This window comes from Peromyscus eremicus, chromosome 8a (assembly GCF_949786415.1).
Source record: "Peromyscus eremicus chromosome 8a, PerEre_H2_v1, whole genome shotgun sequence".
NCBI classification, from domain to species: Eukaryota; Metazoa; Chordata; class Mammalia; order Rodentia; family Cricetidae; genus Peromyscus; species Peromyscus eremicus.
The window spans coordinates 58,720,417-58,789,842 of record NC_081423.1 but is presented as its reverse complement, the minus strand read 5'-3'; the positions used below and the strand labels follow the sequence as shown (position 1 = coordinate 58,789,842).

At 50.5% G+C, this 69,426-nt stretch overlaps 3 protein-coding genes and 1 long non-coding RNA gene across 7 annotated transcripts in view; 1 reads left to right on the top strand and 3 right to left on the bottom strand.

Annotated features, from left to right (window-relative positions):
• Crk (CRK proto-oncogene, adaptor protein) overlaps positions 1-9,418 on the bottom strand; it is a 28,918-nt gene extending 19,500 nt beyond the window's left edge. Inside the window, exon 1 of one of the 2 annotated variants that reach the window (XM_059271216.1) lies at positions 9,066-9,418. In XM_059271216.1, the coding sequence (XP_059127199.1) occupies positions 9,066-9,306 (241 nt within the window). In that variant the 5' untranslated portion in view covers positions 9,307-9,418. The remainder of the gene's footprint in view (positions 1-9,065) is intronic. The other variant, XM_059271218.1, reaches the window with a different exon arrangement.
• On the top strand, positions 9,385-14,032 carry LOC131917416 (uncharacterized). The gene is made up of 3 exons (XR_009380670.1): positions 9,385-9,702; positions 9,880-10,687; positions 13,822-14,032. It is a non-coding gene; the product is annotated as an uncharacterized LOC131917416 (long non-coding RNA).
• An 8,161-nt stretch (positions 14,033-22,193) lies between these two features.
• Positions 22,194-44,700, bottom strand: Myo1c (myosin IC). Of its 2 annotated transcripts, none has more exons than XM_059271214.1 (32): positions 44,551-44,700; positions 37,705-37,860; positions 37,494-37,609; positions 36,854-37,052; positions 36,692-36,772; positions 35,100-35,279; positions 34,921-35,019; positions 34,601-34,714; positions 34,438-34,509; positions 33,974-34,093; positions 33,772-33,854; positions 33,480-33,585; positions 33,293-33,373; positions 32,945-33,036; positions 30,068-30,162; positions 29,942-29,988; positions 29,763-29,843; positions 27,180-27,285; positions 26,963-27,080; positions 26,305-26,418; positions 26,151-26,227; positions 25,778-25,846; positions 25,595-25,679; positions 25,332-25,491; positions 24,836-24,919; positions 24,208-24,301; positions 24,058-24,113; positions 23,790-23,925; positions 23,637-23,707; positions 23,453-23,550; positions 23,257-23,356; positions 22,194-22,899 (listed from the first exon to the last, which is right to left on the bottom strand). In XM_059271214.1, the coding sequence occupies exons 1-32, from the start codon at positions 44,623-44,625 to the stop codon at positions 22,873-22,875; spliced, it is 3,192 nt and encodes a 1,063-aa protein (XP_059127197.1). In that variant the 5' UTR covers positions 44,626-44,700; the 3' UTR covers positions 22,194-22,872. The 2 variants fall into 2 exon arrangements, with proteins under 2 accessions (XP_059127197.1, XP_059127198.1); XM_059271215.1 differs by lacking the exon at positions 44,551-44,700 and adding an exon at positions 39,087-39,485.
• A 2,788-nt stretch (positions 44,701-47,488) lies between these two features.
• On the bottom strand, positions 47,489-68,830 carry Inpp5k (inositol polyphosphate-5-phosphatase K). Of its 2 annotated transcripts, XM_059271212.1 has the most exons (12): positions 68,542-68,830; positions 66,513-66,620; positions 66,112-66,220; positions 62,067-62,183; positions 61,551-61,726; positions 60,884-60,995; positions 59,849-59,958; positions 49,445-49,631; positions 48,498-48,635; positions 48,160-48,243; positions 47,927-48,031; positions 47,489-47,760 (listed from the first exon to the last, which is right to left on the bottom strand). In XM_059271212.1, exons 1-12 carry the CDS (start codon positions 68,592-68,594, stop codon positions 47,701-47,703), a joined length of 1,359 nt encoding a protein of 452 aa, XP_059127195.1. In that variant the 5' UTR covers positions 68,595-68,830; the 3' UTR covers positions 47,489-47,700. The 2 variants fall into 2 exon arrangements, with proteins under 2 accessions (XP_059127195.1, XP_059127196.1); XM_059271213.1 differs by lacking the exon at positions 48,160-48,243.
• Between the last annotated feature and the right edge of the window lie 596 nt (positions 68,831-69,426).

Here is a 69,426-nt window from a genome sequence, read left to right as displayed (position 1 = left end):
AGCACTAGGGAGGCAGAGGCAGTCAGATCTCTGTGTTCAAGGCCAGCCTGGTCTACACAAACAAACAAACAAACAAAGATTTGTTTGTATTTATATGCATGTGCCTGTGTGCCATACCAGCTATAATAGGTGCTCCTTGAGGCCAGAAGAGGTCAGATCACCTAGAGCTGGAGTTACAGGTGGTTGTAAGCAGTCTGATATGGCTGCTGGGAGCAGAACTCTGGTCCTCTGGAAGAGCAGGAACCAATCTTAACTGCTGAGCCATGTCTCTGGCCCGTGTGAATTATTCTTAATCAACATACATGCTTAACTCTGAAATTAGGGAAAGAGGTAAAATGAAATTCTACTTCCAGCTTTAAGAAACAAAGAGACAAAAGTGTGAACAGTGTGATGAGTAAGAAACAAAGGAGGGTGTCTTAGAAAGCCATCTTGGCTGTTACTGCAATGGGAGATGTGTTCCTATAAAACCCAGCAGCAGCCGCCGGGCAGTGGTGTTGGTGCACGCCTTTAATCCCAGCACTCGGGAGGCAGAGCCAGGCGGATCTCTGTGAGTTCAAGGCCAGCCTGGTCTCCAGGGAGTTCCAGTAAAGGCGCAAAGCTACACAGAGAAACCCTGTCCCAAATCAGAAGGAAAGGGCAGTTCTGTCGAGTCAGGAACATTTCCAAAGCACCCGTAATCTAAGAAGGAAGGCAAACACTCCCTGTCACTCACTGCTGCCCCCACCCCCCCATTATAGTACTAAGGGCAAGTGGAATGTGCTTGTGTGAAGCTGGGGGCTGCTGGAAGAACCAAGAGTACCACTAAGTTAAACCCCTTTGAAAGGTGGGTGCAATGAAATTTTAAAAGGATAAGCTTCAGAAGCTCCTCCAGCACACCAAGTGAGATGTGGGCTTGAACAGCGGCTCAGCAGTTAAGCATGCATGCTGCTCTTGCAGATGATCAGGTTCCCAGAAACTGCAACTCTAGTTTCAGGAGATCCAACACCCTTTCTGGCCCCCAAGGGCACCAAGCACAAAAGTGGTGCGCGCGCGCAGGCACGCACGCACGCGCACACACACACACACACACACACACACACACACACACACACACAGACAAAACACACAAACCACTTTAAAAAAAAAAAACATCAAAGATAAGTTTAATTCTTTTCTTGTTCTAATGCTGCTAATGCTGCATGGTATAAACTGGCCTTTTTCTTTTGGCTTGGCAATCCCAAACTAACAAAATACAAGCAAAGCAGTAAACAAAACCTTTGACACACTTTACCTGCACACTTGTACGGTGTTAGCACTACAATAATGGAGGGACGCCTAATTTGACTACTTGGCAATCAGATAGATGGGGCAGGCAAATTTCACTGATTGCAACCCCAGAAGGGAAGAAAAGGGAAAAGAATGCACATAAGTCATAGATAAGCCCAGACCTCACCACAGCTATGAATTCGGGTTCCTTTTCCATCCTTCTAACCACAAACAGCCAAAGGCAGGAAACAGAAGGGCGGGAAAGGAAGGAGATACAGTCGTCAGTCTAGAGGACAGAACCAGCTACAGAGCCTATAGCTTCAGAGCTACCCGGGACTCGGAAAACTTCACCCACTCCATATCAAACCTGATGAGATTCTGAATGTGCAGTTCAGACATTGAGATCAAACCTAGGTCCTCACACATGCTAGGCAAGTTTCATTGAGAAAAGTTCTTACTAAATTGCCCAGATTAGCCTTGAACTTACCATGTAGCCTAGACAAGGCTTCAACTTGTAATCCTCCTGCCCCAGCCTATCAAGGAGCTTGAATTATATAGGCTTACATCACTAGGCCCTGGCTTGAGTGTGCAGTTATGAATTAACATATCAAAAAAATAAGTATTAACAGGTGTGGTGGTAAGCGCCTGTAATCACAGAATTTAAGAGGCTAAAACAGAAAGACTGTTCTAATTTCCTGGGTACCCTGGTCTCCGAATTGAGTTCCAGGCCAGCCAAAGATATGTAGTGGGACAAGTAACAAAATAAACAAACAAAAATAAGCAAACAGTTGGATTCTTTTTTTTTTTTTTTTTTTTTTTCTTTTTGTTAAGTGCTTCTCTGCTATCTGTAAAACCAATTACTTTTAAGCTTTTCAAGCCTCAGGTCACATCAGTTTTTACAATGTCATTCCCCAAAGAATTCGTAACACCTGAGGGCACTGTGCTAAAACTGGCTAGGTAACTTCTGACAAGATCACCAAGAGCTGCTCCACCATCAACCCTTCCAAAATCACACAGCACTTCCTCTTTACTTCATTACTGTTCCTTTCTTCCTCCTCCTCTGCCTATATCATACAGAAGTTGCTTAAATAAATAAATACCCAATACTGGTCTAATACAAAGGCTGCTGCCTTCCATCTAACAAGGAATTCTGAAGACTAAGGAAGCCTGGCATAACATGTGCCTATAACCCCAATATCTGGGAGGTGGAAACAGAAGTATCAGGAGTTCAAGATCATTTTTGGCTACATAGAGGAGGTTCCAGGCCAGCCTGAGCTACATGAGACCATTTCAGAAAACGTAACAAATATTAACAATAAACAAGGGAATAAAGACTATGCAAACAAGCCCAGCGGAGGTGGTGGCGCACACCTTTAATCCTAGCACTCGGGAGGCAAAGCCAGGCGGATCTCTGAGATCTCTGAGTTCAGAGGCCAGCCTGGTCTACAGAGCGAGACCCAAGACAGGCATCAAAACTACACAGAGAAACCCTGTCTTGAAAAACCAAAAAAAAAAAAAAAACCAAAAAAAAAAAAAAAAAAAAAAAAAAAGACTATGAAAACAAAAATCTTCTAAAAACAGTGGATATTGGCATGGTACTTTATAGATTCATGTTTGATAGAATCAGATTCTCATTTACTGGCTGTTACAACTGCTATCTAATTCCTTCTCTGTGCCTCAGTTTCTTTGTAAAACAGGCCAAACACCTATCTAATAACTTCTAAAGTGGCCAGTGCCATGCACAGAGGGGGAGACAAGATGGAGAGACCAGCCTAATCTAAAGTGAAACCCGTTTCCCAAAAGCTAACATAACAACTCTGCCTTTAAAAAAATTAGCGGCGGCCAGACAGCAGTGGCGCACGCCTTTGATCCCAGCATTCGGGAGGCAGAGACAGGCTGATTTCTGAGTTTAAGGCTAGCCTGGTCTACAGCTAGTTCCAGGACCACCAGGGCTATACTGGCAACGTAAGTTTGGTCCCTGAAACCCATATATACCCAGTGAATGAGAGAACCAGTTCTCACTCATCTCCACACATACACCTCAGAACATGCAACCCACCACCTATATCATGCACACACACGTAACAATAAAAGTTTACAATAAATAAATTTTATTAAAAGGCTGGGAGTCAGCAAGATGACTCAGTAGGTAAAAGCATTTGCCCTATGCCTGACAACCTTAGTTTGATCCCTAAACTCACATGGTAGAACAGACTCCCACCAAGTTTTTCTCTGATTTCCATATGGGCCCTGTAGCACTCATATGCCCACATATACACACAAAATTTTAAAAAATGTACAAAAAAGTATACCACAGATTCTAAATGAGACGAAATTTCAGATTCATCCTTCCGCAAACCCTCTCAATTCCTTAAGAAATTTCAGGCTGGGGTGATGATTCAGTGGGTAAAACTTGATGCACAGGCACAAGGATCTGAATTTGGACCCCCAGCATTCACAATGAAAAACCAAGCTTTATTTCTGTAAACCCAACACTGGGAGGCTAATGCTGAAGAATCCCAGGGGCTCATGAGCCTACCAGTCTAGTCATTTGGTGACATTCAGGAATAGTAAGAAATCCTTTCTCAAAAAATAAAGTGACAGCCAGGCGGTGGTGGCGCACACCTTTAATCCCAGCACTTGGGAGGCAGAGGCAAGCAGAGCTCAGTGAGTTCAAGGCCAGCTTGGTCTACATAGTGAGTTCCGGGACAGCCAGGGATACACAGAGAAACTCTGCCTTGAAAAAAAAAAGTGACAATCAATAGTGGAAGATGCCCAACACCACCTCTAGCCTTCATACCCAGGCACACATAAACACATACACATTACAGACCCAACTCCAAGAAAATTTCAATTCACCCAAAAAATTCTTTGAATTACACTTCTGCCAGAGAAGATTCCACACTATCTTGATAACTCTCAAGAGCAGAACAGTAGGATAGGTCCAACAAACTCAGAATTCTCTCCTGGAAATCTGCAATTCACAGAAGCACAGTAAAGCTGGTGGCAAGTCTTACAGTGAATAAACCTGTTCTATCTGACCATGGGACTTTTTTTTTTTTTTTTTGCATGAAGTCTCTCGTAACTACTAAAGAACTCTGGAGAGCAGCAGGAGAGATGCTCAGCAGTTAAGAGCACACGCTGCTTTGCAGAGGACCTGGGTTCAGTTCCCAGCATTCACATGGTAGTACACAACCATCTCCAGTTCCAGAGGATCTAATAACACCTTCTTCTGGTCTCAGCAGGCACTGCATGTACGTGGTATATTTATATACTTGCAGGCAAAACAATCATATATGTAAAATAAAAATAAAGAAAATTTTTAAAAAAGAAAGACAAGAAAGAACTTCTCTGAAACCATTAGATTAGAGGGATACCCTGACCACTCATCTCCAAAGTGAGGTAAGATGATCACAGCCTTGTATTAAGATGATCACAGTGTGTATTAAGCAAACACTCTTACCAGTAAGCTACATCCCCAGCCCAAGGAAAGCTCTGAGGCTCCCGCACCCTCTAGACAACAGGTGGAAAGCTTCAATTGTACAGGTAACAGCAATTACAATGCTGTTTCCATGGACTAGACCCAAGGCCTTTTCACACCTCAAGCACTCTACTCCTTTCTACTCAGCATTACTCCCTAAGTGGTCCTGTGTTTACCAACCACACTGTGCATGCCAAAAAGCCTTTCAGAACTACCTTCTAACATCGTTATATTTTTTCTTTTTTCTTTTTTGGTTTTCAAGACAAGGTTTCTCGATGTAGCCTTGGCTGTCCTAGAACTCACCCTGCAGATAAGACTAGCCTCAAACTCAGAGATCCACCTGCCTCTGCCTCCCTTGAGTGCTGAGATTAAAGGCATGAGCCACCACGCCCTGCGCGTCATTATATTCTTAATAATTATAACCTGGGTATTTACTTAATATGCCTGCCACATTCAAGTATTTTATATATTTGAATCCATTTACTCATTGTAACAGCCCACCCTATGAGGTGTTGCTATTTTCCAACTTTCACAGAAGAAGCCAAAACAAAGAAAAGTTTAGAAAAAAAAAAAAAATCACCCAAAGTGAGTATGAAGTGGCAGGTGGGACTGGAGAGATGGCTCAGCGGTTAGGAGCACTGGCTGCTCTTGCAGAGGACCCAGGTTCAATTTTCCAGCACCCATTTGACTACTCACAACTGTCTGTAACTCCAGTTCCAGGGAATCCAACATCTTCACAAACATACATGCAGGCAAAACACCACACATGAAACAAAAATAAATGTAAACACATAGAAGAAGTGGCAGATAACTAATTGGAACCCAGTCTTACTTGTCACTAGAATATGTAAAATGTATGTCCAGTGTGGTGGCCCACACCTTTAATCCCAGGCAGAGGCAAGTGGCTCTCTGAGTTTGAGGCCAGACAGACTTACATAATGAGACCCTGTCTTTAGATTACACACACACACTTTATTCAAGTTTGGTTTTTTGGCCTCCAATTCACTACATAGGCAGAGATGATTTGTACTGTGAACTTTCTACCTCCACCTCCCAAGTGCTGAGATTACAGGTCTGTGCCACTAAGCCTGGTCTGTGTGATGCAGGGGACTGAAATTGGAGCCTTCAGTCTTACTAGAATAAAGAATTCTATCAACTGAGGTACACTCCCACCTTCTCATTCAGTTTAGGACTCTATCAGTCAAAAATCTAGTCTTTACTGTTTCAAACAGAAGAAACTAGTGGATCAACTGTTCAAGTCTTCCCAAGAGGCTCCTCTTGAAGCCCAACCTTACAGAATATGACCAGTAAACTTGAACAAACTTTCCCCTATGGCTCTGGGGCAGAGTCAAGATGCTCCAAGGCTATAGCAGCATAGGAGATCATCTGAGGGAGCTAAAGATCTATGCTAAGTTCAAATAGGGTCACTGAGCTGGGCCTAATGGCTCAGGCCTATAATCCCAACATCAAGGCAGAGGCAGGATCTTTGTAAATTAGACATTAGCATTATCTACATAGTGAGTCCCATGTCAGAGCTACAAAATTATTCCATCTCAAACAAACTGTTATTGGGATAAGGTGACAATCCCTGGCCTATCTTACCCACATGCCTCTTACTGTGTGTGTGTGTGTGTGTGTGTGTGTGTGTGTGTGTGTGTGTATGATGTATGCATGAATGATATAGGTGTGGGGAGGTCAGAGGACAACCCTTATGAGTTGATTTTCTTACTCTACCTTGGGATCCAAGGATCAAACTCAGATCCTCAGGCTTTCAAGACATGTGCTTTACCTAGTGAGCCATCCTGCTAGCTCTTATTTTTACTTATTTATTTATTTAAAATTATGAGCTGGGTAGAGGCAGGAGGATTTTTCAGAGTCAGCCTGGTTTATATAGACAGTTGCAAGCCAGTTAGGGCTGCACAGTGAGCCTCTGTCTCACAACAAAAGAATGGAGTTTCCTGTGTGCACTTCAGGGATCCCAAACAAATAAACAAAGAATAACAAAACTATATAATGAAGGGTTGGGTCAGTTCTCAGGTCACACTGTCTAGCTCAAATTCTGGCTTAGTTATAGACTGAATGTATGACCTTACAAGTTACTGGATTTCTAGTTCCTCATCTGAAAACTGTGAATATTTTAGTAAATGGAAATTGCAGTATTTCACTCACTATACTGTTACTGACAGCTACTTATATAAGACACACAAAGCACTCAGCAAAGCATCTGGCACACGCTAACCAGTCAATAAATGTTAGCTATTAATATTATATATGCCTCTCTAAAACTCAGGTAATTCCTGTGTGGCTTTAAAAAAAAGAGCTTAATGGGGAAAACAAAGATTAAGTAACCATCATAAAGTAAAGACAGCAAGTGAACTGACTGCCCATAGAGAAAATGGGGTACATGATGAAACAAATTGCCACAATGCCAATGAACTTTCCACACCTCACCCACAAACTGGCAAGCTCCTCGCCTAGGCCAACCATCTATTTTGAAAAGGTGGAGCTGCTAAGATATAAAACCACAATGACCAGGTATAGAGAAAAATCAAACTAACAAACCTGCCTGCTGCTATTCCCAAATTTTGTAACAAAACACACACAGAAAGCTGAGGACTGAAATTTTCTACCCCACTATTGGGAATAAAACCTAGGCTGCCCAAATGCTAGGCAAATAAACTACCACTGAACTATATCCCTAGTCCCATCCACTAACCTTACTTTTTATTTTGAGGCAGAGTATTACTAAGTTCTCCAGGATAGCCTGGAACTTGTAAAGTCATCTTGCTTCAGCCTCCTAGGTGCTAGGATTAGAAGCATGAACTACGAAATGGGGCTGAGAACTGAATTTCAATGATAACATACCATCCTAGTATGGCACTTAACACAAAACAATAGATTATCTTGCAGACAGCACAAAAAACAGAATTTATCTTATTTAGGGCAAATATGCTATATTAATATTCCTATCTTATATTATTAAACCTACAAGACTTAGAAAGATCTAAATGTGTAAACTAAAAAGATCTCAATACTCAGTTTTTCCCTTAACTTGTGTGCTAACAAAAAAAACTGTCTATCCCACCTCCTCATTTCTGGCCAAACTGAGTTAACTTAAGTCAGGACTATCCTAAAAGGGCAGGTCTGCTAAGGTTAGCCAAGAGTCTTCATTCATGAGACTGGCTCAGATCTAGAGAGGAAAAGGCTTGCACTTCAAACACCCAGAAAGCAAGAAGCTTGGTGCTATTACATACATACACAGACAAAGATCACTCTGCAACTCAGAAACCTCAAGTACTAAGTGCATGGATTTCCTTAATATTGCCAAGACAACTCTAATAACATGGGCAAGACAGTTAGAATTCAATGATCCTTGACAAGGAAGACCCAGTGGTATAACTAAAATTCTTCGTGTTATCTTCCAGCCAGGTCTGTTCTTGTATCCTGGAAGACTTTGACCACAGCACCAACTCACTGAGCACGAAAAGATCCAGAAGTACATGACAGACACTGTTTAAACCCAAGGAGAATGACGCTCCATTCACTTCCAGGGTTGTTCTCATTGGCTTATACCTGGTTTATTTTCTGAAGGAAAAAAAAAAAATCTTTCTTCCACTAATCACTTAGAAACTAGAAACTCTAGTTGCAGCAGGCAATCCTTTGGACACTTAAAACCTCTTGAACACAGTTTGCCAGCTAGGCTTCAATTACGCTGGGCTGGTCACAGAAGGCTTTTTTCTATTACCAACTCACTTAGTTCACCACCTTCGTATTCCACAAGGGAAGAGCACGGTAAAAAGATTTTGGAAAAATGCCCAAGAAAGGAAAAAACCGCCCGGCTTCCTGAGGGTGTCTCCATCCCTCCCAGCCAGCCAGTACGTGGTGACTTCCTACCGAAGGCCACCAGGGGAGGATGGCCAAACCCGGCGCTAACACTGCAGGAAACGTCTCAAGCCTAAAAGCCACTTGTAGAATTAGCAGATCCATTCTGGACACCTCTGCCAAATTATGTCCCCGCAACATCCCCATTAACTCTTTGTCCCCAAGTTGCCCAAGTTGCCTGGCCCTGCCCTGCCCTTGGGCCTGACCCTGGCGCTCAGCCCCACCCCGGGGCCGCAGCAGTTCCCCTTCCCCGGCTCCCAAGGCACACCCAGAGGCCTCGGTAAGCAGCTCCTCCTCCCCCACAATCCCGCTTGTCGGTGGGAACCAGCTGGAGCTGAAGGCAGCTCCCCCGCCAGGGTCACCGCTGCCCTCTCTGCCCACGTCTCTCCTCCTGAAGCAGAACCGAGTTCCACGGCCCTCATCCCCGCCCGGAGCCTCCCGCCCGTCTGTCCCTCACCCGGCGGAGGCTGAGCGGGCGACGGAGGCACTGGAGGGCGCGGGCCGCTGCTGTTGATGATGTAGTGGGAGACACGCGAGTTCTCGGAGACGCTGAGCACATAGTCCCCGGGGCTGGTGCTCGAGTCCCGCACCAGGAACACCCCGTGCCGCTGGCCCTGCAATAGCGCCACCGCCTCCTGCCGGCTCAAGCGGCCCCAGTACCAGCTACTCCGTTCCTCCGAGTCGAAGTTGCCCGCCATGGCCGCCTCCGCGCCTTCACGCTGGGCCGCCGCCGCCACGCGCGCCCCTCCAGCCCTGGCGCCCGCCGCCCAGCGGACCGGCTCCGGTGTCAGGCTCCCAGCAGCGCCCGAAATGGCGGCGGCGGCCGCGGGCCTTCCCCACCGGAAATGACGCGCTCTCTACCCGAGGGAGGCTGCCGGGAAGGGGACCGCCGCCCGCCATTGGGAGAAGGGAAACGGAGTCCTTGGGGCCCGCAGTGCGCATGCGGCTTCATGGGCGTCGCCTCCTGGTCCAAACTCTGACCGCCGAGGATGGGGAGGCGGAGTCTAGGGCTAAGGGGCGGAGCCTCAGTCCCTAGGCTGACTGATCAGTGTTTGACAGATTGGTGGTGGAGGTCTTTCGCCCAGGACCTACAGGTAGCAGCTCCAATGCAAAGACTGGAGTAGAAAAGACGGTGTGGTTCCAAGATGTTAGCCTCTGTCAAAGCTCCCTGACAAGCTGGTCTTTTTTTTCTGTTGTCTTCAGTTTCCCCCGAGGCCAGCTCGAGTTCGTGTTATTCAGTAACAGTCATAGACATTGCATTTGCCTTGCAGGTGCAGTGGTGACCCAGACTGGGCTGTAAGTCACCGAATTCACAGACCAGTGGGAGGAACCAGGAAACAATTAATGACAAAGGAACGCCAAAGGCTGTGATGGGGAACAGGGATACAAAGAAATCGACTAAGTAGTCTGTAGAGGGATCCAAAGGACGGGGTAAAATGACTCAAGACTGTAATCCCAACACCTGGGAAACTGAGACAGGAGGATTACTGCGAGTCTGAGGCCCTACCTTACAAAACCTAAACAAATAACGACAAACAGGGGTCCACAGATGAGGTGGCACAGGTTGAATGGTGGGGTGTTGAATGGCAAGTGAGGAAGGGTACTCAATGCAAAGAAAGCAAAATGTTCAGACAGGCAAAAGAACGGAGTTCTCCCTATTGAGGTCCCCATGTCCCCCAGCCAGAGCCTTCTCAGTTTTCAGCTGTAGCAATGGGTATCTCCTGCTCTCACTCCCTTTGTGATCATGATCATCTCTCTTCAATTTTTTAAAAATGATTTTTTTTTTTGAAACAGTGTTTCTCTGTGTAGCCCTGGCTGCCCTGGAACTCACTCTGTAGGCCAGGCTGGCCTCAAACTTAGATATCTGCCTGCCTCTGCCCCCCAAGCCACCAATGATGCCCTGCTTGAAATGAAATCTTACTCTGTAGCCCAGGCTGACTCAAGATCCTTCCACTCCAGCCTCCCCAGTACTGGGATTACAAGAGCACCATACCTGGGCACGATTGCCATGATTCCTGTGCACAGCCTGCCCGCGGCTGCTCCCGAGGCTAGTTTGCCGGATGGCACTGCAACATCAATGTAAGTTTTCTAAATACCAATCTGCTGTTACCCTGCATAAAACTTTGAAAAGCTTTAAAACTTCCAGTTTAGGGGCTGGAGAGATGGCTCAGTGGTAAGAGCACTGACTGTTCTTCCAGAGGACCCAGGTTTAATTCCCAGCATCTACATAGCAGCTAACAACTGTCTGTAACTCCAAGATCTGACAGCCTCACACAGACATACATGCAGGCAAAACACCAACTGACATAAAAAAATAAATAAATAAAATTTAAAAAACCTTCTAGTTTAGCGCCCAGCATAGAATGGAGCTAGCCTCATCCTAACAGCTCCTACCTGAACCCCACATTCTTTCACTGTCCGAGGGCCTCAGCCTCAGTGTGGTTTTTTTTTTGTGTGTGTGTGTGTGATCACCCTATCACTCCCTTAGCACTGCATCCACATTATTTCCATTATAGCTTTTACCTCTTGTCCTGAAAGTTTTCACTTACAGGCCTATCTGTGGCTCATGCTAGAATTCTTCAAAGGCCAGACATCTAGCTAGGTAAATCCCACTACTGGAGAGACTGAAGGAGGAGCTGGAGGACAACCTGGGCAACATACTGAAACGGTACCTCAAAAAACCTAAATCTAGTCTAGAAAACCTAATATTTTTTAATAACATCTACATGGCTGGAGATTTGGCTCAGTGAGTAAAGGTACTTGCCACCAAGCCTGATGACCTGAGTTGGATCCCTGGGAACCACATTGTGGAAGCAGAGAACTGACTCTTGTGGGTTGTCCTCTGACCTCTGCATGCTCCGCCACAGCACATGCATGTATACCCACAAACATCCACACCAATAAATAAATTGTAAAATAAATTGGGGGGGGGTGTTTCGAGTCAGGATTTCTCTGTGTAGCCCTAGCTGTCCTGGAACTCACTTTGTAGACCAGGCTGAACTCAAACTCACAGAGATCCACCTGCTGGGATTAAAAGTGTGTACCACCACTGCTGGCTTCTAAAATAAATTTTAAAATATTTAAAAAAAATAATAACAGCTCTCGTTTAGTCAGGAATCACTACCAGGCATGGTGCTGGATGCTTTTCTACAGACCATCTCATTTTACACTCACCCCAACCTGAGGGGCTAATATCTTTAAATTGCCTAATTTTACAGATAAGGAAAGTGAAGCTCAGAATTTAAGTTAATTGTTCTTTTGAAGCATGAGTACGTACATATACCACAGCACTCATATAGAGGTCAGAGGACAGCTTTGTGGAGTTGGTTCTCCCCTTCCACTGTGAGGGTCCTGAAGATTTATCTCAGGTCATCAGGCTTTATGGGCAAAATGACTTTACCCACTGGCCCACCTCAACGGCCTGTTGTTGTTTTAGGGGGGATCTTGTGCATGCGTGTGTGTGTGTGTGTGTGTGTGTGTGTGTGTGTGTGTGTGCGCGTGTCTCTGTGTGTGTGTGTGTGTGTGTGTGTGTGTCTGTGTCTGTGTCTGGGCGTTGTTGTTGTTGTTGTTGTTATTTTTGTAAGACAGGGTCTTTCTGTACTCCTGGCTGATCTAGAACTCACTGTGTAAACCAGGCTGGCATCTGCTTGGAGGATATGGCAGAACAGAGCGCTCTCCTTCCAGATCTGAATTCTAGCTCCTCACTTAGCAGTCGCAAATGTCAAGACAAGTTCAACTTGGGGGATAAACTCACTGGGATAGCGCTTGCCTAGCATGCTAGAGGCCCTAGCTTCACTCTCTAGGACCCATCTCAACATGCTAGTACACACCTATAATTTCAGCACTTGAGAGTTAAAGGCAGGAAGATCAAGGCCAACCTTGGCTACTTCATGTGTTTGAGCTTAGCCTGAGCCACATAAAACCTTGTCTGAAAAACAAACAAGGCACTATGTGGTGGAGGCAGATGCAGGTAGAGCTCTGTGAGTTCCAAGTCAGCCTGGTCTACATAGGGAATTCCCGGCCAGTGTGGGCTATGTAGTGAGTCCCTGTCTCAAAACAGACAAACAAAAAGCCCTAAGCAAAAGTCATCCTTGGCCTAGTGGGGAGCTCAACTCTTCCGTGGTGTGGCCGGGGCCAGCCCTGTAAAAGACCGCAGGGAAAAGAGCCCTTCTGCGTTATCAGTGACTCATCTTGACTTAGCTTAGTCACCAGGAACCAGCAGCAGAAGTCACTCAGTGTGAATGCTGGCCCTTGGGGGAAAATGACTATCTGCTGTCCCTTTTCAGGACTGCAGGGCTTCAAGGCAGGGCCTTACCCAGAGACTGTCTGAGAAACTCCAAACCTGCTTCCTACAATAAACAAAAAGGAGAGATCTGTTTTTGTTGTGTTTATTTGTTTAGACAAGGTTACACTATGTAGCCCCGGCTGTCATGGAACTTGCTGTGTACATCAGGCTAGCCTCAAACTCACAGAGATCGATCTTCCTGCCTTTGCCTCCCACAGGAAGGAGTATTTATTACATAGCCTCATGGCTTTCAGACTGGCCTACAGTTCACTACATAACTATGGATAACCTTGAACTTCTTTGTTGTTGCTGTTGTTTGGTTTTTGAAACAGGGTTTCTCTGTATAATAGTCTGGCTGTTCTGGAACTTGCTTTGTAGATCAGGCTGGTCTCAAACAGAGATCTGCTTGCCTCTGTCTCCTGAGTGCTGGGATTACAGGCATGAGCCACCACTGACCAGCTTTTTTTTTTTTTTTTTTTTTTTTTTAGTTTTTTTGAGACAGGGTTTCTCTGTGTAGTTTTGGTGCTTTGGTGCCTAACCTGGATCCCGCTCTGTAGACCAGGCTGGTCTCGAACTCACAGAGATCCATCTGTCTCTGCCTCCGGAATGTTGGGATTAAAGGCGTGCACTGCCGCCGCCGCCGCCACCTCCCAGCCGGAAATAAATACTAAAAAATAAAAAACTCTCCCCTAAACCAAGTGTGGTGGCACATATCTGTATCCCTAGCATTCATAAAGCAGAAGCAGGAGGATCACTGCAAGTTTGAGGCCAATTTGGTCAGCTCAGCAAGTTCCAAGTTAGCTAGGGCTAAGTGGTAAGACTTTCTCTAAAACAAACAACATAGAAAAAATCGTTTCAAATAACCCTGGACTTTTTAATTCTAACCTATTTTTATGTTCAAGCTATCTGTGTATTATTTCTCCTGCAGTTGTACATAGAATGTTTTTACATTCAAGAAAAGAAAAGAAAAATCGTTGTCAGTGGGCTGGAGAGAAGGCTCAGCAATTAAGAGCACTTGCTTTTGCAGAAGATCTGAGTTTTGGCTTGCCAGTACCCACATGGTGGTCCACACCCATCTGAAACTCCAGTTCCAGGACATCCAATGTTCTCTTCTGATCTCCACAGGCATCAAGCATACATGTGGTGCACATACATCCTTGATGACAAAACACTTAAACACACAAAATAAAATAAATTATAACTGAGCTGTGTGGGAGTCTGTCAGAGTCCAGCTCCGACCTGTGGAAGGGTTCTTGGGGAGAGGAGAGAGGAATAAGGAAGTATTAGATAGAAAGACAGAGACACAGGATAGCTTCAGGAGGGACCTGGGTCAATACCCAGTCACCACGAAGTTTATTCCAAAGGGCTTTTTTTTTTTGTTTTGTTTTGTTTTTGTTTTTGTTTTTGTTTTTGGAGACAGGGTTTCTCCACGTAGTTTTAGTACCTGTCCTGTATCTCGCCCTGTAGACCAAGCTGGCCTCGAACTCACAGAGATCCACCTGGTTCTGCCTCCTGGGTGAAGCAAGCTCAGATTCTCTGACCTTGAGTAAGGTCTCACCAGGAAGCCTCTGTGGGCCTCCACAGAGCTGCAAAGTACGTAGGGAAATGCCATCAATAGAGAAGACTTAGCTGCTCAAGTGTGACCTTCCTTGACAGGAACAATCTATAGCACAAAGCCAGGAGTCGCCCCACAAGGAGAACTTAGCTTGGTCCCCTGCCCCTTCCCCACAAGGAGAACTTAGCAGGTCCCCTGCCCCTTCCCCACAAGGAGAACTTAGCTCGGTCCCCTGCCCCTTCCCCACAAGGAGAACTTAGCAGGTCCCCTGCCCCTTCCCCACAAGGAGAACTCTGCAGGTCCCCTGCCCCTTTCCCACAAGGAGAACTTAACTCAGTCCCCTGTCCCTTCCCCACAAGGAGAACTTAGCTCGGTCCCCTGCCCCTTCCCCACAAGGAGAACTTAGCAGGTCCCCTGCCCCTTTCCCACAAGGAGAACTTAACTCAGTCCCCTGTCCCTTCCCCACAAGGAGAACTTAGCTCGGTCCCCTGCCCCTTCCTCCTCCTCCTCCTCCTCCTCCTCCTCCTCCTCCTCCTCCTTTGTACCTAAGGAGCCCAAGGACTGCAGTCACAGTGGCTGCGGTGCCTTTTGCTCCTTGATGAGCCTGAGACCTTCCCTACAGAGGAAATGGCCTCCTTAGGAAGGGCTCCTGATGTGGATGTGTTGGGGCAGGAAGGGAGGGAGGAGGAAATGCAGAGGCAGAGGTGAAGGGAGGAGAGAAATGGAAGACGGTGTAGTTCAAGGGGCACCAAAGCCTTTGAGTCTCTACTATCTAGTAAAAAAAAAAAAAAAAAAACCCAAACCAGTCCTTACTCTGGTGGCAGAGAGGCAGGAGGTGGACCAGACAGCCTACACAGTCTGTCCTGTGTCGCCAAAGTCACCAGGGCTGCCTCATACGGCTGTGTACCACACGGCTTGGAGTGTTCTGTAGCTGAAGTACTAAAGAAAGCGGTTTTGGTGATAACAAAGAGGAACACAGTCAGGACAACAGATACATAGCGCTAAAAATAAAATGTTAGCTCTCAAGGTCATAGAAAAAATGTGTAGACTTTTAAAGTTCTCCCTGGGCAGTGGTGGAGCACACCTTTGATCCCTGCATTTGGGGGACAGAGCCAGGCAGATCTCTGAGTTATCCAAAGCAAGCTGTGCATAGTGACTTTAATCCCAGCACTCGGGAGGCAGAGGCAGGCATATCTCTGGGAGTTTGAGGCTAGTCTGGTCTATACATTGCTTTTTAGAACATCCAGGGCTGTGTAGAACTTCTGAACCAAAAAAAAAAAAAAAAAAAAAAAAAAAAAAAAAAGGAATGCCCCACCCCACCAAGTTCAGTCTTCATGTTTTGTTTTTTTTTTTTAATTTGGTTGGTTGGTTTGGTTTTTGTAATAAGGTTTCTCTGTGAAACAGCCCTGGCTATCTTGGAACTCACTGTGTAGACCAGGCTGGCCTCGAACTCACAGAGATCTGCCTGCCTCTGCCTCCTGAGTGCTGGGATTAAAGGCATATGCCACCACTGCCCAGCCTTCCTTTCCTTTTTTGCCCCCAGTGCTGGGGGTCAAACCTAGGACTTTGTGTTGCTAGCTAGTCTTTTACATTCACATTACATCTCAAGACCACCCTTCCACTTTTTTAGACAAAGTCTCACTACGTAGCCTGGGTTGGCTTTAAAGTGGAGATCCTCCTGCTCAGCTTCCTGAGTGCTGGGATTACAGGTATGAGGTATGCGCCACCACGATCCCTACTCCCCTTAAAAGGAAAAAAGTAAATATTGTTTTGCTATGTTACTCCAGCTATTGCTGAACTCTTGGGCTCAAGGAAGCTGGGACTAGCTAAGGACCACTTTTTTTTTTTTAAGGATTTATTATTAGCCAGGTGATGATGACACATGCCTTTAATCCCAGCACTTGGGAAGCAGAGGCAGGCAGATCTCTGTGAGTTTGAGGCCAGCCTGGTCTACAAAGTGAGTTCCAGGATAGCCAGGGCTACACAGAGAAATGCTGTCTCAAAAAAAAAAAAAAAAGATTTTTATTTTATGTAGACAGGTGTTTTGCCGGCATGTATGTGTATTCACCTGATATCTGTGGAGGGCCTTGGATCCCCTAGAACGGGAGTTACAAATGACTATAAGCCATCAGCCCAGTGCTCTTTTTTTTTTTTTTTAATTTATGTGCATTGGTGTTTTTCCTGCATGAGGATGTCAGGTACCCTGGAACTGGAGTTATAGACAGCTGTGAGCTGCTGTGTGGGTGCTGGGAATTGAACCTGGGTCCCCTGGAAGAGCAGCCAGTGCTCTTAACCACTGCACCATCTCTCCAGCCCCCCAGGTCAGTGCTCTTAAACACTGAACTATCCTTCTAGACCCTATTATTATTCTTATTATTTTATTGTTATTGTTATTTTGTGTGTGGGGGCAGTTGAGAAAGGGTTTTTTCTGTGGAATAGCTCTGGCTGTCCTGGAACTCACTTTTTAGACCAGGCTGGCCTTGAACTCACAGAGAGCTACCTGCCTCTGCCTCCTGAGTGCTGGGATTAAAGGTGGGCTGGATGGTAAGGCAGACATTGAACAACAGCTCTGGGAACACAGGAAGAGACACCAAGAAGGTCTCAGTGTATGTACAGGGCTGGGAATAGAGGGGATAGATCTCCCCAAAGGACAGTGACATATTCCCAATGGTAACCTGTCTGTGAGACTGTTGAGAATATAAGTCAGTTCACTTTGTTGCAGTGTAATGCACTGCCCCACCTTCTAGTAAAGAAGTTACACAGGTGTCTTTTTGTTTTTGTTTTTGTTTTTGTTTTTTCGAGACAGGGTTTCTCTGTGTAGTTTTGGTGCCTGTCCTGGATCTCACTCTGTAGACCAGGCTGGCCTTGAACTCACAGAGATCCACCTGGCTCTGCCTCCCGAGTGCTGGGATTAAAGGCGTGCGGCGCCGCCGCTGCCGCCGCCACCCCTCCCCAACCCCCCAACCCCGCTACACAGGTGTCTTTTAGGGGTCGAAACAGAAGGTATTGCTGTCTTCTTGGAGCTGAGAAAAGGCTGGCTGAAGGAGAGGAGAGACAGTCCTGATCCTCTTCTCCAGCTCACACTTCCTCACTGTGGTAGTTTGAATGTAACTGGCCTCCATCATCTCATAGGGAGTGGCAGGCACTATTGGGAGGTGTGGCTTTGTTGGAGTAGGTGTGGTCTTGTTGGAAGAAGTGTGTCACGGGGTGGGGATGGGCTTTGAGGTCTCCTATGCTCAGGATACCTCTCAGAGTCTCAGTTGATTTCCTGTTGCCTGCAAGATGTTGGACTCTCAGCTACTCCTCCAGCACCATATCTGCCTGCAGGCCACCAGGCTCCCCGCCATGATGATAATGGACTGAACCTCTGAAACTGTCAGCAGCCACCCCAATGAAATGTTCTCTTTATACAAGTTGCCATGGTCGTGGTTTTCCACAGCAACAGAAACTCCAACTTGCTTTCCCTCTGACGCGCCGCAGCACAGGGCCTTTGCACACACTCTTCCCTCTCTCGGGAGCACTCTCGCTCCAGATGTCAGGGTTATTCTCCCTCCTCCCTCCTCCTTCCCATTTGTCTACTGGTGTGCTCCACCAAGCTGTCTCTTCATTTGTTTTCAAAAGACAGGATCTTCCTTTGCAGTCCCAGTTGCCCCAGAACTTACTATGTAGACCAGGATGGCTTTGAGCTTATGATCTTCCTGTCTCTCCCTCCCATGTGCTGAGATTATAAGCATGTGCCACCACGACTGGCCTAGGTTTAGGGGTTTGTTTGTTTTTGAAACAGGGTTTAAGGGAAAAAAAAAAAAAAAGCTGTCCTGGATTTCGCTCTGTAGACCAGGCTGGCCTTGAACTCACAGAGATCTGCCTGCCTCTGCCTCCCAAGTGCTGGGATTAAATGTATGAGCCACCATGCTGGGCATAGGTTTAGGGCTTTATGAAACATGGTTTTGCCATGTCACCCATGCTGGCTTTGAACTCACAACGTTCCTGCCTTTGCTTCTCAAGTTTTGGAATTATAATTATGTGTTATCAGAATTCTGTTCTATATTGCCTCCTCAGTGAGGCCTTCTCTGACCAGCTCATTATAATCACATCCCAAAACTACACACCTGACATAACACATCCTCCCCACTTCTCTGTTCCTTATAGATTTCCCTAAGACCTCCTCCTAACATACATGGCTTTAAAAAGAAAATATGACAGGGTTTCACTGGTTTGGAACTTGCTATGCAAATCAGGCTGGCCTCTGTCTCCATGGTACTAAGTGGGGCTAAGGGCAGAGGCCACTACACCTGGCCATGTTTTATTTGTGTTGTTTTCCTCTGTCTCTTTAGAATATAAGAGCAAAGATTTGGACATTTTACTTTTTTTGGTTTGTTTGTATTTTATTTTATCTGTATGAATGTTTTGCCTGCATGTATGTATGTTTACCACATGTGTGTCTGGTGCCCACAGAAATCTTAACAGGGCTTCAGTTCCCCTAGATCTAGAATTACAGATTGTTGTGAACCGCCATGAGGATGCTGAGAATCCACCCTGGTCTTCTGCAAGAGCAGCAAGTATTCTTTTTAAGTCGGGGGAGGTTGGAGACAGTGTCTCACCATGTAGCCCTGGCTGTCCTGGAACTCATTATGTAACCAATCTGGCCTCAAACTCAATGTTAGGATTAAAAGCATGTGCCACCATACCTGGCTGTAACAAGTGTTCTTTTTTTTTTTTTTTGGCGCTGAGGATCGAACCCAGGGCTTTGCGCTTGCTAGGCAAGCGCTCTACCACTGAGCTAAATCCCCAACCCCGTAACAAGTGTTCTTAAGCACTGAACCTACCTGGATCTTTTCTTTTTCCTATTTTTTTTTTTTTTTTAATTTTTGAGATAGGGTCTCTCTACATAGCCCTGGCTGTCCTGTAACTCATTATGCAGACCAGGCCACCCTCAACTCACAGAGATCCTCCTGCCTCTACTCCCAAATGCTCCCACTACACGCAGCTCCCTTGGATCTCTTCTACTGTTGCTGTCTCCCCACTACCCAGCAGGGCCTGGCACGGAGGCAGCAGTGGAATGAAGGGGTGAAGGAAGGGGGGTGAAGGAAGGAACGAAGCTGTGTCCAGAGCCAAAGTCAGCTTCCTAGGCTCGGCAGATAGCTGCTGGCCAGCACAAGCTTTCCTCAGGATAAAGTCTGGTCACAAACCTTTCCTTCTTAGCTCTCAAAGTTACCCAAGCCGGGAGTGGGTTCACATCTGTAATCTCAGCACTTGGGAGGTGAGTTCAAGACTAGCCTAAGCTATACAGTGAGTTTGAAGCCAGCCTAGGCTACACCCACCCACACCCACACCCACACCAAAAATGGAAAAAAAAAAATAAAAGCAAGGAAAACCCAATTCATGTATGATGGCACACACACTTGTAACCACAACCACAACACTTGAGGGCCTCAGGAGTTCAAGGTCATCCTCTAGTACTTAGTTATAGGTCAGCCTGTGCTACAGTGAGACTCTGTCTCAAACACAATAGATCAACCAAAATCAGTCACTTTTTGCTGACTAGTGGGTTATATATATGGCATTACTCACATACCTTCCAATTTACTACAAGTATATAGTTATAAAGCTGTAACTGCATCTGATTCAGTGCCCAGCTTATCAGCTTCCTGGAGTCACTAGTACTATTGATAGAAGTGATAGGTTATTCTGGTGCCTTCACTAGACTAGGCAGCAAGTGCCTCTAACTACTCAACCATTTCTTTCTTTCTTTCTTTTTTTTTTTTTTTTACCCAAGACAGAATTTCTCTGTGTAGCCTTGGCTGTCCTGGAACTCACTCTGTAGACCAGGCTGGCCTCCAACTCACAGAGATCTGTCTGCCTCTGCCTCCTGAGTGCTAGGATTAAAGGCGTGCGCTACCACTGGCCCCTGGTATATTCCCCCCCACTCCCCCCCCTAGAAATTAGCAAGGGAGGCATTAAATGTAGATATGTTCACAAGACAACATCGAGCCCCCAACAGTCATACACTGTGGGTACCATATTCTCTGGGAACTTGTGCCTTACAAGCCCTAAGTGAGCAGCACTAAGCCTTTCCTCCAGCCTGCCTCTTGGCCCTGCATGCAGTGTGCCACGATGACCCTCCCTGCTCTTAGGCTCCTGAGTGTTCTACTGCCCAGCAGTGAGCAGGTGGCTGCTTGCAGCGTTCAGTCTTGCCTTCTACAGAGAAGAAACACAGGTTGTCTTTGAGGGAATCAGCCCTTATCCCATTTTGGTCCTTGCTCTTGGGTGTGGAGCATGCTTTCCTTCTAGAGGTAGGGCAGGCATAAGACCCAGGCCTGGCCAATCACTACATTCTTCTAACTCCAATGACTAGGGGTCAGAGCATCCCGTTCACTCTAGTGCAGTGAAAAAATCACCTCAGAGACTTTGTTAGAGAAGAAACATTTCCTTCTGCTCCTGATAGGATAAAAGCCAGTAGTTGCTCTCACCAGTATGTGGGGGGGTGTGGGGGGTTCCTTCAGTGGCACCCAGAAACTGTTAAGCCTAGATCTGGTCCCAGACATACTCCTAACAATGTCTTTGGAACACCTAGAAACAGCCCTCCCAAGGACAATAAAATGCCATTGCTGACAAATGCACTTTTCTACCCAAGCCACTTTGGACTAGCTAGGTTCATCATCCTGGGATTGGGGACAGCTCTGAGCCACCTCAAACACCAGCTTCTTTATGAAGTGCAGACCCCTCCCCACCCATCTGTCTTGCATCGGCATAGGCTTGTACTGCCCACACTAGGCCTCCTCGGTCCAACCATACCAGATGTTTGTTTGCCCAAAGCCAGAGCCCTGTGCCAGGTTGATTGGCGTTTGGTGGACAGTCCATAGTACAGCCACTGGCTCCTCTCTCGTGTTTTTGAGACAGGCTCTTTCTACATAGCCCTGGCTGTCAGAACTTGGTATATAGACCAGGCTGGCCTAGGAGTCACAGAAATGCAGTCCACCTGCCTCTGCCTCCTGAGTACTGGGATTAAGGTGTGCAATACCACACCCAACCTGGTTTCTCTTTTGCTCCTAAGGGCTCCCTGTCTCCTTCTTCTGCAGCACCAGGTTCCTGGCTGCCTCCTAGGACCACCCCCGGCCCCCGCAGCACTCACAGGGAAACTGTGTTGGCAAACACATATTGCTTTATTTAGTGTTTCTCTGGATTGCACAAGTGCCAGCAGTGGGCTGAGGACCCCAGAGGGAACAGAGGGAGCCGGGCAAACCCAAGGCCCTCTGAGGTGAGAGAAGCAGCAGAAAGGGGTGACGGCCCTGCAGCTCCTCCAGGGCTAGCCCTGGCCCCATGCTCCCAGGTCACAGACGTGTCCAGGCCAGTAAAAACCCTACCATCCTGAAATGGGGTCCAAAGTGTGTGTGTGTGAGGAGGTTGTCATCCTAAGGCATAGACCCAGGCAGGAGACCCCCGCCCATCTGGTGGCTCCCAAGGGTGATTGCTGGTCAGAGAGCCAGGTGCATACTTAAGACGTGAGTGACCCTTGCTTTATGGGCCTCCCTGGCCCTGGGAAAGGCAGTGAGGTGTGCTGAGGACACTGCTTCACTTCAGGATTTGGCCCAACCTGCTGCTGGGCAAGCCTTCCTTGTGTGGCTTGCCTGTCGCCAGCTCGGTGATTCCAGGGGCCTGGACTAGATGATTTCTCTGAAGTCTTCCAAACTCTAAGACTTTTCCCCATTCCAGGATGCCCTCAGACTGAGGTGGAGGTGGAAATATTTTTTTTTTTTTAAATGCTGGGGATTGAACCCAGGGTCTCACACATGCTTAGCACCAGTTCTACCACTGGGCTCACCCCCAGCCCTAAAAAGGGCATTCTTAAGGCAGGAAGATGGGGTAAGGTGGTCTCAGGCCCCAGGTGGAGGTCAGAGGGGGCCGCAAAAGGTGCAGGTGGGTGGGTGGACAGACAGACAGACAAGGCGTCAAGGGAATAAGGAGAAGAGGCTTGGCCAGAGAAGAGGGCCCCACAGCCCAGCCCACCCAATCTTTTAGCTACATTCCTTGCCCTATTTGAGTCAGGAAAACACATCCAGTGTGTTTAGGGTAGGAAAATGGCTTTTTTAAAAAAATAGTTTCCTATAAAGCATCAAAAAAATCTCAGAGAAAACTTCAGTTAAAATTCCCTTCTCTCAGACATTTGGCATCAGCAGAGGGCTGGCCTGGTCTGCTCAGGCCCCTGCTTTTCTATTGCTGTGGCCCGGCCTGGCCCACTCCTGGGGTAGCTCCCTGGCCCCCCATCACCTCAAGAGAGGGTGAGCAGGAGGCAGGAGTTTGCAGGTGGGCTTTGGGGGTGTCCCTGGATCCCTGACTGGAAGCTCGAGTCTTTGGTAACTGGGAGGGGAGGAGGGAAGAAGCAAAGCATCGGGAGTCCGAAGGGGGGGTCCACTGGGGCCTTCATCACCGAGAATTCAGCCGAGGGGCCACCTAGTGGGGAGAAGCCTAGTGGTGAGCGGAGGAACTGCAGGTACTTAGAGGCTCGGGGGAGATAGACCTGTAGCAGGTCGTGGCGAGTTGAGCGGCCTTGGTACAGAACTTTTCTATTCCCACAGCAGTACCTACTGCTCTGGCCAGAGTGAACATCCCCACATGTGCGTCCCCGCACCGTCCCCATAGTCCCCATTGCCCTCCTTATTATAACCCTTTTATGGCTACCAGAGGGGCCCAAGCGAGCCCCTTTCTTGCCTTCATGGGCAGGCAACAGGGGGAAGGGGACATGTCCTTCAAGGAAGGCTTGGCCATCAATGGCTCTACCTTAGACCCAGGTCAGCAAGCCTCACTCACCACAGCCAGGTGGCCGTTCTTAGCCTTGGTGATGAGAAGCTCCGAGCCAGATGTGAAGTCAATGATGCCATCCCTGCCTGGCCCCCCTGCAAATGTGATGCTGGAGGCAAGAAAGAACGTGAAGACTTGCTCACAGAGGCGGACCCCCTAGGCTGGGCCTTTCCCAGGGTCCACGAGCCACCCCAACGTGCTTCACCTGCCCTGGTTGATGTTGATATTGTTGACACGGTCGGCACTGAGGGCCGTCTTGGTTAGTGTCTCAATCACATGGTCACTCTGCAGCACCACATCTCCCTGGTGAACGAGATGCAAAGAATGAGTGAAGCCTTGTTCAGGGCTAGAGGACCCCCCTCCACCTCCCCAAGTTCTAATGGGGGTACCTTTTGTTTATTGTCCTCACGCTGCACATGAAGCACAAATAGGCTGTCACTGAGGCTACTGACAGAGATTCCTGAGAGGGGAGGGCAGAGGTCAGGGAGCAATGGTCAGAGCAGGGCTCCTCCCTACCCCTGCAGGCCTCAACTCGGGCTGACCCGTTAGGTTGGTATAGTCGATCCTCTGCTTGACTTTGGCATCTTCCACGATGACCACGGCACTGGGTGTGAGCAGCAGCTGCCGGGAACGAGGTTTGTAGCCCTTGCGGTCATATTTCACCACTGGCACAGCATACTAGAGACAGACACACAACAGTGTGAGGGCAGGGCGAGGGCTGAGGAGTTCCAGGGACAACTTCCTTGCCCACGGCTCTGACCGCTGGGCAGAACACTGTGAGGGCTTGAGTTGTGACGGGTGGGATCTTACCTGGATGGGCTCAGAGCCCAAGGCCTGAAGCACTCTGGGGCTGATCTCTTCGGTGCCTGTAACCAAGATGGGGAGAAGGAAGTCGGGTAAGGCCAGAAGGAGACAGGATGGTGCTGGAAGGCTCAAGGGATGAAAAGTGGGGGGGCTTACCAAGACGTGTGCTAATGAAGAGTCTGGGGACACTCTGGGGGTAATTGTCCTTCTTGCCCTTGAAAATCTCACTAGCCACAGCCTTTTGCTGCAGCTGATGAGACAAAAGGAATCAGTGTCAACGGGCTGGGGACCATCTGGAGGGCGGACCCAACAGCTCCCTCATCTCTAGTGCCCTGCCACCAACATCCCATCAGCTCCTCCCTTCCTTACCCACTGTCCCCACCAAACAAGGCACAGAGCTCCCCAGGAGTTATGACAGGACTGTCGAGTTCCAGGCCTGATTTTGAAAATGATTCCCATCAGGCCCTCAGGCCTGAGATTGGGGTCCGGCTTAGAATCGTGTAGGTGGCCCACTGCTGCAACACGTTATCTGAGCTGCGTGGGTCCTCCTCCTCATCCAACACCATGTTGGTAACCACAAGGTACGTCAACCACTGACGCTAATCAGTGAGTGTAAAGCTGGGCCAATCAAGGCTCTTCTCCAAACTTTCTGCAGGCTCCACTGCCTATGAGAAGTCCAGTGAATCGCCTGGCCTTCTTCTGAGGCTACAGTGTTGACCAGGCAAAGTGCCTGCTGTCCCCAGAGCCCCTACGACTAAGTACTTGCTGCCCGAGTTCCCCACACCTGCTGCTTCCACTCAGGGCTGATACTCCGGCAGTATTTCCACACCATGTTCTTCATGCACAGCTCCCGGAGCAGCTCTGAGGCCTAGGGAAAGAGTCGGGTCAGACATCTTTCCAGCCTGCTTCCGTTCCTACTGAAAACCCCCAACAGGCCGCTCAAGCCAGAGAGCCCTTTGGAGTATCTTCTCCCTGGGGAACTCATTTTCTCTTCTTTTCTTTTCTTTCTTTCTTTTTTTTTTTTGAGACAGGGTTTCTCTGTTGCTTTGGAGCCTGTCCTGGAACTTGCTCAAACTCAGATCCGCCTGTCTCTGTCTCCTGAGTGCTGGGATAAAAAGTATGCGCCACCACCGCCCGGCTGGGAACTCATTTCATGGCCCGGCTCTACTTCCTCTCCCTGCTGAACCCTCCCTGGCCACCTCTCTGGATAAGGACACCCCCCTCACCCCTGCTAAGTGCTGTCATGGATGTCCCTAACTCAGTATGGAGAGCCCACAGACCTCTCTCAGGGCAGGTGGGGGTGTGGGCCAGGAGGTGTCCAGGACATTCCGGGGTAGTTGCCGCCTCAGGTTAAGTAAAAATGACGTGCGCACGTGGTCCAGGTAGAAGGCATTCTCAGGGCAGCGGGGTGCGTGGCGTAAGATGAAGCCACGGATGAGTCTGGGGGTGGGCAGCCCAGACACAGCTGGGGTGAGAAATCTGACAACAGATCCCCACATTCACCTTCATCTGTAGTCCCCCCTCACGGCATCCCAGCACTCACCGACGGATAGTTTGCGCTGCCCACTTCCTCCTGGCTGCCCTTCTCCGGCCCAGTGTGCCACGCCACCATGACTGGATACAGATGGCTGTGGATACCACATATGGCTGACCTCTGTCTTCTCACTATGGCGGCCCATCCATCCCCTAGACCCTGCCCCTCCAAAAGACCACTGGGACCCCACACCTGATCGCTTCACTCGGAGGAATTTCTGCCGCCAATGAAAGCCCCTCCAGGCTGCCTGGATCTGGGTGGCTGTGGTTGGGGAAGAAAATTAATTGTCAGAGCTCAGCACCCCTAGGTGAGGCCTGGCATGGTCAGTGGTATGAGTTCAGTTGAGGAAGGAAGGGTCTGTGAGAGGCAAAGTCAATGAAAGACAGCGGATGGGTGTGGGGCTGGGTTTGGACTGGGGAGGCTGGTGGTCTTTCTTTGCTGGGGGTCGGAAAGGAGGAAGACAGCTGAATAAGGGTGGGCAGGTTTCCTGGGGGAAAAAAGCCCAAAGGCAGTCATTTCCATTCCCCAAGACCCCCACGGGACAGCAAGGGTGAGTCTCTCTCACCTAGGCTCTGCCGTCGGACCTCCAGGGAGTCCTCTGTGGCAAACAGCGTCTTGGGGAATCGGATGAAGATCTTAGTCCTGGGAGGGAAGGCCGTGATCAGCCTCTGGGTACCAGCTCCTTCATCCTCCAGGCCCCGGGAACAGGCCCCACTCACCGGCCCATTTTGTACTCTTCTGGCTTGTAGCCCAGGTGTCGGACCAGCACCGCCACCCCATCCTGGGGCCGTCCTGCCCACGTGGGCCACGTCTCTGGACACAGTGACTTGTACCTGGGGACGGGGAGAGCAGGCATGTACTCAGGCGAGCCCAAGCCAGTGCTCACTCTGGAGGCCCCTTCTGCTCTGCTGGGTGTCTAGAGGTGCTTTCACTCACTGGTACACGGTACACATGCCTGAGGGTCCCCATTTTAAAGGTGGGGGACTGAAGCATTCCCATCTACCTATGGCAGAGATGGGATTCATATCCTGGTTGGCTCAGGTCCTGCCCTCTGAATAACTACAAAACCACAACATCCTCTCTGAGGTCCCGTCACCAGTCTCCGGTGGCAGCCTGTCAATGTGCTCCTCCTGTGCCCCTCACCAGGGGCTTCAGGAGGGTGGGGTTGTGTGTGTGCATCTTGTATCTTCTTTTCCAAGGCTAACATTAGACCCATAGCATAAAATGGTTCCTGGCCTGGATCCCATCGCAGCTGAGGGCCTCTGAACCCTCGTATCTGAACTAGAGCTATGAATGCCCCTCCTTCCTCGCCCTCGCCGTTCCAGGAGGTTCTGATCCTCCCACCTCACCCCTTCGCGGTGGGCCGGCCCCACCCACCTCTGCAGGAAAGCCTCGTATTTGCGACGGTAGGCGAAGCCAGCTCTGCGCACGCGCAGGTTCTCCATAAGTCCCAGGTACTTCACCTGGTGCCGGATAAGCACCTCATCAAATCGACCTGAGAGGAAGACAGCGAAGGAGGTCCTCGGCTGTCACTGAAAGGCAGTGTCACCATCCGAGAGGCACCGCTCACTGCTCCCGGGGCCAGGGAACCTACCAGGCTGTTTGGCATCGTTTGGCTTGATGCAGCGGATATAGGCAGGCTCCTTAGACTTCAGGATCTCCACGAGCTGCAGGAGGCTCATCTTGAACTGTGTGGCAACCTGGTGAGCCAAGGGGGTATAGGTTGGCTGGGGCTGGGCGGAGGCTACTCATGCCTGCATACACTGCCCCTCTTCCTCCCATCACTCCTGCCTCACGACAGAGAGGGCCAGACTTCACCTTAGTTCCTTTTAGCTTGTTAGAGACCTCAGCTTTTCTAACCCAGCTCTCTGCAACGCCACACCCCACCTCCTCTCCCCCCCCCCCCACCTTCTTCCTAGTAGTGAAGAACAAAGTCAGGGCCTTATGCTTATTAGGACAGAATCCCGCCACTGAGGTACCCTTCCCCCCTTATTTTGAGATAATTGATCAGTCTGAGGTAAAGTGCACTGGGGAAGGTCTGGAAATGACCCCAAAGGGAGATGGTGTTGGTGGGAGCAGCCAGAGAGGAAGGCAGTCCAAGCAGACGGAGGATGGCTAAGCAAGGGCTTGACACACAGGGAGCTACAGTCCTTGCGAGGATTTAAGGCAGGCAGAGGCAGTGTGGCAGAGAAGAGTTCCACCAGAGAGACTAGACTTTATCTTTAGGGAAACAGCCAATGAGGAGTTTGGAGTCAGGGAGCAGCAATGGGATGTGTATGTCTGATTATTTCTGCAGCATTTGTGTGGAAGATGGATTGGGAGGGGTTGGTGGGGAGCCAGGAAACTAGGGAAGAGGTTGGTTGACTGGTTTATGGGGACTGACCTGGACCAGCGGTTACAGGGGCAAAGGAGAGGGAGTTGAGCAGTATTCAGGCCACAGAAATCCACATCACCCAACTGGAGAAGTCCCTGGCCTGAGGGACTGGGTGGAGAGTGATCCCTTCTCAAGTCAGGGAAAGAAGAGCAAGGGGCTTGGCCACCAAAGGTCCACTTGGGGCCATCGCTGGGTACAGAAGCCAGAGGCGTGCTACAGAGCATGGGTACCAAGGTGTGCAGGTGTCCTGAGTAGGGAGATACTGGCTTGTTGTGGAATATTGCTTTAACTATGTAAAGGTGTGTTACATTTGTTTATGTTGCAGAATATTCCTTTAACTATGTAAAGGTGTGTTACATTGGTTTACGTTGCAGAATATTCCTTTAACTATGTAAAAGTGTGTTACATTGGTTTATGCTGCATTTGTTTACCGATGTAAAGATGTGTTGCTTTGCCTGCCTGAACGGCCAATAGCTAGGCAGAGGAGGGATAGGTAGGGCTGGCGGGCAGAGAGGATAAGCAGGAGGACTCTAGGCTCCATAAGAGAAAGAGAGGGAGATGCTTGCGGTCAGCTAGCCAGCCAGGCAGCTACCAGCCAGCCAGACACTGAGGAAGCAGTGAGAATAGAACGTGCAGAATGAAAGAAAGGTAAAAAGTCCCGAGGCAAAATGTGGATGAAGAGGATCAGGTTAAACTAAGTTACAAGAGCTAGCAAGAAATGAGCCTAAGCTAAGGCTAAGCTAATGATAAGTCTCTGTAGTGATGGGAGCTGGTGGGCAGCCCAAAGAAAGTCTGCTACACTGGCTGGAAGAAGAGGCGGTTCCAGCAAAAGCTGGAAGGACCGAGTCAGGATAGCAGAAGCCAGGGTGCTGGATGGGCACCACAATGTCTCTGTGAGCCAGCTGGAAGTACCCCGGTCCTCTCTCCCTCCTGACCTGGAGCTGTGAGGACCTCTTCTGGCTCAGCCCAATAGCTGCACCTCTGGCCTCAGCTGGCTGAAGGTCCCCTGCATCTGGCACCACTGGCCACATCTGCCTTTTCCAGCCCCTCCTCCACTAAACTGTTCTTTTCAACTGTCTAGCTTTCCTTGGCCTCTGTGTGGATGTGGATGGTGGACACACAGGTATACTGCCTACAGAGCCCTCCTACAGGTCTACTTGACAAGCAGTTACTCATTCTCTCGCCTCAAATGCTGCCTTTGCCTTGGAGCCTTCCCAGATGCCTACCTCCGCCCCTCCCCGCCGCAGGCAGTTCACTCCCTCTTTATGGTTCCCAAAGCACCCATTCACCTGGCTGTGAGAGCATCTATTTGTTTGATTCCTCAAAACTGAGAGATGTCTGCTGACTAGGTGGATACACACAAGTGCCCACGCAGGCTGGGGTACTATGGGTACCCATATAGAGAGAAGCAGGCAGGTATACAACAGTCTACATACAGAGAAAGGTGGACACACGGGTATGCACTTAGAAAGACAAGGGCTAGCAAGGTGGCTCAGTGGCCAGTCTGACATCCCCAGTTTGATCCTGGAGACATACGCCATGGAAAGAGAGAACTGACTCCAATAAGTTGTCTTCTGAACTCTACTCACACCACGGCACATGTACCCCACCCCCCCACATACATACACAAATAAATAAATGTAATAAAAAACTGGAGGAAAAAAATAGGCAAAGACGGTCGTGAGAGCAGACACCCATGTACGCGCACACGGGTATAAACACGCTCACGGTCACAGTGCCATCTGGGCTCTGGTCTGTGCTCAGGCACACACACACACCACTCCAATGTCATAATCTCCACACCGTCTCTGGTCGCTTCTTGTCACTGAGCTCATTCCTGTCGAAGCACTGGCTCATGATGGGGTTCATCGAGCTGCACATGGTCTGTGAGGCAGAAGAGGGGTCAGGGCTGAGCACAGAGCCGGAGATGCTCCCGAACTGTGGGTACCCAACCCACCTCAGCCCGCCTGTGTCTTCCTCACCTCCTTCAGGTTCCGGAAGAGAAGGTCATTGTTTTTATCCAGAAACCCTGTGAGGGGAAAAGAGACGAAGGGTGAGGGAGTGCCCCCCCATCCCCCCCCCATGGGACCTAGCCCCAGGATCCTCACCAGTGACACTGTAGGTCACCTCTCCAGCATAATGAAGAAGGCGGAACTCCCCCCGACCTAGCGATTTCCTGGTCTTCTGGTCAGCGAGCTTGTGCCTGAGGGTGACAGGGAGAGGAAGCTACCACGTCTGACCTGGGGCATGTCCCTGCCTGTTGACAAAGCTTTAGGAGCCATCCAGGAAGGAGCCGGCAGGCCCTGGGCTGTCCCACAGATTGCATACTACACGGCAGACTGTGCAGGCCTGAGGCCTGTTGCAGAGTTCACAGAAGCTCAGAACAGTAGACAAACTTGCCTAGAGGCCAGCCTAGCTCCAGGAGGAGGAACTTGGGCTTAGGCATGCCAGGCAGTCCAGGCATAGGGCTAAGTTCATTGCCTCTGGCCTCTGCCCAGCTGTTTAGAGGGTGGTAGAGCTGTCCTCTCCATTTTCAGAATGGAATCTGTCCCAAGAGATTATTTAAATTCTAAACATGCTTGTACCCTCTAGCCCATTTTTTACTTTGAAGAACTATTCTGAGCAACTACCCAAAGATGCAGGTGAAAATTGAAAGCCTAAAGAAGAATGTGGTGGCCTTGCTCTCACATCACAAACCTGGAGGGTGAGCTTCTGGGTAGCTCAGTGGTGGGATGCTTGCCTAGCATGTGTGAAGCCCTAGGTTCCATCATTAATACCAGGAAAAAACCAAAAACAAAAACCCAGTGGGGTGGTGGTAGCACATGCCTGTAAAGCAGAGGCAGGCAGATGTCTGTGAGTTCGAGGCCAGCCTGGTCTACATAGCGAGTTCCAGGATGGCCAGGGCTACAGAGAGAAACCCTGTCTCAAAAAACCCAAACAACCAGTGCACAACTTTAATCCCAGCACTCAGGAGGCAGAGGCAGGTGGATCTTTGTGAGTTTGAGGCCAGCCTGGTCTACAGAGTGAGTTCCAGGACAGCTAGGGCTGGCTGTTATATACAGAAACCCTGTCTCGAAAAACAAAAACAAACAAACAAACCAAAAACAAACCCTGGAGAGGCTCACTGGGGCCCTCAAGGCAGGGTGAGAGCTGCAAAGTCCTCATGGGTCATAGCCTCGAAGGACATATTTTGAAGTAATTTTTCCACTTGATACAGGAAAAACCCTAGAACATAACATTATCCTGAGCCTCATGCACAGTAAGTTCTTGACTTTGGAAAAAAAAAATGTATAGGAACAGGCAGGAAGGAAATGCCTGGGATTGTTAACATGATGACCTCTGGGTAACAGGGTCACAAGAGGCTTTGCACACATTCCAACTCTCTCTAATGAGCAGCATTTTTGTAATTATGTGAATTTTATTGTTCGGTATGATGGTGCATGACTGTAACCCTAGCACTCCGGAAGCAGAGGAAGATAGGATCAGGAGTTCAAGGCCATCCTTTACAGTGAGTTCCAGGCCAGACTGGGCAACATGAGACCCTGTCTCAAAAAGTCAAAACCAAGCCGGGCGGCAGGGGCACACGCCTTTAATCCCAGCACTCTGGAGGCAGAGCCAGGCAGATCTCTGAGTCTGAGGCCAGCCTGTTCTACAAAGTGAGTTCAAGGACAGCCAGGGCTACACGGAGAAACTTGGAAGAGAGAGACTAACCAATACCAGATACAGTGGTGAAAGCCTTTAAGCCCAGCACTCCAAAGGCAGAAGCAGGTAGATCTCTAAGTTCCAGGTCACCCAGGGCTACAATGATATTTTGCCTCAAAACAATAGCCCCCATGCCCTCCCCCCAAAAATCCCTTCAAATGTTTTGCTTGCTTCCTTCCTTCCTTCCTTCTTTTTTTTTTTTTTTTTTAGTTTTTCAAGACAGGGTTTCTGTGTAGCCTTGTCTGTCCTCATTCTGTAGACCAGGCTGGCCTTGAACTCACAGAGCTCTGTCTGCCTCTGCTGTCCCAATGCTGAGATTAAAGACATGCACCACTACCACCACTGGGCTTGCTTGCTTGCTTGCTTGCTTGCTTCCTTCCTTCCTTCCTTCCTTCCTTCCTTTCAAATAGGATTTCACATTATAGCACAAGTTGGCTTCAAACCTGCAGCATCCCCATCAAGCACAAGCAACAAGCAGAAACAATTTTTCATGTACTTTTTTGTTTTTTGTTTTTTTTTTTTTTTGGTGATCAGGGTCTCTCTATGTAGCCCTGGCTGGCCTAGAACTTGCTCTGTAGACCAGGCTGGCCTGGAACTACTCACAGAGATCTGCCCGCCTCTTCTCTGAAGTGCTGAATTAAAGGCATACATTTCATGCTTGGCTTCATGTTCAACAAACAATGCTCATGACTGTAGAGTCCAAAAGCCCTGGGACATTCATCCCAAGCTCTACAGTCTAAATAGATAACATGACCCTGACCAAATGAGTGAATCTTTCTGAGTTTTGGTAAGATACAACACAAGAAGCATCCTTATGGGGTTCTGTAAACTAGGAGGTGAGGGGTACCCAGTTTGTGTGCTGAGCTTCCCCACTTTACAGAGAGTCCTTTTGTCTTCTGTTTTGTTTGCAGACAGGATCTCAGGTGGCCTGGAATTTGCTATGTAGCCAAGATGGCTTTGATCCTGAGGCCTCCCCCTCCCAAGTGTAGGGCATTCCTCATATAGAAAGCAATTGACAAATGAGGGAGCTTATGGAAACAAACAACTTAGCAAGTTTCATTCTCAGGAAAGGAGGAAGGTCCAACAGCGGCCCTTCCTAACTGTCAACATTACCACTTTCTCTGGTGATTAACTGGTGGCTGGTGCTAGGGACCCAAAAGGAGTCCTGGGCGTGCTGGGTATGCCTTCTACCACTGAGCTATGCCTTCAGCCTCACAGCTGGTGTCGCCACTATGGAGGGTCCCCCAGCTGAACCTGAGCCCCTGCCCCAGCAGCACACTCACGTCAGGAAGTGGGGGTGGTGCTTGACAGTGATCTCCAGCTTCTCCAGGAAGGTCAGGTCTGTGGCCTCCCCAGGACGCAGACACTCTTCATCCTGCAGAGCACAGGATGAGGTGAGGGATTTATTGGAAAGGAGGTGATAAAGAGGCCAACATGTAAGAAGTCAGAGGCACAGGAGAAAGGGGCAGAGCTTAGGGAGCCCTGACAGAGAGCCTGCAGCCCAGGCCAGTACCTCACCTTACCCTGCCCAGCCCCACACTCTGACCCAGCCTGCAGACACACTTGGGACAGAAAGGAGGGAGGTTTCCAGGCTGTCTCCCACCATGAGGCTAGAAGAGCAGAGGATGTACCAAGATGGAGATGATGCCCTTGAACTTCTCCTCTACCAGGTCACAGATGATCTTGTTGTTGAAATACTGGACAGGTTCCCACTGCGCAGAATGAGAAGGGCATCGATCACCGGGTCCCCCACTCTCTCCTGGGAGCCCCAGTGCCTCGCTTCCCATGACACGCCGGGTACCCCAGGCATGCACGTACCGCAATACCCTCCGCCTCGTATTCCTCCTGCTCAGACTTGAGGGTCAGCTCAATGAAGAGCTGCTGCAGCTTCTCGTTGCAGTAGTTGATGCAGAACTGCTCAAAGCTGAGGGACAGGGGAATAACCCGCAGTAGTGCCGGGGACAGGGAATGGACGGGAGCAGGTACAGGCAGCAGGGCTAAGAGACGCCAAGCAGGGCCACGGCTGGGAATGAGAGGCGGGGACAGAGGAGAGAGCCAGAACACAGACACTGGCAGACAGACTGGCAAGGGTTAAAAGTGCAGGACTGACCTGTTATGCTGAAAGACTTCGAAGCCGTAAATGTCCAGGAGCCCGAGAACGGTGGTGCTTCGCCAGCTGGGACTCTCGGCATCCTAGGGCCAGCCAGTCAGCAGACAGCATGGGTCCTCATGGTCTGCCCCAGCTCCCGGCTACAGGCCTCCCTGCCCACCCTCCCTGCCTTCCTTGGAAGCAGCATGGACTGAGTACTCACCTTAGAGGCCAGGGACCTGTTGATCTTTCTGACCAGCCAGGAGAAAGTGCGGCTGTACACAGCCTTGGCGAGAGCGTCCCTTGCATATGCAGCCTGTTCAAGGTTCAGTGGGCTCAGGAGCTGCCATAGAGGATAAAACAGGAGATGAACGCCACAGACAACCTTCTGTCCTACCTCCCCTCAGACCCAGGCATCCGATAGAGAAGTCCTTACCACCCTGCCTCCCTAACTCCATTAAACCAGAGAGTGGTGTTGCTATTTAGGACACCACAGAGAAGCTGTTATAGGGGTCTCATTCTTGGAGGTGGGAGCCCTGGCCAGCTTACTGTACCTCTCTAAGCCACCTGTATTACGCCTCTCCGGCACTACTGAAGACCCTGAGTAGACCAGCAGAGAGGAACGAGGGGACAAGGCTCTCTAGGATGGCCCACCTCTCCTGTTTCTGTGGCCAGTCTGAGTCTTACCTCTTCCCCCTTGGCGATGATCTTCCTGTGAGTCAGGGCTTCCCTCAGCATTGTGCCTTCCACACCAAGGAGCTGCCAAGGGGGTGTGTGGGGGGGCACAGTGAGGGGCTGGTTTCTCTCACCTCAGCTGCCCCTGTCCTTGCCCTCTGCCTGCCACACTCACCCTAGTCAGATACTTGAGCTGGTTCTCAGTAGTGACCTGGGCATTACTTTCCTCATCCGCAGCAAAGTGGATGTTGCCCAAATGCAGGACACTGGCCACGATGCTTAGCAAGTCCTGAGGTGGCAACAGGGGCATGTGGTGGTTATGAGGTCAGGGAGGTCAGGGCTGCCCATGAGGACCAGTAGGAGATGCTCGGATCCAGCAGGGGATGGTTGGTAAAGCACTCGGGAGGGGAAGGGAACTCCAGGTCGAAATGGGTTCCAAAAGAAGTGGGTGAATTTGGAGTGGGAGGGGAGGAGGGTCCACAGAAGAGCGCTAACCTCCACTTCATCCTCAGTGAAGTCAATGACTGACAGCGCCTTCCTGACGACCTTCCAGTCACTCTTGTCGTTGATGGAGGAGACTTTGGCACACTGGCCCTGGAGAAAGAGCACAGCTGGCAGCCGGCACTGGCGCTGTGCCCCCCGGGTGGCACCCACCCTGCCGGCTAACTACTCACCTTCACCAGGTACAAGTAGCTCTGGGGGTTCCGTTCCAAGCCCAGACGACGAAGAGTCTCCTCCTCACCCCCCTCCAGTAGCTGGTAGAAGACGTGGAAGTTCCGCTCCCCATGATTCTGGTGTACCACTCGTGACTTTTCCAGGAGGTAACTGAGGATGTGGCCTCCCACAGGGGCACCCTGTGGGTAGGGTGGGGAACAGGGACGGTCAGCTCGGTCAGGAGAAAGGACCCATCTTCCTCTTCTCTCCTGCAGTAGACCTGGGCTCTAACTCTAGCTCTGCTACCAGATAAGTGGGCTCAGGCACCCACTCTGGCCTCAGTTTCTTCATTTAAGAAATGGAGACACAGCTTAGTGGTTAAGTGACCTGTTCTCACCTCTGTCAGCTCACACACGTGTGGTGCACACACAGATTTAAAGAGAGAGAGAGAGATTCAACTCTATCCATTTCCGAGTCATACTTGTATGCCTGCCAGGCATTGCAAATTTAACAAGCCTGACCGTGCATTCCAGCTTTTTCCTCTCCCACACGAACTCCAGCTCGTGCCCTCCCATCCTGATCAGTGGCAGCTCTGTAGTGCAAGTTCTTCGGAAGGGAAGGCTGCGGTCCTCCCGGAAAACTTTTTTCCCACCTACTTCCTATATCCAAACAAGCAGCCGATCCTGCTGCTTTAACCTTGAAAACACCCAGAATCCAACCTCTGCTCTTCACCTCCATGACTACCACCCCGATTTGAGACGCTCGTCTGTCACCTACATTATTACATCAGCCTCCCAACCGGTTTCCCAGCTTGGCTGGGTTCCTCTATCATCTACTCCGAACAAAGGCTAGAATGACCTTTTCAGCAGGAAAGTTGCATCATGACAGGCTACTATTCAAAACCCTCTCATAATTTCTTTTCACTTAGCTGAAAAAAATTTTTTTTTGCAGGGCTCTCTCTGAGTATAGCTTTCCATGTAGCCTGTGTTCTTAATATGATTTAACGTCCTTGTTTTAATTCCCACACTAAGGCAGGGGGGAAAAAAAAATCTTTGCAAAGACCTAAGAGACCCTGGCTGTCTGCTCCTGTTTTCCTGGTACCTTGCTTCCTCCTGCAGCTTCTGGCTTCACTGTAGTCTTTAAACACACTAAAAACTCCACCTCTGCAAAGCCTTGGACCTCACGTCTACCTGGCCTCATTGCCCCAGGCATCCACTACGCTTGCTCCCCACTCCCACCGAGCCATTTCTGAAATGCCACCCCCGAGTGAGGACTGCCTTAGAACTGCAGACCCAGGTGTGGTGGTGCTACTCAGGAGGATGAGGCAGGACAATCGGGAGTTTAAGAGCAGTCTGGATTACAAATTGAAACTATCTCATTAAAAAAAAGAAAAAATTACAGCAGCACCCACCTTTACCTAATTTTATTTACTGCTAAGTTATTATGTTTCTGTTTATCACCTATCAGTCCAGGAGACAAGATCTGTTTGACTTCACTGCTCTAACAGTAGCCCCCGAAGAGTGCCTGGCACACAGTAAGTCCTCAACAAATACCGAACCTCCTGAATGGCACACCCGACCCCCTCCTAATGCTTCAACACACCCACAGGTACCTTGAAGTCAAACTGCACGTCCATGTACTTCCCGAACCGGCTGGAGTTATCATTTCGGAGAGTCTTGGCATTTCCAAAGGCCTGGGAGTGGATGGAAATGTGAGGGAAGCCGGATATTTTCTTCTTGTCCTACCCGCTCCTCAGATGCTGCCATCCCCTCACCTCCAGCACAGGGTTGCTCTGCAGCAGCCGGTCCCGCACGGCACCACCCCGCTCAGGGGCTGGGCAGGTCTCCGCATAGAACTGTAGTAGTCTCTTGGTGGCCTCCGTCTTTCCTGCCCCACTCTCTCCAGAAATCATCACTGCCTGGTCCCGCCGCTCAGTACGAAGCGCCCGGTACACGGTGTCAGCCACTGCAAACCTGGGGCAGAGGTTTGCCAAGAGCTCGCAGGGTGAGGGAGGGCCACCTATATCTGATTGGACCACTCTTATAAAATGTGGGGCGGAGGGGTGGACCTGCACAGCTGAGGATGGGGGCTGAGTTCACTATCACATGGAAGCCTGAAAAGATCACTCCGGGTGGGGTGCTAGCCAGGCGCAGCATGTTAAAACAGTTAAAGGAATAAGTCACGAGTGGGCACTGGGGTTGGGAGCCGAGGGTCCTGGAGGACAGAACCCAGAGACTCATCTATGAGAACTGAGGTGACTCTGGGGTAAGCAATCATGGGATTCCTCAAGCTGTGAAGGGTGAGTCAGTCACCCAAGGCAGGGGTTAAGAATCATTCCAGAGTGGGGGTTGGGTGGGGTCATCTTGCATGACCATAGGGGAGGTCACTCCTGGAAAAGTGAGGGAATCACTCACAGGTGGGGTGGCACTTCATAGAAACTGACTCCACGGTAACGTTCCATATGCTGTCTGCTGTAGATCTGTAGGTCTCGGTAGGGGTTGACGGAGACCAGGACAGGGCCGATGTAGGTCTGGGGGACGGAGAATGGTCAGCAGCTTGTCCTGAAGGCTCCTGGTGCCTCCTTCACCCCAGGTCTGTTGCCCCAGCACCACCCATTGCTCTCACATAAATGAGGTTCTCCCGGAATCGCCTCCGCAGGTTCTCAATGAAGGCCGCCTCACTGGTGAAGTTCTCCAGCAGAACAAAGTCCTGCACCCCCACCCGGTCCCGGGCGGTCAAGGCGCTCTCCATGGTCACCCGCACCCCGTCACTGCCCAGGGCCTGTGGAGAACCAGCCACGAGACAAAGTCAGAGTCTGTAGGTTAAGGCAAGGCCACGTCTCCAACCCCGCCTGCAGGATGTGGAAGGCAGGGACATTTGGCTACAGAACACGTTTGGGACATACGATTGGGTCACACAGCACACATGGGCCATGCACAAAGCCCACAGGAGCACCAGGGACCCAGCAGACACGGAACGAGTGCATGGAATTCAGAGAGGCGTAGTTTTGTGTGGAGAAAGGTGGGTCATGAGAATGAGCTCCTGAGAACGGAGTAAAGAATGCTGTGTTGACCTTGGACAAATCTCCTTTCTCAGGGCTGCTTTCCTCCTCGGGGAAGAGGAGTGAGTTAGTTCAGGTGACCTCAAATCCCTCAGCTATGTGTTACAGGTGCTTTGGAGGACAAATAGTTCCGGGTGAATTCTGCAGACAGAGACAGGCCATTTCTCCTGCTCCCACCGACCCCAACTCCCCAGGGGTAGAGCTGCTTAGAGACCAAGCAAGAGCTCATCTCCCAGGAGAGGGTTTCCCCATGGGCCACCACCCCGGCTGGACTTAACACCCACTCCAGAAGGGGGGTGGCCTGCCCTCCCTCAGCTGGAGCCACTCCCTCCACTCCAGCTGCTAGGCTCCCCACACAGTTCCTCCCCGGTTGAGAAGCCTCAGGAGGTGGGGGGTTCTACCAGGGGAAAACCCAGCTGCCACCCAAGGGTGGGGCAGGGAGAGGCTTAGCTAGACCCTCATGCCGTGTCCGGGGTGAGGTTTCCCTTTACAGAGAGGGTCTGCAGGTTCCAGAAAGTGCTAAGGGTCAATGAAGAGGAAGGTATTGGGTGCAGGTGTAAGTCCCAGGGAGGTCACTAAGTCTCCCCCGACCCTAGTTGACCAGGAGCTCTCTGTTCCACGGTCACCCCTAAGAGCCTGGGGCCTGCTTCCCTCACACCTGCCCACCACTCACCCACCCAGCCCGAAGCTGCTGCCAAAACCACGGCCGCAGCCACCGCCCCCTTGTCCTCCGGTGAGGAGTCTCAGCCATCACCAGGGGCGACCCGCATGGCCCTGGGTCCGAGCGTTCTGCAGCCTTCTCCGCCTCGGCCTCCTGCCCTAGCAACTTTCAGGGACGTTTTCCACCGAAATTCCTGGGCCGCGCCTGATTCCTGGCTAGCCCAGGAGGCGCTGCGGGCCACCGAGCGACACCCAGGACCCCCATCCCGCCCTGACCCCTGCTCACCGACGCCCGGTAGCGCATCCTGCCCGACCTGGCGCCCCGCTCCGCTGCCCGCGCTCTCGGTCCGGGCTCGGTCGCGGCGTCAGCGAGGGAGGGGCCGGCCCGCCCCCCGCACCGCCCCTCGCAGGCCCCGCGGCTTCAGGGGCTCCGAGCCTCGACCCCGGGGTCCCTCTGCAGCCGGCGGAGCCCGGGCTGGGTGGGAGGGGGCCGCGGGACCTAAGAGGGGGCGCGCGAGGGGCGGGGCCTCCTGCGTGCCGCGGGCTCCGCCTGAGTCAGGTTTTCCAGGAGGAACGTCGTTAGTTCCAGGGTGGGGCCCGGAACCCGCGCGGCCGCCGCGTCTACACGGCCCCGGAACTCACTTCCGGGCTCGTGTCTACAACACGGGGCCGGACGCCCCGCGCGAGACCAGGGCTGAAGCCCGTGGGTCACCGAGGAAGCAGGATTTCCCTCCCCACCCCCAACCTCGAGTCCCGGGAAAGTTAAAAATAGAACGAAATGTCCAAATACGGCCGGCGCGCCTGGACAGGCGGAGCCTCTGTGCGGGACACTGTCCGCCCCCATACCCACTCCGGGAGGACCAGCTCCATTCTTTAAACCCCTAGGAAGAAAAAAATTGTTTGAGGCACAGTCCCACTACCTAGCCCAAGCCGGCCTGGAACTCAAGAAAGAGTCTCCTGCCTCAGCCTTCCGGGTGCTGAGATTACAAACCTGTGCCAGGATGCCCGGGGAGAAAATCTCTGGAAAGGTCTCCTGCTCAGCAAAGAACACAAGCCCTAGGGCCAGGGACGGCAGCAGGGTGCGAGCCCTTTTTTGCACAGCATGCCCCCCCCCCCCCCGAAGCCTGAGTTTCCTGGGTGGGCAGCCACCTTCTGACTTCCTTGCATTTGCAGCCAATACCTTTATGCTCCATCCTCAACATCCTTCTTCGGACTCAGTGCCCCAAGGGCTCCTCTCATCTCTCTTCTTTCTGGTCCCTCTAGATCCCCCCCATTCTCTCTACCCAGGCCATCAGCTGTCTCCCCAGTCCAGCTTCCAGCTGGCTCTCTGAAGGCACCAGCCCCTTTGAGGTCCGAGCTGTGTGGGGTGTGTGGGTGGGTGGACTCTGGGTCAGTTGCTACCACTTGTGGCATATTGATGTCTAAGGAAAAAAAAAAGATCAAGTCCCTTAACTTCTTAGGAGACGGTTCATCTTTAAAATGAGGCTACGACCTGCCAGAAGAATTGTTGGGTTGCCTGAAATGAAGCACTAAGGCACCACCGCCCAAGCCTTCAACACCACTACCCTCTTCCTCTTTCTCCCAGCCTCGCTCATTCTATACACATGCTTGGGGGTGAGTCCACTCTTCTTGTCTAGTGGGGAAAGCCCCCCCGCCCCGCGCCCCGCGCGTGCGCCTCTATCTGTCACTTGCAAAGGGTTCTCAAGTGCCTTATCTGTTTCTCGCCCGATGTTAAGAACCTGAAGCATATACCGAGGATACAGACTTGTTCTAGGGAGGAAAGGCAGAGTAAGGACCCCAAAGCGCCAAAGCGCCCCACCCCTTGGACGGGGACTCCCTGGGGAGAAGGTGCGCCTGCGACAGGTGCTGGCTGCAGCCTCGAGGGGAAAGATGGTTCATTACTTCACGAACAACAGCTCAGGCTGAGCCACAACCCGGGGGTGGGGGAGGCGTGAGGCGCCAGCTGGGAAATGGGGCCCTTTGGAGCGGGCCAGGGGAATGGGTGCCGCAGGTGGAAGCTGGGTGAAAAACGGGGCAGGGGGAGCGCCCTCTACGATGCCCCGGCTTTAACAGCATGGAGAGGATACGACTTTCAGCCCACCCGAGAGCATTATTAGACTTAGGGCGGGAGAGTTTGGAGTACCCAGCAAGAGCTGGGCTCCTTCCCCTCCCCCTGCGGCGGCCTCAGGGAGCTGGCGCTCTGGCCAGTGGAGTCTGGGTGGGAGGGGCGGGGTGGAGGAGGAGGGGCTTCGGGGCCGCAGTGCCCGCCCGCCCCGCCCCGCCCCGCCCCGCCCCGCCCCGCCCCGCCGCGTCAAGCGGCTGGAATGAGGGGAATCCGCGTGCGGAGGGGTCCGGCGGGCTTCACCCGTCCCGAGCGGCGCAGCCGCATTCCTGGGATGCCCGCTGGCGCCCCCGCAGCCACCGCCCCGCATCGGAGGGAGGGCGCGTCGCCGCCGCCCTGTGGGCCTGGGGCCAGCCACAGTCCGGGCAACCTCTCCTGGCCTGCTCCACCTCTCTGGACAGAAGCGTGAGTCCAGAGAGGGGAAGTGAAGTGGGGAACCGAGGGTGGGAGGGACACCGCCATGCCAGGCGCTTCCTGCGTTCTGAGCTTCTGTCACTCCCGTCGGTGCCCGGCGCCACACCATGAGTTCTGTGTTATTATATTTTAGAAGGGGAACTGAGACTAGGTAGGTGAGATGCCTTGTTCAAGATTTCGACACTTCTAAGACGGATGGAACCGGAACCCAGGATCCCTAATACTACTGCTGGGCTGCCTCGATCCCTCCCAACAGTTAACAGGACTGCGTTGACAGTTTTTCTCAGGGACCTAGGACAGGGACCTGTGCCCTATGATTACTGATGTATATGCTTTAGGGGTGGCAGCTGGGGAACAGGTGACGGCCACTGGGCCTCACAGCATGGCCCTGCGCTTAAGGTTGGCTGCAGGCTGGAGTACACCGTATACCAGTGAGTGACCCAAGACTTATTCTGGAAAAGCACCTCTGGTCTCCTCCCACCTGGGCAGAGGTGTACTGGAACTAGAGGGAATGGGATTGACATTCTGGGCCATTCAGTGGCCTTACCTAGTGTTTCCAAGCCTGATCTCTGGTGGAGTAAAGAGCTGTGAGCAGCCCCAAATGCTCCCCTAACCCCCAGGGCTGGAGGAACTGCTTTGAACAACCCTAAACTGACTTCCACTGAGGCAAACATGGCCTCTTGGAGCAGGGGAAAACAAAATCCCAGGCTGCCTGGTAGCTCAGTGCTGGGCACAAGGCAGACACTCTTGTTCTGTCCCACTGTATAACCTAGGCTGACCTGGGACACAACAGTCTCTTGCCTCAGCCTCCCTAGTGCTGAGACTACAAAAGTACACTCCCACACCTGGCTTACTTTAGATTCTCGAATCCACTTTAGGTCTGGGCCCAGGTTGCCCCATCTGGGAGTGTTAGAGGCTTCAGGGAACTGTGAGGGGAATGAGGACAGACAGGGATGGGGGGGGGGTTTACTCACGGGGCCCAACACTCTAGCTCCAGAACCATGGATCTTTGGTCCGCCAGAGACCTTTATCTGTGAGTCCAGCAAAAGTTAACAGAGCACCTTGCCACTAACAGTTTTCACATTCACTGTCCTCCCAGAGAGTGAGGGCAGCATCTCCAGCTGGTGGTAATCATGACCTGACATTCAAGGCCGGTCCTCCTCCCTCCATCCCTTACACCAGTCACCACCTCCTAAAACCTCATTCCTGCCTCTCCATCCTGCTCCTCTTCTGGACCAACACAACAGCCTTCTAACTGCTCTTCCTGTCTTCCTCCCACCAGTCAAAGCTCCAGTATTGGCCTGTGGCATTTACAAATGCAAATCTGACAGTCAACATCTCAGGTTAATGGAAGGGAGGTTGGTAGAGCACAGCTCCCCACGTGCAAAGCCTGCCCTTACTCACACTCACGGCTTCTTGTCAAGCCCTTGCAAACGAGCTCAGTTTACTCCACTGCTCCTGTGTGAATCTGTGACCACACAGGTAGTCCCCTCCAGTCCCTTCTTTCTCCACACTTTCCCCACTACCACACACAGTCAAGAGGTGCTGGTTGTACCACTGCTGCCAACCACCAACCACACGGAACTGCATGCGTCCGTGGCTTTGCACCTGCAGCTTCCTTGGCCCAGCTCACTCGATCTCCCCACCTCACTTAGTCATCCCCGAAGAATCAGCTCAGACATCACCTTCTTCATAGCTCCTTCCTAATTTCCCCTAACACACAGCCTCCTCATCGTCTGTTTCCTTGTCAGACTCTGCCGGGAGACTGCTCCGGTCTTAGGCAAGCACTCAGCCAGGCACTCGCTGGAGATTCAATAACCCCAGTGGTGGGCGCCTGCATGAATGAATGAATCTCAGAGGCCAGGAGTGTGAGCAAGAGGCTGGCGCGTGCCGGAATTGAATAAAACAGTGGGCCAGCCATTCATTCTCCCATTCATCTCTGAGCCCCGCACCCGCCTCATTTCCACAAACGGCTCGCAGGGATCACTAGCACGCTTAGGCTCCGGGGGCGAAGGACGGGAAGGGGCGGGGCTCGGCCAGTTTCTCCGGAACCCAGAGCAGGGGCAGGGAGGGCTGCGGGAGTGGCCCAAAGGGAGCACCGGGAGCCTGGATCCTGCGCCCGCGCTTTACCCGCGAGCGTCCCCAAGAGTCTGATCCCCAGTGCCTCCGGGTCCTGGGATCCTGCACCAGTTGGGCTGAGCGGATCTTGTCTCAGCAATACCCGGCCGAGACAGCACGACCACAGCTCTGGCCGCTGAAGGCGCCCGTCCGCCTGCCCCTTCCTCCGGCCAGCTGGCCGACGGAGGCCACTCGCGACCCTGTGGCCGCTTCCCTTCCCACGCGTACCCACCGGCTCGGCTCTTCGGGTGTTCGGGCGGGGGCTGGGCTGAACGGTGTGGCCGCCTCGGGAGTCCGCGGCCCCGGCACGCTCTCCCCGCCCAGGGCCCGCTAGGGGCCGGGCCGTCGCCTATCGTCATCCCCCGCAAGGCCCAGACTCAGGCGCGCGCGCGCGCCCCTGGGCCCCGCCCCGTGTTGGTGGCCCTCCCTAGGGCCCGAGCCGGCACCCGCCAAGGCTTGGTGCTGCACTTCTCTACCAACCCGCAGGACGAGACGCGTCATAGTTACACTCGCGCGCGCGCACACACATTCCTCCGGTAGAAGACCAGACTCACGCTGTAGTGCTCGGTGGGCGAGAACACCAGATGCGGTTCTCCGTCCCCAAACGAACTAGACCCTCATTCCACTGCCTTGAGTGCTAGGCCAGTCCTTCCCCATTTCTGATTTTCTCTCTGCCTTCACCAACCTTCTCGTTCCATGCCGCTTGAGTTGGGCAATGCCAGTTCTGTGTGCCCGGCAGGGAAAGGGAAGACACCAGTTGTACTGTGCGCCTGCAACTTTTATATGTACTCGTCTTTAGGCGTTAGAGCACTGTCATCTTGCTATCTATGTTGAGTTTCCAGCTAAGCCCATTTAGGTTCAGGGAGCTGGCGGAGGAATTCAAACCCAAACCTCCGCTTTGAAAAAATTCCTTCTAGTAGCCCACAGTTCCTTATCCCTTCTTCCCACTTACTCCTTCTAATAGTTTCTGTCCCCATCAAAGATCAGAACAGGTCCTCAGTGCTCATCCCTTTCCAGATGGATGTACTAGAGGCTGCCCGGTCCAGGAGAGACCCTACCACCATTCCCCCCAACCCACAGTATCATCCCAGCTTACAAGTTTGCATGGCCTGTGGGGATGGACCACGCGGATGATCTCCCCTGTTGGTATCAGTTCCACTTGAAGTGCCATTCCGCTGTGTGGAGCCAGCCTGCAGAACGCAGAAACTGCCCAGCGTCCCACTGGCTCACACTGGGATGGCTAGTTGGTTCTGCTTCAACTCCAGCCCCAGGGGACACAGCTGGAGCAGTCCAGGTCTGATTGGGAGGTCTCTGGGCCAGAGGGTTGGGGCAGGAAGAGGAGGGGCTGAAGGATGGAGGAAATGCCTGTTGTCTCAGGTAACCAGAGGAGCTGATGCATCCACCCATGAGGGACCCTGGGTTCCAGGTCAAAGGTTAGGAGACAACCCCCGCCCCCCACTCCTTTCCCAGCAAGTCCTTGGCAGGGCCTCTCAAGCTAGAGTGCGGAATAACCATTCCTCTAACCAGAGGCACGGCTTTCCACAAGCCAAGAGGATCCTTTATGTGGCATTGCTCCTCTTCAAATCCCTTCAGCTTGGCTGCCTCTGAAGGTAGTGACCCTTACCCTACTTCTTCTTTCTTTTTTTTTTTTTTTTTTTTTTTTTTTTAAGAGTTTGAATGTTGTCTAGGCTAGTCTTGAACTCCTGGACTCGAGATCCTCCTGCTTCATCTGAGTGTTGGGAAGACAGGCATGTGCTGATTACTTGACTATACCTTTTTTTGTTTGTTTTCGAGACAGGGTTTCTCTGTGTTGCCCTGGCTGACCTGGAACTCACTCTGTAGACCAGGCTGGCCTCGAACTCAAGAGATCTTGACTGTTCTCTGCCTCCCAAGTGCTGGGATTAAAAGTGTGAGCCACCACTTGACTACACCTCGTTTTAGAGGCTGGGGCTGGTCCTGCTAGGCAGGAGGTGCTGTTAGAAACAGCAAGAGACTCTGCCCATTCTCACTACTGGAGCCTCAAGGTCAGTTCCTGGGTCCCTTGGGCGTGTACCCCCCTGTTTATTTTCAACTGTAACCCCCCCCCCCCCAATACACACACAGTGTTCCTGTTTTTCTGTCTTCATTGTTGCTAAATCACAGCTGACATTTTCCTGGCCTGGGACTGAGCTCTGGGTCTCCAGCCATTCCTTATAGGAAATGAGAAGGGGGAAGTCAGGGGAAACAGACTTTTCCAGGAGAGGCTGGCACGGGAGGGGCGGAGGACCCCTGGGACTGTGCTGACACTGATGATCAGGCACCTTCCTTTTCTCCCTCAGCTTCCCCCGCCCAGGAAAGGCCTATAAAGCTTCCTTCCTCTGGGAAGCACATCTATCCAGGCAGGCTCATCCCAGTGGCCACACAATGGCTCTTATCAGTCTCGGAGCCAGGCAGAGACTCAGCACACACCAAGTCTCACATATTTCCTGTTTCCACCCAACGGGTCAGGGGTGGGCCCAGAACAGCCATATCCTGCCTAGGACCTAAGAGGGAGCAATCCCCTTCCTTTTTCCGCCTTTCAATCACAGCTGAACTCACCCTTCTCAGTTGAGGAGGGACCCTGCACCGGGACATTAGGACAGTGTTTCTAAGTGTAGGCGGGGTAGAGGTGAGTTTGTGGAGGCGGGTTGGGACCCCTGGGCCCTAGAGCCAGCCCCAGGGCTTCATGAGTCAGAATAGCGATGCTATTAGCACTAGTGGTGTTTCTGAAGGGTTTTGGCAATGGTTCTCTCAGTGACTTGTCAACAGGCATATCATTTATATTTTCTAGATAACAGACTCCTGTGGGTAAGATAGAGTAGGATGGATCACAGATGCAGGTCCAGTCTCTACACTCCATGCCTATATTTTGGTCATCTCCCCCATCAAAGAAGTCACATACAAGTGTAAAAGCCACATTTATAATTATCCCTCAATGTAACAACTCACACAGAACAGACAGCTATGGCTCACTAGAAGCCTGGGGGGGGGGGTTAATTCTTTTTTTTTTTCTTCTTCTTCAGAGCTGAGGACCGAACCCAGGGCCTTGTACTTTCTAGGCAAGTGCTCTACCACTGAGCTAAATCCCCAACCCCAGGGGGTAATTCTTAACACTCAGTGGCTCCCAGAATAGAAGACAGAACCTAGAGTAACTGGAGTGATTCTCAGTCTCAGGTCACAAGACAGATGTGAGAATTACAGAGCAAGACTCCCCGAGTGTCTTCCCTTGGGAGAATGGGTGTCGAATCCTACTGGCAGAAGGCGATCCGCAGGAATAGGGAGGGACAGGCTCTATACATGGCACCTGCAGAATGCTGAGGCCTCTTGCTGCTAGGTCCTTCAAAATGTCTTGAGCACAGCTCCTCTGCTGTTTCCCAGCTAGGTCCTAGTAGGGCCCAGAGAGCAGAGCAGTGTTTTCTCTATGACTCATGATAGGAGTGGCAGCAGATGAGCTTGATCTAAAGGACCACCCAAGAGGAATGTGGCTGTGGCTCCTCCAACATCTGCCAACCCTTTGTAAAGGGCAGGTTGGGGACGCGGGGCCTCACTTACCTGCAGAAGCTAACCTGGGTCTATGCAACCTGCTCTGCTTCGGCCCAAGAACTTCCTGCTCAGATTCCACGTTATAGGGTAGAGGTAGGTACACCCTCACTCAGTAGTCATGGTACTTCAGCTGCAGACAGGATCTCAGGGCCTCTGCTCATCCCCATGGGGACAACTATGAGATGCCAAGACTTTGGGAACCCAGTGCTACTTGTTCCACCCAATTTATGGGGCCTGTACAAATGTGAACATCCCCCCATCCCAGGCCCAAGGTCCAGGATGGCGTGATAGGAATGCAGGCCTGTGCCAAATGGGGCATGTGCCTGGCACGGCTACTTGGGTGTGAGAGGGAGTGTTTTTGTGTCAGGGGAAAGGGAGGACAAAGAAATGGCATGTAAGCTAGTGGTCTTTTCCATATGCAGTGGACTGTCCCCAAGTCTTCACCATTGACACACTACTTTGTTTCAATCATATCTCAGTAACAAAAACCTGTATTAAACGGCCAGTTCATCTGGCCTGGAGAGAGCAGAAGAGTCTGGCTGAGCTCCCCTGGGAGGTGGGGAGCTGGAGGATACTCAGCCGCCTCCTCAGGGGCTGGGCCAGACCCAGCGCTCCTGGCAATGCTGAGGCAGAACTGGCTTCCAGCTCTAGCCTCCGCCCTGGATTCATTCACTCCCATCTGGGCTCAGATCTGTGGTTCAGGCTCACACAGTGCGTCATCCCTCAAAAAGTAGCGAAGCGGGATCTGCAGGGTAAAACAGGTGACAGAAGAGGTAAGCAGAGCTCTTACCCACTTTCCTAATGCCCCCACTACCCAACAGATACAGCTCCACAGGCATAGGATACCTCCCAGGTCTGTGCCCTCGAGTCCTTCAAAGTCACCTTCCCCTTCTCCCACCAGCACCCCTTACCTTGAAGGGCTGACTTATCCCTACTATAGAGTGCAGATTGTTGCTATAGTAACAGAGAAGAAACTGGTCATCACTTTCAGGGACATCACTGATGTTGATGTATACCTAGGGCAACAGGAACAGTGTCAGCTCTAGGGCCCTGGGCCCTTCCCAGTATAGTGGTAAATTAGCCAACACTTTCTTCCTTCCAGAAGACAAGAATATTTAGTCAAGTCTGCATGCTGGAGATGTACCTGGTTTGGGTTGTTGCTATAGGAGACTTGGTTGTCGCCAACCCAGACATAGGACACATAGTCATTAATGTGGCGCATCCCTACCTGTGAGTAGAGATCAGGCAATCAGTCAGTGGCTGAGGAGGGTATGAGAGCTAGAGGAAATCCTCCCGAGAAGGTGGGCTGGCTGCTGGGGCTGGCCAGTGCCCTGCCTTCCCTTCCCCAACAGGCCCTAAATTAGTAAGGGTCTCTGCAGTGAACAGGGGTAAAGTCCTCAGTGGTCTCTGGCCAGCTCCCGTGAGCCCCCATGGTGGATAAACTACGGGACGATGGACTCCCGGCCAGGCTGGTCACATCACCTTGTATAGTCCAATCCAGTCCCAGGGACTGCTGAGGAACTCTGGGGTGCTGGCGTAGCTGATCAACATGTCGTTCTCCATGGTCCACAGGCATTCAGTCATCATGGTGATCAGTGGGACAGACATCAGGGGGTTCAGCTAAACACAGGGGTGGGAGGTAGGCTGAAATCCTTAAGGCAACCGTTCCTTACTGTTTCCTTCTAGAGTGCTGGGGGCAACACAGACACCCAGAGCACTGGGCATAGTACTTTGCTAAGCTAGTCTAGCTGACCCTAGCTGACCAGCAGGAAAGAGAAAGGGCCAAAGGGGCTTGTCAGAGGGAGCATTTGCCCTGTTGTGGGAATGGGTCTAGAACCAGGCAGATAGGCCAGCGCTGAGGGTGAGTGTAGGTGGGGAAGAGGGACCTGCTTGAAGAAAAGAGGTCTGAAAGCTGCTCTTTCCCAAGGTTTTTCTCTCCAAGGCCCCAATGCAGTTTTGTGGGGAAATGCTGTGGTGAGAACAGCTGTAAAAATGGGCCAGGGCCAGTGCTGAAGCGGAGGGAGCAGACAGTTAAATGTGGCCTCCACTGCCTTGTTATTAGGTGGCAAGATATAAAAGATGGAGAGAGCTCTCTCTGCAACTTGATCTAGATACAATTAGGACAGATAAAAGGAAGTTCTACTTCACATAGTAGGTAATAAGCATGATGGAACTCATTAACCTCAAGGGAGAGTACCTAGAGGAAACAGAAGCCTCTTCACAAAGGGCCTGAACACGTTTTTGACAGAAAGAGCCATCAACAGCTCCTCAGAACCACTGGGATACCTGATCTGAGAGGAAAGGCAATCATGTCTTCCTGCAGGTGACTCCTGCAGATGGCCTGACATAACAGCTCAGCCTAGAGGGTATGGTGGTGTGGCCCAGCACAGCTACCCCTCTGCCAGGTTTTGGGAAGTCCAGAAGTTCACCTCCAAGTTGAAGGTCCCAGTGACAGGCTTATGGTCACTGATGCTGTACGCCATGTGGCTGGTGTAGCTCTTTAGCATCAGTGAGAAGTAGGAGGTTGGCAGACTGGAGACCATGGGGCTGGCCTGTGGCTGCCGCTTCAACCTCCACAGGATGCGGTCAGTCCATGCAGGCTTGCGTTTCTTCTCACTGGGGTAGACAAAAGAATGGGAAGAAGAAGAGGCACTGTCAGGACAGCAGAAGTGTGCCTCCTTGTGCCTGCTTCAGGGTCTCCTAGCAGTCCAGACTTCTGGGCTGCAACTGGAGGAAGCATGGTGTGGCAGGGCAGAGTATCCAGCAGAAGCAGCAGGAATTGACCAAAGACCCTCTGCCTAAGCCCATATTTTTATGAACTAAACTCTGATTCAGGAATATTCCATTCAAGGCACTTCTGAAAAAAAAAGGGGGGGGGGAAGCAGAAAAGGACCTAGGTTGGATTTTGAGGTTGTAGAGACTCAGACATGATTGGGGAATGCTTACCACAGGCTTGTGGTTAGTATGGCTACCACTCACCCTTTACAGTAGGGAGACTGAGTCTTAGAATGGGAGTAACTTTCCCAAAGAGTTACTAAGTGGTATATCCAGGACTCAAGGCCAAGCAAACAGCATGACCACAGAGCACGTGCTCTAAACCACCAAGCTAACCCTCTTAGGCTCCAGCTTCCTCCTCTGCAAAATGGAGATGAGAACAGTTGTTACCTCATGGGCTGCTAAGATGACAGATGAGAGGAATCACTTCTAGATCTAGAACAAGCTTCTGCATAAAATAGGCTCTCTGTAGAACTCGGTTACTGTGGTTAGACAGGGTCTCCTGAGTCCAGACTGGCCTCAAACTCTCAGTAAAGGTGAGGATGACTTTGAACTTCTCATCCTCCTGCCTTCATGAGTGCTGGGAGTACAGGGGTGTGCTCCCATGCCCAGTTTATGTAGTGCTAGTGATCCAACTTAGGACTTGTGTACATGCTAGGCAAGCACTCTACCAACTGAACTACATCCCAAGCTCCCACTGGGATTCTTTGTTCTCAAAAGTCATCAGAAAGTGCTCCAGGTTCTGAATTCAAATCCTTATAAAATTCAAAACCATGTAAGTAAAGTATGGCAGCATGCATCCGTAAACCCAGTGCTAAGGAAGGTGGAGGCAGGCAGACCGCTGGAGCTCACTAGCCAGCCAGTATAACTGAATTGGTGAGCTCCAGGTCAGTAAGCGGCCTTGTTTCAAAAAGTGAGGGGGAGCCAGGTGTGGTGGTGCACTCCTTTAATCCTAGCACTGAGGAGACCGGGGCAAGTGAATTTCTGTGAGTTCAAGGCCAGCCTGGTCTATATAATGAGTTCTAGAACAGCCAGGGCTATGAAAAGAGACCCAACTAAAAAAATGCCAGGGAGTAAAGGTATTTGTCCCCAAGCCTGATAGCCTGAGTGTGACCCTCAGAACCAACAGGGCAGAAAGCAAAAGTGAGAACCAGTTCTCAGGAGCTCCCCATTTGTCACTGCAAGTGCATCCCTACCACTAAAAATGTAAAAAATGTTTCAATTTTTTGAAAAAGGTAAAAGACAACAGATGAAGACAGCAGACATGGACATCTGGCCTACACACACATTCATATTCATTGCCTCTGTCTGTTTCTCTCTAAAAAGTCAACTGAAAGAGTTAGGCACGGTGGCTCACGCCTATAATCCCAGCACTCAGCTGGCTACAGTAGGAGGACCACTTTGACTCTGAGACAGCCTGGGCTACATCAACTTCCAAGCCAGTGTTGACCAAGAGTGAGTTCCTGTTTCAAAAGGGGAGCACTGGAGAGATGGCTCAGAGGTTAAGAGCACTGGCTGTTCTTCCAGAGGACCTGAGTTCAATTCCCAGCACCCACATGGTTATTTACACTCATCTATAATTCCAATCTCAGGGGCTCTGATGCCTTCTTTTAATATCTGGGACACCAGGTGTGCATGTAGTGCACAGATACAGGTAAGTAAACACACATAAAATAAAAAATGAATAAATCAAACTTTTAAAAAGGTAAGTGATGAAGACATTGATGCTGACCTCCATGGACACACACACACACAGGCACCCACATACACAAACACAAAAACCAACCAAACAAACAAAAAACCATAAGCAACAACAACAACAAAAACAAACCCAAAATCGAAGAAAAAATGCTTCCTAGTTGGGGATGGGGGAGTGGGTACACACCTTTAATCCCAGCACTTGGGAGGCAGAACTCATCTCTGATCTACAGAGTGGGATCTTGGACAGGCACGGCTGTTACACAGAGAATCCCTATCTTGAAAAACAAACAAACAAAAAAGCTTTCTTCCTCTAGTGACAGAAGCACTTGACCCCATCCAGCCCCACCAGCAGCTACTGGGTTGACCCCTCACTAAGCTCATCCTCCACACAGGGACACAGGCGGGCGGGTGGGCGGGCAGGCGGGCCCTGTGATGGTGGAGAGCCTGGGAAGGAGGAGAGCTGCTACTTCTGAGTTCTCCTTCAGCCGAGGATCCCTTTCCCCACAGCAATAAAACCTCATCTGATGATTCTCTACTTGAAAATCTTAAACGGCCAGCCAGATGCCTTAGCCTGTAAGTGCTTGCAGGAAAGCCTGAAGACCTGAGCTCCATTCCCAGAATCCATGGTGGATGGAGAGAACCAATTCCTGAAAGTCGTCCTCCGCGCTCCACGCCGGCTCAGTAGAATGTGTGCATCACACACACACACACACACACACACACACACACACACACACACACAATAACGCAATCTTCAGAGGGTTTTCCTGCATCTAATACAAGTCCTCAGACAGGCTTTCAAGGGACTCCCAAGGCTGACTCATCTGCCACCATGTGTGCAGACTCATTCTACTGTCCCGGCTCTGACGTGTTGCCGTCTAGAATACCCTTCACCAGGGAGTAACTGTTTCCCAGTTAGAATGTCAGCTAGGGTCCACGCTTGAGTTCTCGGAGCTTCTGTGTAGCTTCAGCAATGGTACAGACTCTGGCCCTGGATGGTCATCAGGCTCCAAACTACAAAACTGCAAACTCAACCTCTCTCCTCAAAAATGTCCATCCAGAGATCGGCATGGCAGCACACACCCACATTTGAGAGGCAGAGGAAAGCAGAGTGATTGGTCTCTGAAGTTCAAAGGCCAGCTTGGGCTACATAATGAGATGCTATCTCAAAAACACAAGATGGGCTCGGGGGCTCACATCTGTAATCCCAGCACCTGGGATGTGGGGGCAGGAGGATTAGGAGTTCAAAAATCAGTCTCACAATAAAGAGTTTGAGGTTAGCCTGGGCTACATGGGACTCTGTCTCAAAAAACAAAAAACCGGAGCTGCCAATATGGCTCAGAGGGTATGGACACTGCCACCAAACCTCAAGATCTGAGTTTGATCCCTGAACACATATGGTGGAGGAGAACCGACTTCTGAAAGCTGTTCCCTGATCCCCATCATGTTCACGCACAATATCAGTGTAAGAAAAAATTCAAACAATGAAAAATAAAGCACAATGAACAAAAAATGCCTCTAGTTTTAATGTACTGTTTCCCATGCCCCACCCACTTGGCGGTAGTCTCTGCCTCCCGCTTTCTTCAGTCCTGTTTTTACTAAATAGTCCAATGGTCTGCTGTCCCTTAAGCAGCAGCACACCTTTCAACAAGTGAGGATGATACCATGGCGAACTCGACTCTGGACTCAGAGGCCTATGGCCTCAGGCAAGTGAGGTCACCTCTCCACCTCTCAGTTTCTTGAACTTTGAGATGGAGTGATAACAGCACTTACTTCAAAGAAGCTGAGGCGTCAAGGAGTGGCCACAAAGTGGAGACTCTGGCCAAACCACCTTCTGCTTGTTAGGTCCTAAGGTTCTTTCCAGACTCTCACTCCTCTGGGTTTTTTGTTGTTTGTTCAGAGTCAGGGTCTTACTATGGACCCCTGCACAGCCTGGAACTCACTATGTGGACCAGCATAGCCTCGAACTCACAGAGAAAACATCTGCCTTTGCCTCCCCAGTGTTGGGATTACTGGAAAACTACCCAGCCAATCTCTCCTTAGTCATCATGAACATGAGTTGTAAGCCCAGCAAGGGTTACGACTTGTTAAGAGACACATGAATGTACTTCTCCTTCAAAGCACAGTTTCTCCTCAACTCTGAGATGGTTAAGAATACAGACCTGGGGCTGGAGAGATGGCTCAGCTCTTAAGAGCACTGGCTGTTCTTCCAGAGGACCTGGGTTCAATTCCCAGCACCCACATGGCAGCTCACAACTGTCAGTAACTCCAGTTCCAGGGGCTCCGACACCCTCACACAGACATACATGCAGACAAAACATCAATGCACAGAAGAAATAAAAACAAATAAGTACAACACAAAACAAACCAGCCCTTCTATCATGTTAGTGTCCTCAATCCTGAACCAAACTCTGCCTCCTTCCTCCTTAGTACTTCTCAGCCAGCCCTTCTTCTCATCTTTTCTTTAACATCTGCATTGTTCATCTTTTCCACCAAGGCTTACCCTATGTCAGGCAAGCAAGATTAAGAAGCAGTGTCAACAGGGCACGTGTGGTAGTCAATGTCCTTTAATCCTAGCAGAGGTAGGTGGATGTCTGTGGGTTCAGGGCCAGCCTGGTCTATATAAATTCCAGGCCAGCAGGAGCTATACAGTGAGACCCTATCTCAAAACAAAATAAAAACAAAAATCAACGAATCAAACCAGAGTCAATGAGACTGTTTTTTGCAGCGCTGGGCAGAACCCAGGGCACGCAGCCGACAACTATCACTGAGCCACACCCCCAGTTCCTGGAGCTTGTTTGACAAGCAAGACAGCAAACAAAGACAAATTAAATGTTATTGTATCTGTTGTTCAAGTTCTACATTTCTTACAATTTGAAATGGATCTGTAGTGTACTATGCACTGTGACATCTGTCTTATTGACTGCTCCAATCGCTCCAATAATCCTGTCTTTCATCTTTTAAAAAAGGTTTATTCATTTTTATTTTATGTGGATGTCTGCATGTATTTTTATGTACCATGTGCATGCAGTGCTCACAGACGCTCTGGAACTGGAGTAATAGACAGTTGTGAGGGGCCATGTGGGTGCTGAGAACCAAATCTGGGTCCTCTGCAAGTGTAACAAGTGCTGTGGGCCTCTGAACCATCTCTCCAGTCCCCAGGATCCTGTCCTACAAGTCACATTTTCCTAAAGCTGAGAGAAGCTCCTCTGTCCTGGTGGAGGCAGAATGCTTGCCCATATCTGCTGACTACAAAGGCTGTGCACCTTCACTGCGCTTCATTCCGTCCCGTCCCATCCCCCCCACCTCTGTGAACAGGTTAACTCCCTTCAGAGAAGACACAACTGTCCTACAGTGTAGGTCAACCTCACTAAGGCTTTCTGGCTGAATGGTTTGTGTATAACTGTTTCTCAAATGAATGAACGTGCCTTCACTTTCAGAAAACTAAAGCCACAAGATGCTGCAAGATTCTCTAAAGATTCTAAAAACCAAACCAAAAACCACAACAACAACAGAACCAATCTACTGACCCCAGAGTAGCTGTGGCACATGGTACTCTCTGTTTAGTTTCTGTGTATGAGAGCACTTTTCACTTCAGCTCCCTATACACAGCTTTTAAGTGCTCACTGAACTCTGGAGCATGGCTAAACTGGTCATGTGCTTAATGTGTCCGTGACAGTCTTGACTAGCTTTGATCATAATACCCTCTGCTCCATGCCCATTCTGCATCCATAATGGTTACTGTAACAACACCCGGTGCAATCCCCGACTCTAACAGGATTTCCCGCCCTGCACCCAGCCCCTCCACCCTCCCCTGTAATGGAGCTGACCTCGTTTCTCATTACATTTTGGCTCAGGACACTGCACGGCTGATGAAAGCTGCATTCTATGCTCTGCACAGAAATCACTCACAGTCACTGTGTATAGCTAGACAGACACAGAAATCACCTTCAGTCACTTAGGACAGCTAGACAGGTCAGGGTCTTGTTCCCACAAGGTGCTACTCATCAGTGCTGATGATGGACTAGAGCGCCTGTCCCTCTTCTCTCTAAACAACATTGCTGCCTCCTTCAGGATACTCTCCTAGGGCTGAGGTGTACATAGCTCAGAGGCAGAATACTTGCCTGGTACATGTGGGGCTCTGGGTTCAACCTCTCACTGCAAAAACCAACCAACCAACCCACCCACCTGTCCTTGACAAATAGAACTGACCCCTCCTGTCTCTGGCTGCCAGCTTCCTTTGGCACTTCTTCCAGTTCTGGAAACATACTGGCTGACTCCTAACCAAGCTAATCGTGACTTTTTGGCTCTCCCTGCTATTGGTGGGTCCCTTTGCTAGTCTGGCTTGAATACTTTTCTTGGGCTCCTGATTCAAACATAGGCTAGGCAGTGTCTTTATACCTGGGATGAATATAAATTATAAATTAGATCCGGGTTCTGCTCTGGGTAGCAAGAGGACAGCAATGGTTCACTGGGGTTTATTTTGTTTAGCAGTGTTAGGTATCAAACACATGAAGACTCTACCATCGGGCCAGATCTCCTGCCCTTTGGTTTTTGAGAGAGGACCCTATTATGTAGCCCAGGATGGCCTAGCGGACATGAATGATCCCTATGCTTCTGCCTCTCAAGTAGCTGGGATTATATTTTATTTGGTTGGTTTTTTTTTTTTTTTTTTTTTTTTTTTTTTTTTTTTTGAGACAGGGTTTCTTGGTGTAGCCCTGGTTGTCCTGGAAATCATTCTGTAGACCAGGCTAGCCTTGAACTCAGAGATCTGACTGCCTCTGCTTCCCTAGTGATAGATTAGAGGTGTATGCCACCATGCTAGGCTTTCCATCCTCTTTTTTTTTTTTTTTTTCTTTTTCTTTTTGGTTTTTTCGAGACAGGGTTTCTCTGTGTAGCTTTGTGCCTTTCCTGGAACTCACTTGGTAGCCCAGGCTGGCCTCGAACTCACAGAGATCCACCTGGCTCTGCCTCCCGAGTGCTGGGATTAAAGGCGTGCGCCACCACCGCCCGGCTCCATCCTCTTTTTGAGGCAGGATTTCTTACTGAATCTGGCAGTTATTGTTTGTCTGGTCATGGTCTGGCTGGTGAATGAGTTCCTGGGATCCCTGGGGTTACAGGCATCCACTTTAAAATGGGTGCTGAGAATCTGGACTATGTCCTTATGTTTGTGCAGCAGCACTTTACTAACTGAGCCCTGATTACACAGCATGTCCAAGCTTAGTGGCACTCCAGCGCAGTGGAGCTTCCTGGCACTGTTGTCTGAACTGGTGTGCCTGGTTTCCAGGCGGGCTCAGCAATGTCCACCACAGGAAGTGTCCACTGTTCCTGCCTAGACATCTCTTTATGGGTTCCAAGCACCACTGAAAACTCATAGCTCTGCAGCAGGCAGACCTAGATTCACATTCTTCCCAAATCACAACGTCTCTTCCTACCTGCCTTAGAAGTACCTGAAATCCATTCTCCTTATTTAAATTTACTTATTATTATACTGGTAGTTGGTGGTGGCGCATGCCTTTAATCCTAGAACTCAGGAGGCAGAGACAGGTGGACCTCTGTGAGTTCAAGGCCAGCCTGGTCTACAAAGTGAGTTTCAGGACACATACGGCTGTCATACAGAGAAACCCTGTCTAGAAATACCAAAAACAAATAAATAAATAAATAAAATACTAAAAAAATAAATTTACTTATTATTAGTGTGTATGCTTGCCATGGCATGCATGGAGGTCAGAAGACAACTTGTGGGAATCCCTCCACTGTGGGTTCTGGAGACTGAACTCAGGTCCCTGCACGGCAAGCACTTCTATGCACTCAGCCATCTTACCACCCTCCTTTTTTATACAAAGTCAGTAACAGCCCTGTCTGCCTAAGAAATGTATGTGAAGAATGAAGGGATGCAAGGCTTTTTGCACAATGCCTGGGACATGGTGAGAGCTCCATGTCAGTCACAGTGAGCTAGTATATAGCATCTGTCTCCTTCTTTCTGGTTTTGTCGTTTTGTCTTGATTCTCCCCTTTTGCTCCTGCTGGAAAGACTGGCTATGAATTACTGGGGTGGGGTGTTCTGTTGAAGCAACTCAGGGCTTTATACATGCTAGGCAAGTATTATACCAGAGCTACAGACGTAGCCCTACACTGAGATGAAGTACTATTGGTGAAAAAGCACCACCAAGCCAGAGAACCAGATCTGAGCCCAGCTCACCCACTAGCTAAGCCACCTGAGGGCCTGTACTTACTACCTAACCACCTTGTCAGACCTTGCCAGTGCCAGCCCTGATCCAGCTACGTACAAGGACTTCCAGTCTGCTGGCAGGCTCTCCGCTATGCCCTGGGGGAATTACACCCTACTTGTTAAGGATTGAACACAGGACCTTATAGGAGCTAGCCAACTCTTCTCCCACTGAATTACAGGTCCAGTTCACACTGAGGTCCTGAGGTGCTGGCCTCCAAGGCCCCAGCCAGTTCTTTTTTTTTTTTTTTTTTTTTTTTTTTTGGTTTTTTTTGAGACAGGGTTTCTCTATGTAGCTTTGCGCCTTTCCTGGAACTCACTTGGTAGCCCAGGCTGGCCTCGAACTCACAGAGATCCGCCTGCCTCTGCCTCCCGAGTGCTGGGATTAAAGGCGTGAGCCACCACCGCCCGGCTCCAACCAGTTCTTGAGGCCTTCCAGATTCCACGTTACTGCTCGAGTTCAATGAACGGCTGTAGAGACCATTCTCGCTGCAGCTGTGATCACATCAGCCAGCCAGAGCTTGTCCCCTTACCTACTTTCCAGCCTACTTTTGTTTCTGTACTGCCTCTTCTTGTGTGGACTGCCCGCGCCATAGCCCTTCCCTGCCTTGCTCCAGTCTTGAAATGGTGTACCTTTTCCCTGTCCTTCATAAAGACATTTAGACTGTCAAGCCATTTCCATACATGAAGCCCACAGCTACCTTTTGCCCAGGCTTGCTGTGGAGATACCTATTTCCCTTTTAACAGCAGCCACTTTGCTGGAGTCTCCCTCTCCTAACTTGACCCTAGACTGGTCAAGAAGCTGCTGCCAGAGCTGTTCTTGCTCTCTCAGGTTTCAGCAGTGAGCTGGCCCTTTCTCAGCTTCTTATAAAGTTCTTCAGGAATACGACCACCCCACCTGAAGAGACCAATCTAAATAATAATCACAGATCTCACCAGTGCTCACTGGGTACCAGGTCCTGGGTTAGGCAGGTCTCAGGCAACTCTGAGCCCCACGAGTTATGTATACTGATCATGCCCGTTTCGTGACTGAGAAGCCCAGAGCTAAAGCACCGTGCAGCTGAGGACAGCAGTGTGAGGGGCAGCTGGGGTGCCTCCTCCGTACTGTTCTCTGGGGACTGCACTTTTTCCTTCCTTCCTTCCTTTCCTTTGGGTGGGTGGGGTTTTGTTGTTGTTTGTTTATTTTTTATTTTATTAAAAGATTTATTTTATTTATTATATATACAGCGTTCTGCCTGCACACCAGAAGAGGGCACCAGATCTCATTACAGACGGTTGTGAGCCACCATGTGGTTGCTGGGAATTGAACTCAGGACCTCTGGAAGAGCAGCCAGTGCTCTTAACCTCTGAGCCATCTCTCCAGCCCTGTTTATTTTATTTTTATTCCATGTGCATTGGTGTTTTACCTAGATATATGTCTGTGTGAGGGTGTCGGGTCCCCTGGAACTGAAGTTAGAGACTGCCATGTGGGTGCTGAGAATTGAACCAGGGTCTTCTGGAAGAGAAGCCGGTGCTCCTAACCACTGACTCAGCTCACCATCTCCGGGTGGGTGTTTTTTTTTTAAGACAGGGTTTCATGTAACCCTGTCTGGCTTTGAACTTGTTAGGATGGCCTAGCCTGCACCTCACGAGTGCAAGTGTTACAACTGTGCAAAACCATGTCTGATTTTCCACTATTTTTCATTTCCTCGTATAGTATTTGACATACTCAGAGTCTGGGCAGGGAAACTTAATGTGAATAACTACCTCAGGTAACGCTTTTGTACCCTTGTATGGGGACTAGAAGGCCTTGGAAACTGTAGGCAAGGTTTTCCGGGATGCTCTGGTGCCTTCCCTCCTAAGGGCTGCCTCTGCTCTTGCCTATGTCCTTCTCCGTCAATAACCTTCGACCCTATCCTCCACTCTTGCTAACACCAGCCTTCCCTTCCACTCTCAGAGCAACCTGGGAAGCTCCCATAACCAGTGCCTCAGGGAAGGGCAGGACAGTCCACACTGAGAGCTGACGGCTGGATCCATTCTGCTTCCATGATTCCTCTATTCAGTGACACACCCGGACCTCCACCCTGCGCCCAAAGCTGGCTGGCATACTTAGACTTCCAGAGCCTCCTGGGCCCCGATTTCCTCCTCACCTGGTGTCATAGTTGTTGGAGTGCCTATCAAACTTGTAGGTGGGTGGAAAGAGCAGTGGACCTTCCTGGAACTCCCGGAGCAGCGGGTCCCGTCTCTTGGCAATGGAGAGCTGTAGATAAAGACACAGTCCCCATCTTCCTCCAGTCCTGAGGCAATAGGTCAGCACCACCCTCTTCTTGTCACTGCTTCAGCAGTCCCCACAGCTCCTGAAAATGGGACTGCACAGGACCAGCAGAAGCAGCTGGTGGTCATTTTCCCTGTCTATCCTTTCTCAATGGAGAGCAGACCTTGATTTCCAACTGTCTGGGGGTCACTAGAAGGCTTGTGTCGGGGACATAGGAAAGGCAACGTCCCAAAAGGGGTGGCATATTATCTTCCAGAGGTAACCAGGCTTGGGACAGGGGAGGCAACAGGGATACAAGTAGGCTGATGCATGTTATAAGGCCAGTGCTGGCCAAAGCTAATCTGGACCCCCCCCCCCTCTGCCTTGTTTTTAGGGGGATGCTAGGATTTCACACGGTAGCTTAGACTTGGCTGGAACTCGTATAGCCAAGGTGGCATAAAATTACAACAATCCTCTTGTCTTAGTCTCCTGAGTCCTAAGATTACAGGTGTGAGCTGCCAGTGCTCAGCCTGGCTCCCTATTCTTGAGCATGCTCATGGTTTCACGAGGTGAAGATCAGTACTGACAGTATGGTCGCCCCACCTCCATGTGCAAAACCTGGCTGGACTCATCTTCCCACCCAGAGAGAAGGGAGAACAGATCCCAGACAACTGGAGCGCTGCTGCTCTCTGGACACCTCACAGACCTCCATGACAGGTTCAGGTCACATACACACACACACACACACACTCCCAGACCCTCTGCTCACTTCACACACACACACACACACACACACACACACACACACACACACACACCCTCTGCTCATTATACACACACACATACCCAGACCCTCTGCTCACTTCACACACACACACACACACACACACACACACACACACACACACACACCCCTCTGCTCACTTGGTACCTGGTCCTTCTCCCACAGCTCGCGGTAGCACTGTCTTGTTATACAGTCCTGAACAAAGAGCAACCCAAAGTCCTCAATGCGAAAGTTCATGTCTCCAAACCACAGAATGAGGCTTCAGGGAAAAAAAGGAGGGCACCTGAGGGTCTGTGATGAGGTCAGTGAAAAGGTACAGGTCCAAGGGCTGCTGGGGAGGAAAAAGCTCAGGGGTGGGTAAGAAGCTAGACTCTAAGACAGCAGCAGATGAAGGCCAGGCAGGACATGCATGGGTCCAACAGGACAGTCCTTGGCACCAATGCTATTAATTAAGTCAAAGGACTTGCACAGATAAGGATATGACAAATACAGAGCAGCTCTAGCCCGCTGCTCCCCAACTGGCCATCTGGACAAGCTGAGAAACAGCCCCCGTGGTAAACTCAAGAACCACAAGGGTCTTGACCTAGGATGTTTACAAGTGTCTAGGGTTTCCAGGAAGGACAAAGAGGCCAGAGGAAGGCAGACATCAGGCAGGCAAAGCTGGGTGGTACAGCAGATGGGACATCAGGAAAGGGGTTGGGAGGCCTGGGAGATGGAGCACTACTGACTGGCAGCGAAGAAGACTCAGCAGTCAATGCTAGCCTGGGCTGGCGTAGGGGAGGGCAGGGGTGACAGTTTGCAGCTTCACGCTCACTCATGGTCCAGGATGTTGGGAATATCATAGCCCTCAAAAGTCTGACTCTCCAAGATTCGGTCAAAGTGCTCCAGCCGCTGCTCATTGTTGGACATATGGGGAGGCAGGTGGCAATTGATGATGCTGACATAGTAGCCATACAGCTTCAGGCAGATGTTGACTCCCCCTTTGTTCCCCTGGTAGGACAGGTGGGAAGAAGGGTGGATTGTATACACACGCCCCTTTTCCCATCCTAGGTCTGAGGGGAGGCAGTCTTACCTCCCCCAGGATCTCAGCCATAGACACCCAGCTTCCCAGCTAATTCTTCCATGCACAAAGCCCAATACCCCAATCTGGGATCTCAGGAATACCCAGGTCCTGCTGGGATGGCAGGGTTTGGGTTGGGGCATGGGGGTAGGTGTGCAGGGTCCTAGGCTACGCAGAATATCCAGGCTCAGTTCATTCCCCGTTTTGCTTAGCTCCAAAGCATCCAGCCCTTGTCAGCACACATCTCAGACGAGAGAGCTCAGTCCTTACCCAGTACCCGTAGAGGCCAGTAGGGGTAGATTTTGTAGAGATGATCTGGATGTAGGGCAAATGCTGATACTTGGCAAAGACCAGTAAGAGGAGCCCCTGCATACGGACTTGGGAGATCTGCAGCAGAGGGCAAAGGTCATTCATTAAACTGCAAAGGCCAATTGTATCCCTTCTAAGACTGACTAGAGGGATTTTTAAAAGAGTCTAGAACCACATGCAAAGCCTGCCCAAGAGTCTACAGAACCCAGGGTGCGTCTGAATTTCATTCTTTTCCCTTTTCTCTCTCAGCTGCCCAACAGTGCATTCTGGGAGCTGCAGTTACAGTTTCTGCTTACGGTCCTGGGGATGGAGGAGAGAGAACAGGCTTCTGGGGGAGCTTGCCACTAGAAAAGCACTACTCTTCCACCCAGCCTATGCACAACTGGGTGCTCTTCTCACAATGCTGTCCTAAGAGCCTCTGTATACTCCCCCATCTCTCAGCCTCTCTTCTTACAGATGAAGCAGGAATAATACCATGCCATATGGATGCGAAGATATTTGTTGTTGGCTCAATGATATTTGAGTGTCTGTATCTGTATTCAGGTGAACACTGTAGAAGTTATCAGATGTGCTATTCTGTTGATTACTACCTTATTCCTTTGGGACAGGGTCCCTCATTGAACCTGGAGCTGGCCTGGTGACCAGAAAGCCCAATGATCCTCCTCTGTCCATTCCCCCATAGCGTTAGAGTACATATGGCCATGTTTGAATTTTCATGTGGGCTGGCATCTGAACTCACATCTCCAGGCTATTGCAACACGTGCTCTAACCCACTGAGCTCTCTCTACATCCCGCCCCCTTTCTTGAGACAAGATCTTGCTAGGTATCCTAGGTATACCTGGAACTGACAATCCTCCTGCAAGGCTTTTTGAGTGCTGGGATTACAGGTATGTGGCCCCATACCCATTTTTGCTTAGGGATTCTTTTTCTTGATGTAGGGTCTCTCTGTGTTGCCCTGGCTGTCCTAGAACTTGCTCTGTAGACGAGGCTGGCCTTGAACTCAGAGATCTGCCTGCCTCTGTCTCCCAAGTGCTGGGGTTAAAGGCATGTGCCACCACTTCCCAGCAGCTTAGAGATTCTTAAACATAAGCAAAAACAAGAGAGAAGCTTCTAGGGTGCTGTTCTGAATCTTGAGTTGACCAATGGCAACTCAAATACAAAAATCCATTGACTCTACACTTACCGCAACCATCTACTTTTCTTCCTCCCCCTTTCCCCCCAATGCTGAGGACCAATTTCGGAGCCCTACGCATGCTGGGTAAGCATCTGAGCATTTTTCTATACATGTCCTAGCCCAGTGAAAAAGCACCATGAAAATGTGTGTGTGTGTGTGTGTGTGTGTGTGTGTGTTATACAGAACTAGAAAGTTAGGCATGTGGCATACACTGTGATCCTAGCACTTAAGGAGGTAGAAGCAGGAGGATCTGGAGTTTAAGGTTAGTCTGGGAAACAGGGGACACAGCTGCAGAAATGTAAATAAATAACTTCAGACTCTGTGGTTGAATGTCCATGAAGGCAATGTACACGGGATGGAACTGAGTACTGAGGACAGGCTCCAGAGCTGGGGAAAGTACCTAACACCCATGGAGAGGCTTAAGCTTTTCCCCAGCTTCAGCAATCACTGTCCCTGACTTGCTGATGTAGAACCAAGATTCCGGAGGCGGGGGAACTAGGAAGACTGCTTTGGGATTGCCAAAATGCCTACTATTGGTGGCTGCAGAGGTGGGGTGGGAAAAGGCCATCCCTAGTGACCCTCTCTCTCAGGGCTGGACTGTCTACACACACCACTCCAGGAGCTGTTTCCGGAGCGTGAGGTGCAAAGGCCAAGGAGGAAATCTCGGGGTGGAGAACTATACTGGGGCCTTCCAGGAATTATGAAACTTGATCCCACAGTCCAAGAGCAGCCCTAGCACAGTGGAAGAGTCAAAGTAGAGGGAACCCCAAACTCAGTACTGAACAAAGGAGGTACTGGAGCCTGAGTCCTCTGAAGTTGCTACAAATGTATATACTAACCTACCCTCTACCCTAAGTCTTCAGGTTTTTTGGGGGGTGGGGGTGGGGGTAGGGGGAGGGTTAATAGGAACTGAATCTCTGACCTAGCTTTAAGTGTTTTATCACTGACTACATCCCAAGTTTTCTATTTTTCCATAGTCACAACTATCTATGACAACAGAAGCCTGAGCAGGACTATATTATGAAGGACCAAATCCCAGAGTCAGGACAGAAACCAAGAAACTGGTAAAATTCAGGAGAAGATTTGCATTTAATCCTAACTAACAGAGCAGGTTTGGGCCACTGGGCTTGAACACAAAGACCAGTCCACTTTGTAAGTGAGCAGCAGGAAGTCAGGAAAAATAGCAGGGAGTGAGGGCAGGAGCAGCTGAGACTGGGAGGAGGGGTGGGGCTGTTAGGAAAAGCCAGAGCCTTCCAGGGAAAGTTCCAGTGTGAAGAGACCAAGGAGGAGGAGCTAAAGGACCGGCAGGAGACAACCAGACACTGGAGAGCAAAGAGGTCCCCTGAGTTCTCAACCCACAGCTGGTCAATTCCCACAAGGGACTGCCTGTATCTAGGGAAGGCGAGGGGTCTGCTTTGGTTCCTAGACTTAGGCTAGCTCTCAATTTTAGGAGGCCACATGAGTAGAATGGGTTGTGTCCCTGCCACAAGCTGAGCTAATTTCCTTGGCTCCATTCCACCCTACCAATCCCTTGCCAATTAGTCAAGGCTCGAGGAGGCATGGAGTCTTGGGAAAAAATGAGCACTGAGGGGGAGGTTCTTCCCTCCATTAGGAAATAGCTCCAAATCTCCTAGAAGAGGCCTCTCAGTTTGGTGGGGGTGGGGGGTTGGGATTGGGGGGACCAAGGGTTCTGGGGCTGGCATTATCGAGTCTCAGGAGGACTAAGCCTTGTATTTCTCCTTCTCAGAAGGCCACACAGCTGTTGCTCCAGCATCCCTGAACCAACTAGGTAACAGAATTAATACTGAGGAATAAAACTTAGCCAGGCGGTGGTGGCGCACGCCTTTAATCCCAGCACTCGGGAGGCAGAGCCAGGCAGATCTCTGTGAGTTCGAGGCCAGCCTGGGCTACCAAGTGAGTTCCAGAAAAGGCGCAAAGCTACGCAGAGAAACCCTGTCTCGAAAAACCAAAAAAAAAAAAAAAAAAAAAAAACTTATCCTAGAAAGGGAATGGAGAGAATTCTAGTATTTCCAAGCAGCTGTGAACTGGACACTCTGAATGGGTGTTTGTGTGTTGACTGTGGGTGTAGGGCAGAAATAAAACCCAGTGACCTAAAGCCTTCCTGCCATTATCCTATGGTTTAACTGGTCCCTCAGATTAAGAACTACTTTCCAGTACACCTGTCTTCCCCTCTCCTAACTTCCAGGCCCATCAGAACTTGATATTCATGTAATATCAGCAGGTTAGCCTGGGGATTACCTGTCAGTCTTAGCACACACTCATATAGCAGTAAAATATGATAGTTTAGAGCATGGGTTAAAAGGTTTGAAAGATCTGGATTCAGATCCCAGAAAGCCCATGTAATCTCTGAGCCCTGGGTTTATCTGTAAAGTATTTCAATTTCAAGATTTAAGAGTGTAAAACAACACATACCAAGAGCTTATTTACAATGTCTAACACCAAGCGAACACTCCATAAATTGGAGCAAGTACCACACTCATAGAGTTCACGTTGGGCAGTAAGTAGAGACTGGAGGGTGGGATAGGAGGGGGCACTGAGATATTAATAAGCCCTGCTGCAGTTCTACTAGGAATTCTCCCAAGGTGATAAATATCCAGGTGTGAAGTCATAGCTCAGCCTGAGGTACCCTGGAACAGCATAAGGCAGGCGAGAGTTTCAGGGAGCCAAGTGTAGTGTGAGCTTTAAACCTTTTTAGTGAATGGGAAAGAGCCTGAAAAGCTAAGTGAAAGAAAGAGAAACACACCAGACAAGCAACTGGGAGTCAGTGAAGGTGACACACATTCCTCCATTGCTCGTGAACTTTGAACTTACCTTGACAAAGTTCAGAGGGGAAAGCATATCCATGAAGAAAGTGCTCCATGGGTCTTCGAAAGCAGCATCAGAAAGAAGGCTTATGAGTCCAGAATTCATTTCCTGCAAACTGACCATTCCAAGTCAGAGGCTCATCCTCTGGCCTGGAGGACACCACTTCTCCCATAGACATCTGGTACTGGCCTCATCATACTGTCAGACCCGGTTCTGATGACCAAGATTTCTCCCTTCCCTAGCTGTATGGCTGTTGACCTCCAATCCATAACCATTGCTGACTCAGGACAAGAAACACAAGGCTAGACCCAATAAGGATGACAGCCCCTCACCTTCAGACTCCAAAACGAAGGGAGGATGGGTTACATCAGTCCTCCACAGGGATAGAGGGCCCTTCAGATACCTACCCAATGATATATATGTCCAGATTCAGGTCTTTGTTGTTCAGTTGAAGCAGGTCACTGAGGTTCACAGTGGGGGCTGCTGAGGCCACATTCCATGTCACAACATGTATACTGTGGAAAGGATATTAAAGAAAGTCACAGAGAATGGAGGCTAAGGAATGGACAGGGACCTAGACCTGTTAATGGTTCCCACTTCAGTGATCACGGGAAATGTGTCTGCATGTCTGTTAGTCTGTTGTTTCTGAGACAGAGTCTCACGATGCAGCCCAGGCTGGCCTCCAACTCCTTAAGTAGACCAGGCTTGCCTGGAGCTCACAGGGATCAGCCTTCCTCTGCCTCCTAAGTTCTGGGATTAAAGTTGTGTACCACCATGCTCAGCTTGTTTCTGCATCTTGTGGGAGGAAAAGAGGAAAAGGAGTAATGGACTATGAAGCCTTCCCCTTCCCCTTTATCTCCTGAGTCAGGAATCTCTTCCCTTGAACTGGTTCCTCTACACAGGTTCACAACTGCCCAGACCCCAGCAGCACCTGACACACAGCGCCAAAGGGAATGCGAGAGGGGTTTTGGCCAGGAAAAGGAACACATGGTGAGTTGGACAGCCATTGGCCCTCCCAGCTAGCTACACCTCACCCATCCTCTACGGCTCAGCAGCTCCGAACTCCCGCTCTTCAACCTACGGGTTCTGAAGAGCACCTAGAAGGTATCCGAGGTTGATTGTACCTGATCGTAGACCTCAGAGCTACAAGCACAGGAATTTCAGAAAAGAACAAAACAAACAGCATATTCTCTTCCTCACTCCTACCTTACCAATCCCTGGAGTACAACAGAGTCTACCAAGGCCGTCATGGAGCCTAAGTACAAGTTTCTAAGTAACAGGTTTTTCAATCTCTATCTCAACTGTCTTCTCTCTACAGGGAAACATCATCAGTTGGGGAATAACATTCCAATCTCAGCTCGCTACAAGCCCCAGACTACCAGGAAAAATAATTAGCAGCTGTCAAATACCACACATCCTAAACTGAAGTTCAGGAGGGTAAACACTTGTAGAGCCCTTGAGTGAGCATATTACTATAGCAACGCTCCAAGAAGCCGTCACTGTTCCCAGGACAGAGCAAGCAGGAGCTCAGACTCTACAGAGATAAAGCCTGTGAGTTCAAGAAATACCGAGGCACTGAAGCACAGGATCCTGAGGATCCTGAAAGGGAAGGGCAGGCTGTTCTAAAACATCTCTTGTCCATCAGACCCTGTTCTTAGAGGTACATGTTCTAAGAAGTGTAGCTTGTAAAAAACATTTCTTGGCTAGCTTAAAGCAACTTCCTGCCTCTCCCTATGAATATAAACAAAATAATACAAAAACCACATTTTCTCAGGCCCTCTGAGAGACTGCTACTTCGTCTGTTTACGGTCTCCCCCTGCTGTCCAACAGAGGATTAAGGCAGGTAACCCTTTTACTCAATGGCTTCTTGTATTCCCAGGCACTTAACTCTAAGTGGATAAAGAATAAAATTCGGGATTTGTCATCCCTGTTCACAGTTTTGGTGATTAGCAGCAAATCCATGCACCATGAGTTCCGCTCAATAGGACGATTAGCGGTGTTCCTCGTGATTAAATATCAAGCATGAGACGAGGCTCCACTTCTCTAAAGGATCTTATCTAAATCTGATTTCTAGAGATCATAACCGGACCAAGAAGACCCCATGATGTACTGCTGATGAAAAGTACGAACAAAATTCCTATTCTACAGCTGAAGGGACGAATGTCTTAGACACTTAGTAGTCTAACAGTGTGCTCCAAAAACCAACTGGACACTTGTTTGGGAAGCATCTGCAGTGACCAATTCCGCAGCCCAAGTTTAGGGCGGGTATCAGGTCTAACAGCCTATTTAACACTGGCCTGGAGGAATCTGGCGGTCCAAACTAGGGCAGCCCTGTAGGCCTGTCCTCTTGCTCCCACTGTGGTTTGGTACCCAGCCCCACAAATCAGACTGGATCGAAGACAGCGAGTACCGACCGGCCTACAACTGCGTCCTCACCCGAGTACACTGCCTTTCGGTGCGCTCGGCCTCTGTAGGTTCGCAGCCGACATTATTCCCGCGCCGTGACCCGGTAGGCTCGTGTCTCCGCGCTCCAGTCAGTGCGGGCCGGAGCAGCCCTTGGTCGCCGGTATCAGCTGCACTCTTCCCTCCGGGTTGTTTTTCTTCCGGATTCTGACTGCGCTTCGGCTTCCGTAGGGGGCGGATCGTGAGCGCCCAGGACTGTGGGGTGCGGTTGGGGCACAGAGGCGGGACTCTGCAGCGGGGCGAAACGCCAGAGGCGGAGCGGAGATGGCTCGGAGACCAAGAGAGGCGTGCCCTACGTGTGGTCCACCCCGACGCCACACGCCCCGCACCGACGTGCTTAGTGGGCGGCGGCGCGGCCGCCGGGGCCCCGCACTCCCAGCCTGCCTTGCGCGAGGGCGCAGGCGGGAGGAGCGTTGCGGCCGGAAGTCGCTGTGGCGCGCGGCCTCGGCTGCCTCGAGGCGGTCCGGTGGCGTGCGGTCCTCCCTGCTGTCTGCCCACCCTCGGGACCGGGTAGTGGGCAGGGTGGGGACGCTCAGTGTAGTCTGTCCGGCGCCCGGCCTCCCTCACCCTACACTTAAAGTAATTGCTGTGCTGTTTCTTGGCACCCTCTTAAGGGTCACAGAGCACTTGCATTCTTTTAAGTGACTAGCGGGTCGTCCTTTTGGTTTTATTTTCCCCGGCCACTCTCGCTGTTAAGTCCTGGAACTTGCTATGCAGACCAAGCCGATCCTCCCACCTCAGAGCAGAGATTACATGAGTGCACCACTACGCCCAAGTCAAACCTAGTTTTGCTAAATGCAAAGCACGTTTGGGATTCCCGGGCTCGGAAAATGAGCCATCAGTGAATGAAAAACAAGT

Excerpts from the sequence above, each read along its gene's own strand:
- Inpp5k (XM_059271212.1), bottom strand. The coding sequence starts at position 68,594 with ATGTCGGCTGCGAACCTACAGAGGCCGAGCGCACCGAAAGGCAGTGTA. Across the intron at positions 61,727-62,066 it reads CTGGCCTCTACGGGTACTGG|GGGAACAAAGGGGGAGTCAA; the intron begins GTAAGGACTGAG and ends CTGTCCTACCAG. Across the intron at positions 59,959-60,883 it reads AGCTGTGGGAGAAGGACCAG|CTCTCCATTGCCAAGAGACG; the intron begins GTACCAAGTGAG and ends CTTTATCTACAG.
- Myo1c (XM_059271214.1), bottom strand. The coding sequence starts at position 44,625 with ATGGCACTTCAAGTGGAACTGATACCAACAGGGGAGATCATCCGCGTG. Across the intron at positions 36,773-36,853 it reads AGAGCAACCCTGTGCTGGAG|GCCTTTGGAAATGCCAAGAC; the intron begins GTGAGGGGATGG and ends ATCCACTCCCAG. Across the intron at positions 22,900-23,256 it reads AGAACGGCCACCTGGCTGTG|GTGGCCCCTCGGCTGAATTC; the intron begins GTGAGTGAGGCT and ends TCTCCCCACTAG.